We start from the raw sequence: 72089 nt of genomic DNA on the forward strand, positions 1-72089 counted from the left end.
GGTTGTGATCTTTTGGTCATTTCTGTGACACAACATTGGCCGCCTATAGATGTACTAGCGCCAAGGACGCATGGCGCATGCCACACCCGTGTATATTGTGACAGATAAGAAGATATCTTCATATTTGCATCAGCGCATGATGTGGCGGGGAGGGGTGTCATATTTTGAAAGACACCAAAAATAAAAATAGTGAGAAAACATTAAAAAGAAAGAACTCGTGCAATCCCTTTGATGATCCATTTTTTAAATGTGTTTTTCTGGTTTTTTTTGTACTTATGCCCTTATTAGTCATTTAGTTTCTTAACTATGGAGCACAAGGGAAACCGAATAAGTAACAAATTAGAACGGTTGGATGCTAGCAAAGATGACAGTGTAGTATAAGGCTAATATATGTGTCTCAAACAAAACAATGGGCAGAACTAATTTATATAATTGGATTCCAAAATATGAGCAATGAAAAACATAAGCAAGAGGAGAAAGAACAGAATATCACTCATTTGAAAACTGATGCTCTAGTATTCGATGAATTGATACAGTAAAAATGCTGAAATATAGGCAAGAGGAGGAAAACCGATGTTATTGATTTGAGAACTGAAACTTTAGTGCTCGGTTAATGGTAAAGTAGAAATACTAGTGAACTGAAACTATTATATATTTAACAGGACAGAACAAAATACACGGATGTAAGCAGATACTGAACAAAGAAACAACCAAGTTTCTATAGAACAAAATATACTAATGTAAATATATACACTGAATTGACAAAGCGTGACTATGAAATCAACCAAAAAGTATCATTTTTTTGTCACTGGAATGAGAAGTAACAGCAATGACTTTCAAAACTACCAATTTTATTGACACCAATATTGGTAATGCTAAGGTGACAGAGCTAGCATGACTATCTATTTGACTGTTACCAACATTCACAGGATAAAGTAGAGGTGTCTTGTGTGTAGTCTGTAACCGATTAGTTGAGGAAAAAAGAATCATATACATAATCAGTAGCAGCAGGTATACTTTCTGTACAATTTCAGCTATTGTCAATCTACAAAATTGTCTGGCAACTCATTTAATAGCAGATAAGTCATAAATGGGTTGTTCAACTAGTTTCAGTTGAGTGCATGTTAGGCATGTGTATATGCCTTGGCCCTATTATCATCTGTTGGCACTACTTCAGTTATTTTTATTCTCAGTTCATAGTACTGGTCTTGCAAATTATGTAGGATCAATGCATTTTACAAAAAAGCAAGTATTGTCAATCAAAACAAAGGACGGGTGTAATTTGATAGTAACAACAAAATACAATGACTTATATTGAATCAACAGTCGATAAATGGAGGGAGAAGAGTCTGTGCCGTGTGGGAGGTTCAACCGCACGGCAGGCCTTTGGCCTCTGCCATTCACAACCATGCCAAAGTAGCCTAGGATTTGTTTCCATGGGGCTCCTTTGATGGAGGGTAGATGAAATATGATGGTGGGAGAGAAGGGTGAATGGAGAAGGGAACGCTGAGGCGAATGGACGCATGCCTGGTCTCCCGCCTGCCTCTGTTGTAGTCAAGGGAAGCTGGAGGACTCAAGAGGAGGGGGAACGACACCGTGCCTCGTGACCTACAGCAGCAGCTCGACAAACCCGGCCATTCATTTATAGGAATGGAAAGATGATAAGGAAGCACAATGTATTTGCTGCAGTTATATCTCGACTCAGGATTCAGTTCTAAGCACTAATGGCGCACATGGCAGTTCAGTCAGTAGATGTTCCATCAAACAAAAATACTGGTTATCCGGGATGAGATCCGGGACGCACCACTTGGGGGAGTCGCGCTGGTAGCGCTGTGGCCACTTGGCGCAGGCCTCGTCGACGGGGACGGGCTCGCCGAGGAACTCGGGCTCCGTGTCGCCGGCGGCCACGTTCCGGGCCTTCTTGGTCGGCTGCGACACGCGCCTCTTGGCCGCCGCCGCCGTCTCCTGCTGCTGCTCCCCGGAGGCGGCCATCTCGTCCTCCTCCCCGAGTGCCAGCTCCTCCTCGTCGGGCTCCTCCCCGCACACCTCGTCCTCCGCCGCTGGGTTCTCCTACGCCTTCTCCTTCTTCTCCTGCGGTGCCTTGGTGGCCTTCTGCTGCTTCTTGGCGGCCTTGGGCGCTGGCTTCTTCTTGCCAGAGGAGGTGCCCTTACGAGGGCGCTTGGTGACCGAGGCCTCCTGGTCGGCCTCGAGCGCGGCCTTGGCAGAGGAGCCCCGCGACGGCACGACGGCCGAGGGCGGCGAGCTTGGCGGCGCCATGGGCTGGCTAGGGTTCCAGATGAGGGTTCGGATCTGGGAACGAGGGAGGGAGGGAGGGATGGGGGTTTGGGGCGGCTGCGGACTGGGGAGATTGGACTAGGGATATTGGTAGGGGGAGGTGGGGATCGGGAGGTGGCGGGGACGGGGAGGAGGTGGCGGCGGCGAGGAGATGTGGACGAGGAAGGAAGGGTGGGATCGGGGGATCTGAGCTATGGGTTTGGGTTGCTTTTTTAGTTTTTTTTTCTATAGATAGATGGATGGATGGATGTGGGATGGAGAGATGGATGGATGGGCGCCATGTCATTGATCCGTGGGAAGAGTTTTCATTGGTTCGAAAAATCAGTGATTTAAAATTGTTTGCAAATACAAAATATACAGGAATATCTATACCTACTAATAAAAGAAATAGGTATTCTTAGTCCGTCATATTATTTTACGAAAAAACTTGTGATGTTTCTGACATTAAACCGTAGTATATATTAAATGTTTTTTTTAAATATTCATATCTTCTAAACCGTAACCTCAAATTTAACATGTTATATATGGATTTTGATTAAAAAAATATATAGAATCTGAATATGATGTTATTTTACCTGTTAACCATTTTAAAAATATTATCTAGAATGCAATTTTAATCAATAATGTATTACCCGTCTCTCTTTCATACCGGTACTGATTTGGATTGTGGATGCACATCTCAGCAAAATCAGGATTAGAGACGAAATTGAAGATCACTTGACCGTATCTTTGTACGTATTAAATCTACATGCAAGACGTATTTAAAGAGATGACCTATGGAATCTTGAATTACATTTTGTAGGCTAAGATCATCTTTGTTTTGGTCATAGCTACAAATATTCAAATTATAGATCATTTTTTTATGAATTAAGAGTGTGTGGTATTTTCCCCCATTGCAATGCACGGGCACTTTTCCTAGTATGATCCAAAGTATTTATGAGAATTCTTCGAGAATTTTTGGAATGATAGAATAGTAGGTTGCTTCACAAACTAGGATGAGGTGGGATAGAATGGACCCACGAGTGACATGTCAACATAGTTAGAACATGTTACGACATTTTTATAATCATCGTAAAAGTTATGACGATCTCATCTTATGTAGTTACGACGTTTTTGACTCACATCGTCGTAATTTATATGTAAATTTGATCCCTCCAAACGGTTTACGACGATCTTGGATGAAATCGTCATAGATTTATGACGAATTCGTCAATGACATCTCAAAAAACGTCATGTATGAGCATATTTCTTGTAGTGTACCTTCTTTGAACTCAAGTCAAAGTAAGAAACAATAGGAAGGACACATGCCATATGGTGGCCAGCCAATCTCTTTTCCCATGTATGTGTCCTCATATGTTTATTCGCCTACAGCTGAGGAGAAGCCGACCTTGTTTCATAGGTGCGTGTGTGTGCATGCAGCCAAGGAGAACCCACCAAGCTAGCTTTGAGATCAATCAAGTGTTGTTATGTCTCGCCCGAAAGTAATCAGTGAATACATCAGAAGCACCGGTGACTAGGTGCATGGGATTATAGCGTGTAGGTGGAGAGATCGTGCACACAGGGGAGGTTAAGAAGCATTATCTCTACGTAGGATTAGGGATACAACAGTTTCTTTTCATTTTAAAGAGCGATGGGGCTGGTTTAATGGTGTCAGGGTACTAATTTTATACGTTCTTCTTTGAGAAGATTACATGCTAATATCTTTAGGCCTTTCATTTATATTTCCTTTTTTCTAAACAATTTGCTCACTTTATTTTATTTTTGATAAACTGCTCGCTTTACTTTTTAATAAGCATATTACGTACCTATCTCTTTTGAAAAGAGTATACGTGCTAATACCTCAAAAAAAAGAGTATACGTGCTAATTTCTTTAGGCCTTACGTTTCCTTTTTTTTTGAACGACTTGATTGCTTTCACCTTTTTTCTGTAGGGATCGCTTTTACCTTTTAATAGGCATACTACGTATCTATCTCTTCCTTTTGGAAGATACAGTATAGTACCTAGCTAATCAAAACTGATTTCATGTGCGGTTGTTATAGCTGTCCGTGGTTTCTATACCTACAACCATACCTATAACTATTTTTTAGCAAGGATTATAAGGGCTAATAAAGATTGTGGGCCCTATAACTATTTTTTTGTCAACAATTATAAGGGTTAATCTACACCGTAATAATTCGGACCCATAAGATGAACGGTTGGTAAATTCTAATTAACGTGGGAATTTCTTAAGAGTCTCTAATTAGTATAAGTATAGATGTTGTACCCAGGATTTGCCGGAAGGGGAATGAATCAACATTCCGACCAAATATAGGCCCATTTTTTCTCTTCATTATATCTTTTATTTACAATTGTTGCATAGGAAACATGTCTACCGACGCCGAAGTCATGGGTGGTTCTGCTCGCCCCGCAGACCCCATCGAGGCAGCAAATCACTATTTCAATTACCTGGACAAACACCAGATGGGGTTGCATGGTGGCGGCAGTGGTCCCAACCCCGACCCCAGCGCCGACACCGGCACCAACACTGGACCGGCACCGACACCACCCCCGAGACTGGCAATGATGCTATCGTAGCCGGTAAAGCACCGAAGAAGAAGAGGACACGAAGACCAAGCGAGCTTGGCATCGGACAAATTGTGGTCACGGAGATGCACCCCAAGAAGTTAGAGCCAACGGCGCCAGAGGAAGCGCGCAAGTGCTGGAGCAATCAACTTGGATGCATCCTCAGGGAAACCGCCAACATCAACGACGAGAAGTTGAAGCAGAAACCACATATGGAGCACATGCTCCTAAAGAAGTTGCACAATAGGTTCATGTTCCCCGGCCGGGATGAAGTCAAATATAAAGAGCCGTGGGACGACGTCGCCGACAAAGATAAACGACAAGGCGATGGTGACGTTCACCAACGACTTGTCCTCCTGGAAAGCATGGGTGAAAAAAGCAATTGCAAAGAATGAACCGTGGTCCAAGATTCATGCTGATAATCCGACAATAACGGCAGAGGACTTTGCAAAATTCTAGGAGAATTGGGATAAAGAAGTCAAGGCAAAGTCGGAGAAAATGAAGGCGCTCCAGGCCAGGAATACACCTCCCCACCACCTCGGAAGTCGTGGTTACGAGGGGAAGAGGCACATATGTGCCAAGGAGGACGTCGAACGTGAAAGTCTCGGGATCCCAGCCCCTTGGCGGAGTTCACCGACCCGCTGGAGCATGACTGAATCAGGGCCCGGTACAAGTGGGACAAAGTCAGAAAGATCTTTTAAACGAACCCGAACGCGACGGAGTTCATGAGACTTTTGGTAATTGTTATACTACCACATTATCATATTAGCTTCCAATCAATTTGACTGCATGTTTTGTCACATTAGTAAACCATCCACGTTCCTTTTGCAGAAATAGCAGCACCAAAAGGCAGCCGAAAGCGACGAGTCATCATAGTCGTCGGCGAGGCCCAAGTGGGACACCCCATTCAACCGAGCCCTGAACATACTGAAAAAGGTCTCGGTGGACAAGCTGTCGTCCTATGGACGTGTGCACGGCGTTGGAGATGGCGCCTCGTGGAAGACGTGCTACCCCGAGGAGCCAGAGGAAAGAAGGAAGAGACGGTTGGTCGTCACTTAGGAGAGCATCGACGAGAAGGTCGCAATTGCGGTCAATAAGACCAAAGCTGAGACCAAAGAAGAGTTGGTCGGGGTAGTCAGTGGGTTGGTCACTCACGCGGTGGCCAGCTTGATTCCGACAATTTGTAATTGGTCGAAAAGCAATCCAAATGCACGGCCGGAGGACTTTCCCCTTCCCAGCTTTGTCGGAAGCAACTCAGCGAACACCACAACACCAACACCTGCCCAAGCAACTGCAAAAGGTCCCATTCCTGTTCATAGCAGCCCGACCTCCGTCTCTAGCATGCTCGGCGGGCCTTCATCGCTGGGTGAGCTCGATGCCCTCACGGTAATTACGCGTCATACCCTTTTCACCAGCATGTCTATAGTCTTCCATTTCAGTTGCCTTTCAGATGTTTGATGTCGCACACATGTCTCCTTCGTAGGCCGACGACACCCCATGCAGCCTACTCTACCATATCAAGGGCCAGAAGGTGGCTGTGGGAAAGGTAACCATCATGAAGCCCAAGGACCGCATGTTCCACAACCGAGAGATGCCCGATGGCGTCTTCAAGGTTAGCGTGGCCAGTGTCTTAGCGGGCTTAGAGGATTTTCCTCCTCCGATACCAGTCGATGACGACGAGACCCCTAAGATGATTGGCACATGCAAGAACTGGTTCTTGCCTTGGCCGAAGTCTCTTCTTCGTCTCGAGGAGCCCAGTATCACGCCAACGCCACCTTCTCAAGAAGGTATGAACACTACCCCGCCTACCAAATTACCTGCACCTGTCGTGGCAGATCATGGTAGCGTACGACGCGAGGGAGAGCCTCCATTAGTCCTAGATCATGTCGCCCCCGCTGTCGAAGAAGCAAATGTTGATGATGACATGGAAGATGATGATGAGGACCCGAACAAGTATTTCAATACCGCCTATGATGGATTGATGGCTCAGGATGCCGAAGACTCAGGCTATGAGCATGGATATGATGACCTGATGCTGCCTGATTTGCCGGAGCCGGAACGTCCTAAGACGGAATGCAAAAAGTCTCTCTTCAAGCCATCCTCGCAGGAGATGCCTCCAGATGCGGCCTCTACCCAGCAACCTCTCGAGGCCCGTCCACTGTTTAGCCCGACGACACTGGGGGTGGTGATTAGGGAAGGTATGGTGGGCTCACTATCGCCATCCACCAAGAAGAAAAGGAAGAGACCGGCCAGGAAAGGCCCTAAAGGCACCATAGGTGCTTCAAGCAGCCAGCCGCCTCTGAAACCCCAGGTGGTAGACAAAATACCTGTCGAAGGTAAGAAGCGTTTCCATGTCGCCGGCGAGCCGATCCTACCAGCCAAAGCGCTAGATCACATACTGAACAATGATCTAAAGAGACTCCATGAAGATGTGCTGGCCAGAGAGAAAAGCCTTCTGGTCGCGGAAGATCCAGGATACCCGCTTTACGCGGCTCGGGTGCCGAGTGGGAAGTTGTACGTCGATACCTGGCTCGCGATTCAGTTCCTCCTACGATTTGACTACATCTACAACATGTTCCACATGACCAAGCTGGATTTCCAGTTCATCCGCATGTATGCGTTGTCTCTCTACTACTTCATCAGGATGGAGAGCATCAAATATATATGCGTCGTGGACCCATCCTATATGCACGAGAGCTTCTTGGCAGTTTCCAAAGAGCACCGTGACAATGCAAGAAAGTACCTCAGCAAATTCATGATCGCTAATAAGGACAAGGAAGGGATTCTCCTGCCTTATCATCCCTTGTAAGTCATCCGTGCATATCCTTTCGTACATATTAATCATTCCTTTGCAAGCATGGAGGCTAATTTGAGGTGTACTTAATTTGCACAGCGGGGGCGGCGCCGTCCTCATCGTTCTGTACCCAGAATAGTGCCATGCTATGTACTTGGACTCGTGGAAGAACCTCAAGAAAAAGGATTACATGCATGTAAAGAGTGTTCTCGACTGTGCCATGTTAACCTTCAGCCTGACTGGTGGATATATCAAGGTGAAAAGGCACAGGAAGACCGAGCCGGTTTTCCGCCATAAGACTGACTTCTGCTGCATCCAGCAACCGCACAACAGTACGACTGATGGATTCTACCTCATGCATCACCTGATGGAGTACAGAAGGTATAATCAACGCCTTCGCATGTCAGCTACTACCAAAGATGTCGAGATTGTCAGCTGGGCCACAAGCATAGGAAAGACACCGGATCATCGAATCCGAGCTGAATTTTATCATGTATAGTGTGAACTAGCCCAAGTGATCATGAAGCAAGTCCTCAAACCAACGGGGATGTTCTACCATGGGCCAATCACGTGGGTTGATGTCCGAGCACTGTTAGTCGCTCAGCGTCTGGACCTGAAGCCTTTCACGAAGCTCGGGTGCTTCCTCCCTGACTATGAAGATTGGAACGCCGACATGGAGGACTGATTGTCAATGACAATGTGATGTAACTAAACCGTGGTATGAGGAACTTCGTCATTTGTGTTTACTATTGGTTGCTTTTATTTTGCTAACCATGCCTCTTTGTTTTCTTAAGTACATTATGTTGCATATTATCGATCAAATCAACAACTCACGATGTACGTACCTAGATCAGAGATGGAGAAGGACTACTACCCCGTGTATGTTGGGAGGGTTCCAGGAGTCTACGACCATTGGCCAACCGCTTAGGGCCAGGTGCACAGTTACCTGGGTGCTAGCCACAGAGGGTTTGACACCAGAGCCGAAGCGGAAACTAGTTACTTGAGGTGGACACTCCAACATGAGCAGGGGCGAGACCGCCGGTACTACATAGTCATGCTCTTCCTCATGCTGGTCGCTCTTCTCTTCTATATCATGTTGTAGATAGAGATGATGAAACTTGTGGGTGTGCCATGACCATGCAGTTGCACTTATTCGAGACATGACATGATCGCACTTATGTATCGCTATTTTCATGATGATGTGATGATATTTGTGTTGAATGATGATGATGATGATGATGGTATGACGAGACTACTGTATGTCTATGATATGTGAGAATAGTGTATGTTTAATATGATGTGATGAAACTATTGTATAGAGCCTGTATAAATACATCACAAATACGTAGAGGGTGCAAACCTGTGAAAGCAGAAATATTAGCAGTAGCGCTTGAAAATACTTACGAGTAGTGCGGCTTAGCAGCAGCGCGCCATATGAACAAGCGCTATAGATAGTTATCAGTAGTGCTGGACAGTGATGCGCTACTGCTAACACTACTTACCAGTAGCGCTGCCCATACCAGCGCTACTACTAGGGTTTAGCTGTAGAGAGATAGCAGTAGCGCTTGGCCTAGCGCTACTCCTATGCATATTTCAAGCACTACTACTAGGGTTTTCCCTAGTAGTGTGATGTGATGGACAAAGTATCTGTTTATTGTTACTGTTTTCAGCATGTCAAAGTATCTGTTCCTATGACCATGAGATCATGTAACACACGGACACCAGACGAATACCTTGTGTGTATCAAATGTCGCAACGTAACTGGGTGACTATAAAGGTGCTCTACAGTTATCTCCAAAGATGTTTGTTGGGTTGGCATGGATCAAGACTGGGATTTGTCACTCCGTGTGACGGAGAGGTATCTTGGCGCCCACTCAGTAATGTAACATCACAACAAGCTTGCAAGAAATGTGACTAAGGAGTTAGTCATGAGATCTTGTATTACAGAACGAGTAAAGAGACTTGCCGGTAACGAGATTGAACTAGGTATAGAGATACCGATAATCGAATCTCGGGCAAGTAACATACTGATAGACAAAGGGAATAATATACGGGATTAATTTAATCCTTGACATCGTGGTTCAAACGATAAATATCTGCATAGAATATGTAGTATCCAATATGGACATCCAGGTCCCGCTATTGGTTATTGGCCGGAGAGTGTCTCGATCATGTCTGCATAGTTCTCGAACCCGCATGCAGGGTCTCCACACTTAATGTTTGGTGACGATTTGGTATTAATGAGTTATGTGGTAGTAATCGAAAGTAGTTCGGAGTCCCGGATGAGATCCCGAATGTCACGAGGAGCTCCGGAATGGTTTGGAGGAAAATATTTATATATGGGAAGTCATATTTTGGCTATCGGAAAAATTTCGGGTTTTCCGGTATTGTACCATGAAGCTTCTAGAAGGTTTTGGAAACTTCCAGAGGAGTCTGAAAGTCCGCCAAGGGTTCTACCACATACCAAGGGTTTGCATGGGCTGTGAGAGACATTGTGGCCTTATTGGGCCAAGCGCACAAGTCCCTCAAGGCCCATATAGTTGGGAAAGGTGGAAAGTCGACCTTTGTATGGAAGGGAAGGAGGGGGACTAGGATTCCACCTCCTCCACCCTTGGTTGCACCCGAGGGATTGGAGGGGCTATTCCCCACGCCTCTCCCCCCTATATATATAGAGGGGAGGGGCGCCCCTCTCTCTCCCTAGATCGATTTCTCCTTTAATTTTTCGGTAATGCTTAGGCAAAACCCTGTCGAGATAGCACCACCACCACCACCACCATGCCATCGTGTTGCCGGAGAACTCATCTACTACTTCACCCTCGCTCACTGGATCGAGCAAGCGGAGACGTCATCAAGTTGTACGTGTGTTGAACTCGAAGGTGTTGTTCGTTCGGCGCTCGATCGGGAGTTCGTGGGACGGATCCTCATTGGATCGCGAAGACGTACCACTACATCAATCGCGTTCTTTAACGCTTCCGCTTAGCGGTCTACAAGGGTATGTAGATGCACTCTCTCCTCTCGTAGATGGTCATCACCATGGATAGATCTTGTGTGCGCGTAGGAAAAGTTTTGTTTCCCATGCGACGTTCCCCAACAGGAACTGCATGTTACTCTTCCTCAGCCGGGACAGTGGGATGTCCATAGCCTTGAGAGTGTCCATGTAGATGATGTTGATGTCGTTGCCTCCGTCCATGAGGACTTTCCACTTTTGGAATCCATTGACTGCAGGATCGACCACCAGTGCCTGCCTCCCGGGTGTGGCTATGCTGGCGGGGTGGCCCGACTGGTCGAATGTGACAGGCGTCTTTGCCCAGTCGAGGTACTTTGTGACAGCCGGGGCTGCCATGTTCACCTCCCGATTGATAACTTTCAATCGGCTCTAGTGCTCGACATCAACGAAGATCATGAGGGTTGCCTCAATGTTTGGATACCCAGAGGCATCCTCTCAATTGTCCTCATCTTCCTTGTCCCTGGAGGGCTCTCTGCCCGTCTCCTTCTAGAGAAGACGGCAGTCGCGAGCTGTATGTTTGGCGGGAATGGTCTCCCCCTCTTCATCCTTATGAGAATGAATCGGACATGGCAGGTCCAATAGGCTCCTCTTGGACTCGGATTTATTTTTGCCACCCCGGTCCCTCTTCTTTTTGGATTTATTCTGCCACTCTCCAGGGACAACAACTACTTCGGCTTTACCTGACGGGTCGCCTTTTCGCTTTTGCTTTTCCCCAGCATTGCCTGATAGAGGGGTTTCGCTGGCTCAGCCCTTTGCCGCTGCAGATGCGGTCTTCCTCTTCGCCATTCGCATATCGATTGGAGATTTCCATGGCCCGAATGAGGGACAGGTCCCCTCATCGGCCAAACTTGAGAATGAGTTCCCGCTACTAAGTGCCCGCTTGGAAAGCGCACACGGCCTAATGCTCGATGACATTCTCAACGGTGTTGTGAAGTGTGGTTCACCGCTGGATGTACTCCGTGAGAGTCTCGTTGATCTTCTAGACACAGTGTTGCAACTCTGACAGATCGCCTGGCGCTTGTATGTGCCCTCGAAAGTCTTGACAATCACTTGGGCAAGATCGCCTCAGCTGTGGATGCTGCTGGAGGGTAGCTGATTAAGCCAAGCCCTCGCATACCCTTCCAACATGAGGGGAAGATGTTTCTGGTCGTCCACGCGGTAGTCTTCTAGCCAAGTCTCTGGCTTCGACTCGCCGTGGCCAACCAGTAGTTGGAGGGGATATCGGCCTCTCGGATGTGTCGGCCAAAGCACTCGAGGCCAGACACTCCCCGACAAGCTCGCGATTGATCAATCACGCATTGCATGATGCCACATCCAGCGTTGAACTCGGGGGCCCGGTAGTCGTCGCCCTCATTACCCCGATGTTGATTATGTCTTGGCCTGCGGTCGTGACGACGGTGACCGAATGAGCCACACCCCTGAGGGGGTGACTTGCTTCGATCTCGATGACCCTGCCTCCAGTCTCCATGTGGGCCTCTCGGAGGACGAGCATACTTTTGGTGTCGTCTACGCACACATGGGCTATGAGGCGACTGCACAATGTCCGTGTGGACGGACTTGCTGTGGATGTAGTATCACAATCGGAATTCTATTGCATAGCCATCTTCAGCAGAGCATGAATCTGACGAATGCCTTCCCTGTCCGAGCTGTCGCTCGGCTGAATGCAATCAGCGAGCCGAGGGGCGGCAGCGAGGTTCATCAGACGTGGCCGCATCACCTCGATGTGCCGTTGGCACTCGTTCGGAAACAACTCCATGCGACTGTGGCTGGAACTCGGCTGATCCGCAGGGCTCGAGGGTCAAGTGACCGCTGAAGTCGCACAAGGCACTCGCGCTTGTCCAGATAGGCCAAACACGCGTTCTCTAGTGCGATCTCCTCCGGGGTGTTCCCGGTGATGGGGGTGCGGAGAGCTTGATCGCTCTTCCGCTGAAGTTCCTCCCAATGCTGCTCGGTTAGCGACTGTGGAACGTAGCGGCTACTGTCGCCGTGGCGCCTTTTTCCGCCGTCACGCTCGCGAGAATTCTCCGCGGCGCAACCTGTGTTGCCTCCCCTGTTGGTGTCGGCCATCAAGATCTTGGCGGCAACCCTGCTGCTTTCACAGTCAGAGTCACCAAGTGACTCCTCGCTCGATGATGGGAAGAGGCTGACGCTAGGTTCATTGGAGTTGAGCATGAACACCTGCCCGGAAATGCCTGATTGGCAATGGCGTGCTTAATGCACCGCTAAATCCACGAGCGACTAGAGCGCTTGCGGCGCATAGCTGCAGGACACGAGGATGCCGAATGATACGAGACTGATGGCTGCCGGATCAGGACTCCGTGCACGATTGTGCTGAAATGTGACGCACCTCATGCAGGGAGGGCGTCGGTGTCCAGTGATGCATCCTGCAGCCACGCCGAGTCATCGAGATGAAGCTAAGGGTAACGAAGAGGATCTCTCCGCCGAGTGTCATCATGTCGATGAAAGTGTGATAAATCTACAACTACGCTTGATTTGCTAGATGCACAACCCCAGGGTGGGCGCCAACTGTCGTGGGAATGACCTTGACAATTGTACCTAGGGGTACGAACGAAGGGGCAAACTCTAACTAGGCGCAGTGGATGCACTCAGATGTATGAGTTCAGGCCCCACTCGGAAGTGGTAATGGCCCTACGTCTCGAGCCCCGAGGCGTGATGTTTTCTTATGGGTGTAAAAGATTACAAAGTGTTGAACCCTTGAGTTGAAGCCCGGTAGTGGCTTATATAGTGTGCGCCATGACCGGTCGAGCTTCATTACAAGGTCAGTTAATGCTAATAAATAGGGAAGTTACTAGAAACGGTAGCTTTAACTCTCGGAGTTACTGGTAACTTCAGTCTTCACTACACTTCATGTGATGAATTAAGTCCTTAGCCGTTCCAGCCTCTTCGACGCCTTCTCCTCGCTGTAGTCTTAGTGCGAGGATGTATCTGACTAGTACGATGTGATCCGAGTGACTCCAGGCAGACCAAGTGAAGTTTGTTGAACCAAGTGAGGTCGAGGCTTCACCGGTGACTTTAAGAACACTGATGTCCGTAAGGGGCTACCTAGGTGCAATTGATGACCCATTTGCAACTGCAATTGGGTTGGTTGAGGGGTTGCGAGCTAGTTGCATGTCTACCACTAGACTTGCAACTTCAAACGTTGTACCCGACTACAACTAAAAATGGGGGAGGGAGGTGGGGTGTTCACCCAGTTGCATGTCCACCACTAGATATGTAACTGCAAGTGTTGCAACCCAATTCCAAACTACATGGCCCATGATGCGTTTAAAACTTGGTAAGAGGATGTTATTATCTAGCTGCATGTCCACCACTAGACGAGCAATTGCAAGCACTGCAGAATGACAACAACTTGCCAACCGCGCGAGTGCAACTAGGTGGTTGTCTGTGAGTTGCATATCCACAAAACGGATACCTTTGTGTGCATTTTTTCATTTTTAGTTATTGTGTTGCCAACCAAGTTTTTTTATGGTTCTATTTTCTTCAATTACATGTACAACACAACCCAACAAGTAAAACTAAGAAAAAGGAAAACCTAAAAGTTCCTAATGAAGTAGTAACCCACTAAAAAATCCAACCCACTAAAGGCTCAACCGAACAAACAAATGATGTCACCTTAGATGTAACATAATTATTTCACATCTAGATGAGCCCTAGGCAAACCTATCACTACAGGAATCAGAGACATTGCCGTCTGCCATGGCTGATGGCAAAGGGGAGCACCCCGGACAACAAAGGCCTTTGTCGTCCGTCTGCAGACGGCAAAATGGACGGGAAACAAAAATCCGGTGAAGGCCCCCTTTGCCGTCTGCATTGGGCCTGCTGATGGCAAAGAACCTTTGCCGTGGGGGGAAGATGACAAAGAACATGGGACGACAGATCCGCGGGCACCTCCGTCAAGTGTTAAGGACAGCCTGCTGGGCCCAGCTACCCTTTGTCGTCTGCCCTGCCCCCCTTTGCCGTCTGCCATGATTGTGGGCAGACGGCAAAGGGGGCACCCAGCCCCTCTCGTTGGACCCTTTGTCGTATGCCCTTGACCCTTTGTCGTATGCCCTTGACCCTTTGTCGTCTGCCCTGGACCCTTTGCCTTTTGCCATGTTTGTGGGCAGCCGGCAAAGGGGGCACCTAGTTTGCTTCAAACCAGGGCTTTGGACCCTTTGCCGTCTACTGCAGCCCCTTTGCCGTTGGTGGGCAGACGGCAAAGGCTCCAAACTGCCCCTTGTTTATTTTATTTATTATAATATGCAACAATTTTCACACAAATGAGGGACATGTATATATATTTGATAGTTTCATCCATAATACATAATATATATATGATAGTTATATCCATAATCCATAATACATAATGTATTTCACACAAACTGCCCCATACTCATAACCATATTAAAATAAGTTTCAGCCATAATACATACATATTATGCAAGTTCCATCTGTACCAAACCATATATTACACTAGTTTCACCCATACATACAAAGTTTTATATACATATACTACAATAGTTTCAATCCAAGCTTCCGTGAAGCCATTTTAGAAGAAACCATATTGAAGCACTCCATCAATATAATCCAAGCTTCTGTCAAGTGAATGTAATCTGCAAAATGGGAAATAAGTAAGTTAGAAGAAGAAGACTAGATGAAGAATAGAAGTATAGGTCATTTCGGAGCTAATTTAGCTTATTACATCATTTAGGACGAAACTAAGCTAAGTATTTGTCATTCTAGAGCTAACTTGGGTAAAATATGTCATTTTCGAGCTAACTATGTTTATTAAGCCATTTTGGAGCTAGCTAAGCTAATTATAGGCCATTTAATAGCTAAGTTAGGGGAATAGGTCATCTTGGAGCTACGTAAGCCTTATTATGTCATTTAGGAGAGGACTTAGCTAAGAATAGGTCATTTTTTATTAAATAGGCCATTTCGCAGCTAACTAAGCTAATTGTGTCATTTAGGTGGAAGTCAAGCTAAGTATAGGTCATTCTAGAACTAACTTGGGTAAAATATGTCATTTTGGAGCTAACTATGCTTATTAAGCCATTTTGGAGCTAGCTAAGCTAATTATAGGCCATTTAATAGCTAAGTTAGGGGGAATAGGTCATCTTGGAGCTACGTAAGCCTTATTATGCCATTTAGGAGAGAACTTAGCTAAGTATAGGTCATTTTTTATTAAATAGACCATTTTGGAGCTAACTAAGCTAATTATGTCATTTAGGTGGAAGCCAAGCTAAGTATATGTCATTCTAGAGCTAACTTGGGTAAAATATGTCATTTTAGAGCTAACTATGCTTATTAAGACATTTTGAAGCTAGCTAAGCTAATTATAGGACATTTAATAGCTAAGTTAGGGGAATAGGTCACCTTGGAGCTACGTAAGCCTTATTATGTCATTTAGGAGAGAACTTAGCTAAGTATAGGTCATTTTTTTATTAAATATGCCATTTTGGAGCTAACTAAGCTAATTATGTCCTTTAGGTGGAAGCCAAGCTAAATATAGGTCATTCTAGAGCTAACTTGGGTAAAATATGTCATTTTGGAGCTAACTATGCTTATTAAGCCATTTTGGAGCTAGCTAAGCTACTATAGGCCATTTAATAGCTAAGTTAGGGAAATAGGTCATCTTGGAGCTACATAAACCTTATTATCTCATTTAGGAGAGAACTTAGCTAAGTATAGGTCATTTTTTCTTAAATAGGCCATTTTGGAGCTAACTAAGCTAATTATGTCATTTAGGTGGAACCAAGCTAAGTATAGGTCATTCTAGAGCTAACTTGGGTAAAAATATGTCATTTTGGAGCTAAGGTAAGGTAAGTAAAGATCATTATGCGATTGTTAAGAAAAACACTAGAAAAAACATACCATTCTCGTCATCACGGCGGTGAAGCACGGTGGCTCTGGCTTGTTTCACCTGGAGAAGGCTGCCCTGGAGAAGGCTCCAATGTAGAAGGGTCCTGTGATGCGTTTCGGGAGATATTCCACACCAAACATCGTTTGCAATGTGTCGTTAGCATGATGACACTCAAAACATTACTTCATTGAAATGAAACTCACCGTCCCCGCCATGTTAATGACTGGCATCACCGGAGGGACGTGGCCGGTCTTCTCGCACATAGACTGTATATTTGGTTTCGACAAGTCAAGCTTTTTAGTTATTAATGAAATGAACATTAAAATGCAAGAGTTGACAAAATATGAAGAAGAAACTTACCACTAAGAGCTCATACATGGCCCTGTTAGACGCATCATTCTGTGCCCTCTCCGCCTCCACCAACGCAGCTGTCCTCTCCTCCAGCTCCTTCATCTCCTTATCCTTCTCCACCAAAAGCGCCTGCATTGCCTCTCTCTCTTTCAGAATAACAGTCTGCAACACAACTCATTATTAGCACTGTAATCATATTGGTTAACACACACAACGTAATGCGGAAAGATAGTTGAATCCATTAAACTAACCTCAATGGCGAACTCGACTGGCCGTGGACAAGGTGTTATCTCAGGACAGGAGATCGTTTGGCATGCCTTTATCTGCCGAAGAGTGCTAGGACAACGTATAAGGCCGTCTCCAATAGCGATCGAGCCATGGGGCCTCCTGTTGCCGGCTATCATCACCAGCTCTAGATCATTAGGCCCCTGGCTCTGGTTAAAGTTCTCCCCTTTCCTCGCCTTCCCATGGTCTCTGTACTTCACGAGCTTGTGGTGGGAGGAGATGTTGGTGAAGTTTTCAGGATGCTCGAGGTTAGACTCAGAGAATGCCTTGACCTTCTTGTACGAGGCAGTATGGTCCATCGCATAGAGGTCATACATTTGTGTCACCTCCGTCTTATTGTGACGCGCCTAAAAGAGAGAGAGTAAAAATGTATTAGTAAAGGGCTCAAGCTAGCATTAAGAATGAATTGCATGAGTCATGAAGCAATCCACATACCCAGTTCTTACCAAATTGGATTAAGTTGACGCTCCCTTGAGGGTGTGGCATGCCAACCATTTTGTCACGCCTCTCCTTGGCGTTGTTGTGGCTGGCCTCCCACCTTTCGAAGCACCACCAATCCACCAAGGCCTCCCAAAAATGCATCTTATCCACACACACCATCTCGGGGGCACCTAAGTTAATAAAGAGAAATTTGAGACAACGCGTAACAATCAAATCAAGGAAACTAACTACAAGGCCTTAATAATATGTAATTACCTTCATGTAATGCTCCTTCTCCATCTTAGAATCGCGACACTTCGTCTTTTCCTTCCTAATACGCCGCGAGGCATAGTAGTCTCGAACAGCCTGCACCCGAGCCTCATGCCGAAAGTTTTGAAGTAGGCGGCGGTATTCGGTTTTGATAACCATTGTCGCGTCCTCCTCGTATCCCTCCTCACACATGTAGAAGGTCTGCAAACGAGACAACACCGATTAGTACAATAACTAGCTATGGTTGATTTATAATTGTGTAAAGGAGAAATTACCCAGAACTGTCTGATCACCATGTCGGCCCTCGTGTGGTACAAAACACCGTCGATCTCCACCTCCGGCGGGGCCGGGGCACCCAAGTAGTGCTCCCACGTCATTCCTACCTCTCGCTCCCGACCGGACAACGTAACAAACCCCGGTAAGTTTTGCCGGCAAAGCACACCAAGGACGCTGTTGGGCTTGCGGATACCATTGGCAACAATCCAACCCCTGCAGTATGACAAATTAAAGCCAAAACATTAGATATTTGAGAAAACGTGAAGGCAAAAGGTTAAATAAGAGTAAATTAACTTACTTGTCCCCATTTGGCTTAATCGACCACCTCTGCTCGCGAGTCGTCGGCACGAGCGGGAGCCCCGAACTACCACGTTGGTAGACGGTGCCCCCCTCACCCAGCTCCTCGTCGCTATCAGCATGGCTACTTGGCTCAGGCTGACCCAGATCAGGCCAGGTATCCCACCGGGTCTCTTGGGATGTACCCTCATCCCTGCTTTGCTCCGGAGTCTCATGGAACGAAGCCTCTGGGACACGAGTCTCGTGGGTCGAAGGCTCGTCGACCCGAGGCTCGTGAACCGGAGACCATGTAGCCTCCACCTCAGACGAATCCACCCTAGTAGTCCTGTGCTCAGGTGAATTGGCTTGGGATGGTGGCGAGGAAGGCGTGGCAGCCACCCTACCTCTCCCACGGCCACGTGTACCTTTAGTAGCTCTCGGCTTCACGGGGAGTCGACCTCCTCTCACGGGGCTCGCGAGAGTCGAAGAAGCGGCCACTCCATGCAGAGTAGAGAGCAACGCTCTCCGAAGAGGCGAGGCAGGAATGGAAGTACCCATCCCACCACCCTCCGACGAAGAAGGAGCCGCGGAGTGCTTTAGACCCTTTCCCACCATCTTTCAACACCTGCCATGACAAAGAGTAAATGAAATTAGTACAACATAAATACCAACATGAGTAATAAAATGTATATAATTTAAGTGTATCGTCGTCATAAATACCAACATGACTAATAAAAATTGAATACCTAACATGAACTAAAAATTTATATATGCATATATAGTAATAGTTGAATACCTGACATGAACTAATAACAATCGTGCTCGTCTATATATGCTTTGGGGTCAATAAATGCATCATGATCATCACTATCATCATAAATGCAGCAACATCATCACTATTGGGAAGAACATGTGGAAGGCCAGTGACAGGTGATCCGCAGTAGTAACCTCTTCTTCTTCTGGCTCTTCCTGTTCGGGCTCAGGGGTTAAGACGGATTCACTATCGCTGTCTACTTCAATGTTCTGGGGTGAAGTAGAGCGGTTCTTGAAACGTTTCTTGGGCATACGTGTTTCTTGCAAGAATTCTCCTTCATATGTGTCTGGGTTAATGTGAGGTTCGTAATCCTGTTCATTGAGGGTAGGTGGTCTAAAACGTGGCGGCACTTCATAAACGACATCCCAACCTTTCAGATTTGGATCAGTTTGGCAGGCCCACAGTAGATAGAAAACTTGTGTCGCCTGTTGAGCTGTAATATAGACATCGGGAACATCTAAGTGGGTGTTTTGGTTGATTTTGACTAGTCCTATATGTTCATGAATCCTTCTAGTATCCTTCGGCTCAAACCAATAACATTTGAAGAATACGACGGTCGGTGGGTTTTCACCATAGAATAGAAGTTCATAAATTGCTTCAACTCTTCCATAATACTCGGTACCTCCTTCGCCAATAGCAGAGATAGAACAATTTTTAGTCTTTAGGTCGGGCATAGATAGCTCTTTGCCAAATGTACGAAAGTGATACCCGTTGATGTGTATTTGTCAAATGAACGGACCTTATAGTCAAAACCATTAGCGACTTGTCTCAACTCGGCGTCCATAGACTCTGCATCAGCCTACAAGTTTAATACGAAAGAATGGATGCATTAGCCACAAATTGGACCAAGAAATCAAATGGCCCATTAATGGTAATTAATTACCCTTTGTTTCAATCAAGAGATGAAAGCGGGATAGTTGCCTCCATGCTTTGCAAGAAGCTCATACTCTTCGACGGAATCCTTTTCGATGACCGCTCCATTCGAGAATTTGGCGACGTATCGACTATATCAAATATCCGGGAATAAGAGCAGTTTAAAGGAATTAGAAGTTGCGGAACAATAATTTACCGAGAACTTACTCGATGTACGGCCGCACTTCTGGTAGGTTGGTGAAGATATACAATGAAATGGTCCGCCATTCAACGACATCCAATGAAATGGTCTACACATAGTTGGGTTGTCCATGGATAACGGACAATTAGAAAGGATGGAGGTTATATGCAAAGACATGCATATTTGTATATGTCACCCTTTCGAACGGGAGACGCACACTGGTCATGCATACTCATGATTGAAGAAACCTATAGCTAGCAAGTTTCATTGGCACAAAGACCGGAACAGAGCAAATTAAGGGGGTAGGAGGAGAAGCCATTTGTGCTCAACAACAAATGCAAGGGCAGAGCTCGTCCAACACTCGTGGAGATCGTCAAACAACTGCACATTGAAATTCATCCGATCAACACAAATATGATGTTTTTATAATTAACATAATCGGTGGTGTCGGGTGTCAGTGGCGTCGAGGGTCGGGGGTTAGTGGTGTTGGTGGTCGGGGGTCAGTGTCGTTGGGGGTCGAGGGTCAGTGGCGTCGGGTGTGTTTTCGGTCAACAAGAGGCCGAAGAGGTGTCGGGGGTCGAGGGTTGGGGGTCAATGGCATCGGGGGTCGGGGGTAGGCGGTCGGGGGTCGGGGGTCAGTGGCGTCGGGGGTCGGGGGCCGGGGGTCGAGGGTCAGTGGCGTCACGGTTTTTATGTTAAATGGATGTTTTATGTTAAATGTTTTGTCTAAGCCAGATTAATTTCCTCATTTGTTACAGAGCAAAGTTATTGACAACTATAGTTTTTGCATTTTTTTGGAATTAGTGCCTGAAGTAAGGGAGGTAAATGATTTTTATGCAAGCTACTAGGATGTAATTACTAGAAAAAAGGCTGTTAGTGGCACATCTATTTTGGCTATTAATGGCGCACTATAGGTGCACCACTATTATCACGTCACTACTAATAAATAGTAATGGCGCACGCCTGGTGTGCCACTGTTAATCTACATAATAGTGGCGCATCACCTGGTGCGCCATTACTATCCCAGACACTAATGGCGCAGCTAAAGTGCGCTATTACTAGGCCCAGAAGTGTGCCACTGCTGTTACTCCAAGGGGCCATGTGTACCTTGTGCTCTGGATTACTAATGGCGCACTTTTAGATAATGCGCCACTGGGGTGTTTATTTATGTGCGCCACTAAAGTGTAATATGGTGCGCCACTACTATGAATATTAGGAATTATTATTTTTTGCTTTTCTGATATTTGCACAGGTTACAAAATACATTACAACACAGAATATAAACAGCACGACATATAAGCAACAGATTTATCGAATACAATAGAAGATTAGTCTCAAAATACAATTCATCATATTAGTCTCCGAATTCAAAATACCGAACAAAGTTAGAACATTACAAGTCTTGAGACCATGAGTAGCTAGTTTATCTTCACATTACAAGTCGATATCTAAACTACCATCACATAGAAGAGGGTTGCGGTCACGATGAGAATCATCGCGATGAAACAGAGCTTCATCCGGTTCCTCCTCCGCTCCCTCCTCTCTCCCGCTAGATAGCGCGCGTATCTAGCTTCCGCCTCCGCCCTAGTGGTGTACCCTTTATAACTGTTACCGCTGAAACAATGTACCCTTCCGCCTCCGCTGAACTACAAGGCGCATTCGGCTAGGAAACAAAGCCAGCCAGCCATCTCTACATAAAACCAAAACAACCAAGACGATAAAATTTTACAACGCAGGTTTCACTTAGGGTTGCGGCCGTGAGAATTCTGTTTTGCTTTCTCTATCAGGGGCTTCAGTTGCTGCTTCTCCTCGAGGATCTTGAGAAAAATGAACAAGAAAGACACATAGTTGTGCTTCCTCCTGATGTTCTCCGTCTTCCACTTCTTTTCCTTCTCTTCCTCCATTATGATCTTCTCAGTCACAGCCTCAATCTGATCAGCAACCTCTGCGAGTGACCGCTCAATGGATGGCCTTTGCCGATTGGGAGAAGGATCACCCATTTATGACAAGAGGTTCTCCCTCTTCCTCTGAAGTTCCTTGAGCTCCATGATGAAAATTTCCTTCCGGTTCTTTGTGATAGCCATGACACTGAACCTTATCTCATTCTGAGAGAACTTATCGATGCGTTCCTGGATGACAGGCTGCACTATCTTCAGCCACCCCATTTCCCCAATACCACCTGGGCATTTTCCCAGGCTAATCGGTCCTTCCTTTAGTCCATCAAGCTCATACAGGACGCTGTCAACAGGAACATAGCTAATGAAATGGTAGACATCATCATCCTTGGATTTATGTTCCTCAGAGTAGTCATCTGACCTTGCAAACGAGTTACTGGTTATACGAATGCTTTCACAATTCACTATAGCCAATCCTTTGAGCTCCGGCGGCATGTCCTTTGCAAACTCCTTGAGCTTTTTGAGGTCCTCGCTAAGGGTGATGCCAGAAGATTTCAACAGAACAGAAACAATAGCTTGGGTTGTACATGCGTTGTTAATTATCTACGAGTAAAAAAAGATTTGGTTAAAGAAGTGATGCAGAGTAAACGCGGCAAAAAAAACTTAATCAACGTAACTACCCTGACCTGATTAGCAAATAATACATTTGGGACCGCATCCTTGATAACAGGGCGCTCATCTTTTTCTGCAGGTCGCCATTTGTACAATAATATAAGCCCATAAATTGGTCTGCAAAAACACCAAATTGTCTGATACACTTGATTCAGGAAAACGACATTCATGGTAATGGGCAGCTGGGTAGCATACGGAAGATCATTTAGGGCATCAAGATCAAGTGAGTAGAGTTCAATAACCTGTTAAGGAAGAATAACACAGAATATTATAAATAACGGCTTTTAAGGAGGTAAAAAGATTCCCACGTTTCATAGAAAAAAGCACATGTAGAAACCAGAAACAGATTATTAGCTCCGAAAACTTAAACCAGATTGTTGTGCAACATTTTTAAAAGAAAGCGTCGTTGTGCTTCAAAAACATGGTTTTAGTATTTGTGAGCCTGGGTGAATCGAGAATCCTATAAGTCAACCAGATAATGAAATAGAAAAGCACCCTTCATTTTCCTACTTGGTCAAAATAGCAAGTTCTTTTTTTATCATATGGGAGCGCTGAATGCAAAAATGTTCTCTTACCCTTGTACTAATGCATCGAGTGATTAGTGCCCCTTAGGGCCGAGCTGACTTACGAAAGAAAAGTGAACATATGGTAGGTGATTACTTATTTGGAGACCCTTCAACTGCAACTGTTGCAACAGCTCCGTAAAAACACCTACACAGTATGCAGAGGTTGAGAGTTTTTCCTCTTTCCTTGGAAAAGTGTAAAGGCAGAAATTAACAATGTTCTAGTTAGAACATGTAGCTAACATATAATAGCATGCTTGGGAAGATAAGTCCAGTTTTTTTTCACCATTCCAACGGTACTTGTTAAGAGAGGGGGAATGGACACAGACTTGAGTAACTTAGACACTTAGTACGAGATGAATCTCCTCTTGACTCACAACTGAGACACATTAGTACTGTGAATTTTGAATCGCAAACAACCATTTTATCAGCCATATCCATAGTAAACTTTAAACAACCTACTTGACAAGCCTCTGTAGGACTACAAACAACCTGAGCAAATAGTTGGGTACACTCCTGAGGTGAAATAGGCGACACTACCCATGTATCAATCTTCTATGACTATTAAACACAAAATTAAACAGTTATACTGTATTAAGTAACAGCTCACAACACCAAGGTCCAAGATGCTACCACACATGATAGTTTCTGGCATATCCATCACATTAAAATCAGGAACAAGTAGCACCAGTGAGGACTAATGACCATCGAGGAGCCTTATCAGTACACCGCAAGACGGAATGCACAGAGCAAACCTACTTCAACTAGTACCAGATAATCCATTCATTCAGTTATAAAAGTAAATTTTACCAGGGTCATTCTCGATTGGCGCCCAAGACATGTCGACGAGCCCTCTGCAAACCTACAATCGATAGCAGGGGCAGATCTAGACACCAAAAATTTCTGGAGATTAGCTCGGGATTGAAGTAATCACTGGATGCGTAAAGTTCATACCTCAAAACCGAAGTCCAAGATTGCGGGTGGGGAGGGGATAGCGGGGACGCTACGGGACAGGGAGGGCGCCGGCGACGAGGCGTGTGAGGGACAGAGGGCGGCCGCAGCGCAGTTCTAGGGCACAGCGGCGGTGAACTGGAGCTTGGGTAGGTCAGAAGGGAGAGAAGAGATACGGGATGGTGGAGAGGGAAAAAAATCGAGGCCGTGGAGGTCTGGAGGAGATGGATTTGGATGGCTCACCTGGTGTTGTGATGTGTCATTACTAATTTTAAAAAAAATTGAAAAAAAATTGTTAGTAGTGACGCATCGTGGGTGTGGTGCGTCATTACTAGTTTTCTCTTTTAATGCTAGGAAGGGTGTGGGGCAGGACAAAATTAGTAATGACGCATCACACATCAGGTGCGTCATTTGTAATATGGTCATTAATGACGCACCTATATCTGGTGCGCCACTGCTATATAGCAGTGACGCACCACATACATGGTGCGTCATTAATATTCATATTAGCTATAGCCGTTTTTCTAATAGTGCGCAAGTGCTGCAATTAATTTTCTCTTTTAATGCTTTATTGAACTACATATTTTTCTGCGGGATGAAGTTCTTTTTTAATCTATTGGTCCTATAGAAAATAGTATTATGATAGGATATGGTAAGAGTTCTGGTCTTCTAGATAACAGATGGGGATCTTTGGGTGAATTATACTGTACAAGGTATATCTGAAGGAATGGCACTGCAAAAAATAGATGACTGGCATATGAAATGTATGATTGCTTAATGAGTCTTGTTTTACTTGTTTAGAGGGATCGTGACGTCAGCAACAGGATAATTTATAGTTTATTTACATTGTTTTAGTACTATATAGTCGGTCCAGTATTTCGAATAGGGTAAAGTTTGGTACTCAAAATATACTCCCAGTTCATTGTTACATTGTTAGGCCCTGAAAGATTTTAAGGGATCATTTTGGTCCCAATTTGCACATTGCCTTAAAAAAGGTTCTTTGCATCATAGGCAGGTGGTCTAATTCCACACATTGTGTCATCGAAGTTCAGGGACCCAAAATAGCTTTTAGCCTAGAGCTCAAAGCTGCATTATCAAGATGGTAAATTTCTCCCAAATAGTAGATAAATACCAAGCCACTTCTGGGCATTCTTGTTCTTTGACGTTTTAAGTCTTTAATTATTTGTGAAGCCAATGATATAAATGATGATGTATCTTTTGTTAACATGCTCTGGCCATTGCCTGATTGTCAATTGACTTGCCATCATATCATTTGTAAATGATGGATTTCTTTAACTTGAAATAGAACATACTTCAGATGTTCATTAGTCAGGCAAAATAAATTTCAAATGATTTTTTGTTGGACATCTCAAAGGCCACGTTCTGGGCCAAGCGATTGCCTCAGTTAGCTGGGCATGCCCTCGAGCACCCTGTGCACCCATGCTCAAAACCTATTGCGCACTCTTAACAGTGGAGGCCATAACTTTATGGCCGAATTATGAATTTGAAAAGAGAGGTCATTCTGTCATTCTCATTCCTTCCACATCCAGTAAGACAGTAGTTGCTCTTGTTGCTTGTCACTTGCACTGATACAATGTGGTCATTGACCGGTGGATAAACTATAACAACTGAACCAACAAAAACCTGTCACATTTTTGTTATTGTTGCCTAAGGAATAGTTTCCTCACTTGTGGTCATTCACCTGCATTCTCACATTATAGCTGGATTTATTATGAGATGTGTTGAATCTTCTACCAGATGATGTTGTTATGCAGCAATTATTCTCCCCTATGTATTGTTTAAATTGTGCATGTAAAGCTACAAGCTGATTTTGCATATTTAGCTCATACCAAACTTGTATTTTAAGAACTAACCTGCTTATTGACTTCATGTGCAATGACGTGATTGGTAGAACTCGGTTCATTATCTGAATGTGCTAATCTTTGATGATTCTCTTGTAACTTGTGGGCTCTAGGCTATACTATATATAGTACTGAATTGTTGAAAAGGAAATAAAGAAAAAAGGAAAAAAAACTTACCTGCAGGGGCAGTGGGCGGCCGGGGCAGTGGGTGTCGGGGCGGTGGGGGCCTGGCCGGTGTGGCGCCGGGCCGGCAGGGGCGTCGGGCGGGGGCAGGGCGCCGACTGCGGCAGGGGTGCCAGGTGAGTGCAGGGGTGCTGGGGCAGGGGAGAGGGATGTGCGGGGTGGGGGCCGATGGAGGGCGTAGAGGAGGAGGGGGTGCGCGGGGAGGGGCGGTGCGGTGGTGGAGGAGGGGGTCATGGCGGTAGTGCAGGAGGGGGCAGGGGCGCCGGCGCGGGGCGTAGAGGAGGATGGGGTGTGCGGGGAGGGGCGTCACGCTGGTGGAGGAGGGGCAACGTGGTGGTGGAGGAGGGGGTCGCGACGGTGGTGGAGGAGAGGGGGTCGCGGGGAGGAGGGGGTGCGCGGTGGTGGAGGAGAGATCCGGGCGTTAGGCTGGGGTGGTGAGGGGTGTGGCATGGGGGAGAGGCGGGTGGGTTGGGGTGGAGAGAGTGAGAGAGAGAGTGGGAGAGAGAGTGGGAGAGAGCTTACCGTTATGGGGGTCGTCCCCTTTGTCGTCTGCATGCGGACGACAAAGGTATGGCGGCAGACGACAAAGGGGTGGGTGGGGGCGGGGTGGGTTTGGTGTCGGCCGTTAGGGTTGGCGCCGGTCGTCCTCTTTGCCGTCTGCCTCCACCTTATTTGTCGTCCGCTGGCAGACACCAAATTCTAGCTGATGGCAAATAGGTTCTTTGCCAACAACCAAGCCTTTGTCGTCTGCCTGCACCTTCTTTGTCGTCTGTTGGCTGACGACAAAGAGCTGGTTGATGGCAAATAGGATCTTCGCCAACAGCCATTACTTTGTCGTCTGTTCTTTGTCAGCTGACGGCAAAGAAGCTCTTTGCCATGAGCCAGCAGACGACAAAGACTAGGCACATGGCAAATTATCTGTTTCTAGTAGTGTATTCATATAACTATCGTGTATAATGTGAATGCTAATGATCGTGCATCGACGTTACTAACTCAATGGAGTAGTGTTTCCCAAAAACTCAATGGAGTAGTGGCCATGAGTGATATGCAATGATGAGTTAGAGATCTTTGTTGAGTGTCTTGGTTGGATGGTGCTAGTGAGTAATGAGTATAGTATTGTAGTACAAGAGTGTTGGACAACCTATTTCTCAGATGAGAGGTGTTGTACAATCTTGAGAAAAATTGGCATGTTACCAAAGATAGAAATTCAATAGTCTGTCCATTCATTTCCGAGGGGCAATACTAGAAATACCACATCTTTCAAGGGGTGAATGCGCAAGATTACCTTTAAATGGAAACACTCGCTTCTGGAACCTACCTCTTGCCTTTCGCCCGCCGCGTGATCCCTCACTCATGCATGTCCCCTACCACGTGCCCCTTGCCTAGGGGGCTCCCATCACACGATCATCGTGTATATAGGGGATTATCTTCGTCTCCAACCTACCAACCTACACACCCGCTCCACTGCTTCATGTAAAACTCTGTCCATTTATGAACTCAGGCGATGCTACTACCCCCAAAGACTATGGCGAGGCACTAACGGCAAGGTGCGGTGAAGAAATCATGGGGAACCTCAAGAGGCCCATGGTGACAGGAAGGGTAATTCACACAATGATGTGTCCCAAGAGCACGAAGCTCCGAGTGGTGGCGGCGGTGACAACCAACGCTTCACGGGGCTCGACGAATTTGGGATTGGGCTCGGAGTGGAGGACGATGACATGGACATTGAGGAGTTCGAGGTCGACATCAGGGACTCCGACTTGGATCTCGACCATGGTGGGATGGCTTAGGAGGATGATGATGTGAGGTCATCGAGATCAATCCATTCACTGTCGTCAAGATGTCCCTTTCTAAAGGTATTGATCCCAAATCGCTGAAACTGGTTTTAATCCATGTATTAGAATTACCTTTATTCCTCGTCTTGTAGAAGATAGTGTAGAATCACATTTTCTCATTTTTAGGTAGGACACAAAAGTTTGAAACTACCTATGGTTAATTTTTTGACGAGGTTAAATATTTTCTTGTGTTGTTAAAGCTTTCAATATGTTTTTAGATCATAACATGAGGCGGAGCTGGGACCCAACCTCCTGGCCACGTCTGGGCGTGTCGTCCATGCACAATACATAACATATTGTAGTGAACCACAATAGGCACATCTCTTAGTGTGAACATAGCTCCTTCCTTGGCGCTATAGACAGCACGATACCATATAAGATTTCCCGCAAGAGGCGTTTTCTATTTTCAAGGGGTTTACGCTCTTATTTTTCTCGTTTCATGCGATTTACGATCGTACGTTGCCATGTTACTTCTTCTCGGCGTAAGTAAGAGACACAAAGTCACGAATAACGTTTCCATCTTAGTTTACGTTTTCTCTATATACATGGTTAGATCATGAACACATTTTTTTTAATGTTTATCTGAATTCATGAACTAACCATATAATAATGCTAATGATTGCACATACTTGATAGTATGTCAAATGGGGCAAGTAGATATGTATGATTTACAAGGATCATAAGAGTTGCGTAGTCATTTAAAAAGGGATATTGGTTGAATATTAAGTAAGATACAAGGTCCATGTCATGTTTCTTTTTTAAACAGATGTCAGATATCCATATACAAGGTTAGATCAAGATGTGATGAGAAAGTTAGAATGCTAACTTATAATTCATATAACTATTGTATAACAATGTTAATGATTGCATATAAAGTACATGCTAGGAACTCAATGAAGTAGTTGTATTTTTATTTGAGAACAACAGAGTAAATTTCTACGAGTGACTTTACAATAATCCTAGAGTTACATACAATCATTTATTAGAAGATTTTTCTCCAAATTTTAGTTGGATGAACCCGTCTTACGACAACAATAGAGACATACTTAGAGGTGTGTAGTACAATCTTGATCTAATAAATGGCATAAACTAGCTATGAGTGATTTCCAAATATTTTAACATTACACACAATCATTTATGGGAAAATGTTTGGTTAAAGATTTGGTTGGATGAACCCATTCAGAGAGAGTATACGAGAGTAGTAGTACAGTCATACTATAGGTGTGTAGTACAATCTTGAGCTAATAAATGGCATAATTATCTATGAGTTATTTGCAAAAATATTAGCATTACACATAATCATTTATGAGAGGATTTTTCTTAAATGTTCTGTTGGATGAGCCTGTCCAATATACCCGACGAAGAGACTACACCAATAGTAGTCATACTACATGCATGCAGTATAATCTTGAGATAATTAATGATATAACTAGCTATGAGTGATTTGCAGAGATCCTAGCATTACACACAATCATTTATGAAAAGATTATTGGTTAAACATTTGGTAGGATGAACCCATCCAATAAACTCGAACTCAGAGTGTACAGCGGTAGTAGTACAATTATACTACATTGTGTGGTACAGTCTTATACTAATAAATGAAGTAACTAGCTATGAGTTATTTGCAAAGATCTTAAAACAAAATAGAATAATTTATGAGAATATATCGGTTAAACATTTGGTTGGATGAATCCCGTTCAATACTGTTGAACCGGGAAGTACAACCGCAGTAGTATAGTCATACTAAAGTTATGTAGTATAATCTTGAGCTAATAATTGTCCTAACTAGGTGTAAGTGATTTACAAAGATCTTAGCATTTCACACGATCATTTATGAGAAGATTTTTTGCTTAAACGTTCAGTTGGATGAACCTATCCAAAAAACCAGATCAAAGAGTGTATGACAATAGTATTAGACTCGTACTACATGTGTGTAGTACAACAATCTTGATCAATATATGGTGGCTTGCCTTCAAAGAGAGAAAGTCAAACATACATCAATCCGTTAATTCTCTAGGGAAATACAAGAAATAACACTTCTCCCAAGGGACAAGAGCGTAAGATTCCCCTAAGTAGAAATGCTTGCTTTCGGACCCTGCCTCGTGCCTTCCGTCAACAGTGGGGCCATTCGCTGGTGCGTGGGCCCCATCACATGCCCTCTCGCACCATCACACGGCCACCGTGTATATAAGGAGTGGCCTCACACCCATTTACCGACCCACACATTCTGCCCTGCTTAATTAAAACCTTCGCCCATTTACCAATTCTGGTGAGGCCTCTCCCCTCGACGACGACTACAACGAGGTACCGGCAGCCATCATGTGCGGTAGAGTGCCCCTTGAGAACGACAAGATTTCCGCGGTAACGCAGAAGGTGATGGAGGTGATGGTGTTTCCCGAGAAGAACAAGCCTCTGCGGCGCAGTCGTGGATACCGATGCTTCACTGGCATGGCCGGCGCAGGGGACTCGGGATGGACAACGATGAGGAGGACTTCGAGGACGACTCCGTGGACTCTAACATGGAGCTAGTGCGTGGTAAGGTGGCTCAGAAGGATGACGGCGATGAGTCCCTCTCTCAAGGTATCGGCCCCGGGTAGCTTGCACTAGTTTTTAATAGATCCCTCTCCCAAGGTATCGGCCTAGGGGTAGGTTGGAATAGTTTTTAATCTGGGTGTCATTACCTTTAGCGGTTAAGTGTTGTATCAACCCCATCTTGGTTTAGTAGTCTCCGTCGTATTTTATGTCAAAGTATGACCACATAATTAACTAGTAAAATGTTAATGCATGTTATGGAAAGTTATATTGTTGGATTCTTTTTTAGTGTAATTTTGATGTTATTTTCGCTATGTTTAACTTATATTTTATTAGTTATTCATGGTCAAAAATATGACCCAAAAATAAAAGAAGGACTAGTAAACCATGATGGAGGTAGTAGAAGATAGGAGATTGTGTGAGTGGTCGAAAATGGTTTGGTAGTTCGATTGTGCAGGATGAGAAATTGTGCACGTGTTGTTGTTTGGAAGGCTATGTTTGGGCCGTGTTACTACTGTTTTCTTAGAGATTTTGGATTAGATGTGATATCATGGAGTGATCTGTGTGAATGGATAGGATGTTTCCATTTTACTGTTGTGTTTGGTTGGTAGGCTATTTCCACAAAGGTCCGGGCCTCTCTTGAATTGTTTCCTCAGATAGTTGTAAGTGTGCGTGAGGATTGTTCTAGGTTGGTTAATTTATCAGTGTAAATGGTTATTCTGCTAAACATTGAATCCGACTTAAAAAAACAAATCCTTGATTCTGCATCATCTATAATGCAATTTGTAGATTAACAATTGCAGAATAATGTCAAGGTTCTATAACATGATATATGTTTATCAGAACCCTGGATTTGTTTTTGTTAAGTTTTGATCTTTATTCTATTTGATCTATTTTCTCGTGACTTATGCATTCCCTCGAACTTGACACATCATGGTTTAGTGTTCATTACAATCATTATATTTTACCTAGAAATTTATGATGAATTATTTACTATATGTGAGAGAAATTTGTCTGTGTTGGTCCCTCTTAGTATTGCCATTCATCTTCCATTGTAGATGACTTAAGCACCATGCCTACTGCTGATTTTGATGGTCCTTCAGAAATGCCAAAAAAAGGAAGAGAAAGAACCAATTCCAGGGTATCCGTCAGCGCCCCTTGGGTAAGTGGGCTGCTGAAATCACACATCCTACCAAGGATGTCCATGTCTGGCTCGGTACTTTCAATAGTGTTGAAGAAGCTGCAAGAGGTTATGATGCTTAAGCACGCATGATCCATGGAAAGAAGGCCAAGTCTAACTTTACACAGAAACCAACAAGATCTGCTGACTTCGCATCAAACCAACCACTTGATCCCGCAAATAACTCTGCTGACCCTGTTGAAGCTCCTATTCTGGATATGTACTCTGACCAGGGAAGCAACTCATTTGGCTCCTCTGACTTGGGCTGGGAGTATGATGCCAAAACTGCAGATATATCATACATTGCTCCCACTTCTACCTTTGCTGAAGGAGCAGCATCTGCACTCGTCAAGAACAATACCTAAAACTCTTTAGTGCCTCATGTTATAGAGAATAATGTTGTCAATTTTGAACCTTGGATGAGATATCTTTTGGATGACAACATGGATGAGCTGATTGATAGCCTTCTAAATTTTGATGTGCTTGAGGATGCCATCGTCAACATGTACCTTTGGAGCTTCGATGACATGCCCATTGATGGTGAATTTTTCTGAGGGATTCGAACAAAGAGTAAGCATTTGCCAAATTCCATGTTCAGTCTGAGGTTTAAAGTATTTTCATTACTCTGTTTATGTTGTTGTTTCAGGAATAAAACTATGGGAGATTGGGAAGCGCCCTATTGTCAACATAGGCTAGCATGTGCTCATGTGCAAGCTTAGATGCAAAAAAAAGTAGTTGCATCCCGGGTCTCTTTTGTAATCGAACCTTTCCCTAGTTGTCTGTCTGTGTGGAAGACATTTATGAACAATTGTATTTATGTTTTGTAAACTTTTATGTCGTTGTTAACATTTGTGAATGTCAACAACATGGATCTGTCCAGTTTGTTTTAATCTGTGCACTCGACCAGCCTTTTCTCTTTATATATATAAATGTAGACTTGAATCTTTCACTATAACTACACTACATTTTTATATTATAACTACACTACAACTAAACAAATCTCACCAAAAAATATACACTATAACTAAAAGTTTATACACTAGTTGTAACTATAATTACACTATAATTTCTGCACTGCAAACCTAACTAAAAAATCTGCGCTAAAAATATACTAAAATCTGACACTACATTTAAAATTATCATAAAAATCTGCACTACAACTACACTAAAAATTTATACTACATCCTTACTCTACAATCGTACATTACAACTACACTAAATTGTACACTTCAACTAGAATAAAATCTAATATACGATAATATCACAACAATTACCGTATAATTTTATACTACATTTACAGTAACAATGGTACACTACAACTACACTAAAACTCACTGGCGACGACGGAGACTACGGGGCTGGCGGGTCCTTAATGGCGGCGGTGGAGGCAGAAACCATTACGAGGGTACGACAGTGGAGACAGAGACCATGGCGAGGGGGCGGCGACAGAGAAGACGGTGACGAAGATGACGGGAGGCGGAGACGAAGACGTCGATGGTGGTGGCGTGGTGACGGGGACGACAATGGTGGAGATGAAGATGAAGATGTCGATGGTGTGGAGTCAGAGACGGAGACGACGGCCGGGGTCTTGGTCATTCGCGGCGGCGGGGTGGGAATGAATTTGGGAGTACTCGTGGGTGGGTAATCGATCTCGGTGTGTATATGTGTAGTTGATTTCGCGGGCGATGGTGTGTTTGTTGGCGTTGGCCCACGTGGCCAACGCCATTGCTATGTACTTTTATTTTAGTTTATTTATTTTTTGTACGCATTATTTTGTATTCCTATATATATATAGTTTAATTTATTATGTCATTTGTTTCATTAGTTAGGAACTTTTTTTTCATTTTTAATTTTCGTGAATATGTATACACTAGTGGAAAACGGGCCTTTGGCCGGGACCCTTTAGTCCCGGCCTGCCTCTGGGCCGGGACTAAAGGCCCGACCACGTCGCTCCAATTCTCAATGCCTCCCTCGAGGCTTTAGTCCCGGCCCGTAAGGAGCCTTTAGTCCCGGTTCGTGTCCCAAACCGGGACTAAAGGGCTACGCGGTGGGCAGCCCGCATGTGCGCCACCTTTAGTCCCGGTTCGTGTCCCAAACCGGGCCTAAAGGTCTGACACGTGGCCTGCCGTAGTGGTGGCAACCGTTGGTATCCCTCTTTAGTCCCGGTTCGTGTCCCAAACCGGGACTAAAGGTCTGACACGTGGCTTGCCGTAGTGGTGGCAACCGTTGGTATCCCTCTTTAGTCCCGGTTGGTGGCTCAACCCGGGACTAAAGGCCCAAACGGTTTGCATCCCGCTTCCCAAAACCACAATCGAAGCAGAGTCTCTGTCGCGTCGCCCTTTCTCTGTTCTTCTTCCTCTCTCGCTCTCGCTCTGTTCTTCCCCTCTCTTCTTCCCTTCTCTTCTTCCACCATGCCAACTCGCTTTGGAGAGGTGCTCGCACATGGCAAGACCAAGCTCGATGTCGTGTACACGAACGAGAGCAGGGAGGTGCCGCATTTTCTTAGACAGTTGAAGGAATGGCTTGACGCCGCAGTGGATCATGAGAAGTTCTTGGGGCTTGATCTGGAGTACACGACCGATCAACGCGGTGTTGCCATCATCCAACTATGTTTCAAACACCATGTCTTGATCTTCCAATGGGCGAGGTAAGTTTTGATGCTTTCTTTGATCCAAGGTAATGAAATTGTAAGTTTATTTGTTTCAGTCATAGTTGGTTCCCTTCAAATAGTTGTAGTGAAACAATTTTGATTAGTTGAAGGGGAACACAATCTGATTGGAATAGTGTTCCATAATCTGAAAAATCATATTAGAATCAACTAGTGTTTAATATGTTCCATTGGAATCATAGTTGGTTCACTTCAAATAGTTGTAGTGAAACAATTTTGATTAGTTGAAGGGAACACAATCTGATTGGAATAGTGTTCCACAATCTGAAAAATCTGATTGGTTCAATATGTTCCATTGAAATCATAGTTGTAGTGATACAATTTTATGCGGTGTTCTTTGATCCAAGGTTATGAAAATTGCATATAGCTAGTGATCTCTCTAGGTTCCATTGGATAGCAATATGATATGTCATAGTCATGAAAATTGCATATAGCTAGTGATCTCTCTAGGTTCCACTGGATAGCTATAGTGATCTCTCTAGGTTCCATTGGATAGCAATATGCAATATGTCTAGCTTATTGAATATTTGCAAAACCGTGGGAGAATATATATATATGTCATAGTTAATTTACGGTTTCTTGATCAATTCGTAGGCTATGAAAATTGCATAGGATAGCAATATGTTCTATTTGAATCCTAAAGATAATTTTCTCTTTAGTTGTAGTGAAACATGTTTCCTTATTGCAGCAGTATGTAACGTTTGTTCCATTTTAATTTGTTTCTGTTGCAGTAGTGACAAGCATTGTCCAGAACTCATGGACTTCCTTCGCAGCGGCATCACTTTTGATACCGTTGACATAACGAACGACACGCTGAATATGAGGTACAACTTCGGTATTGAGATACCAACTCGTTGCCTCATTGATCTCCAAACCGTATTCAGGCTTCGACATGTCATGACTTCGACGGCTCATATGGCAGTTGCCTTGATCGACGAGGAGTATGATAATATGAAGACCAATTTCCCAAAGTCTCAGCACAAACTTTGGGAGAAGGCCCCACTTGATCGTATCAACATTGAGTATGCAGCAAAAGATGCATACGTTTCATACGAGTTGTACCGCAAGATTCGAGTCGTCAACTATGGCCAGCGTCAGCTCGAATAAGGTGGACATTCTGATTCGAGTCGTCAACTATGGCCAGCGTCACCTCGAATATATATATCTATGATAGCTATTATTATGTACTGTTTGGACTAGTATCATGTACTGCTTGGACCAATTTATATATGTCTAGTTTCTGTTTGTGCCATTATAGTTTCCAAATTTGAATGGTTTAGCCCTTTCTAACTTCATTTTCTACTTTTGAATGGTTTAGCCCTTTCTAACTTCATGGTATCATGCATTTCGACCACATATATATACAAAAAGTCTTCAGTTCAAATAAGTTCAAAAAATGAAATCCCTTTTGTAACAGATCTATTTTTGATTAAAACAGTCATTTAAAAATGAAAGACCATTAGTCCCACGTGGCATGCAGTGGAACCACGTGGCGTGCAGCGGAACCACGTGGCGTGCCGCGGAACCACTTTTGTTGTGGGGGTCGCTTTTCCTTCTTCTCCTTGTGCTAGATATTTGTTATGCATTAGGGAAAGAAGGAATAGCGACCATCATCGACGGTCAAAAAATCAGGTGAGGAAATTTCCACCATACATGAGAGAAGAAGAATGCCGACTGTTGTTGTGGGGGTTGCTTCTCCTTCTTCTCTTTGTGCTAGATATTTGTCATGCACTAGGGGAAGAAGGAGTAGCGACCATCATCGACGGTCAAAAAATCAGGTGAGGGAGTGTCCACCATACATGAGAGAAGAAGAATGTCGACTGTTGATGTGGGGGGTCGTTTCTCCTTCTTCTCCTTGTGCTAGATATTGGTTATGCACTAGGGGAAGTAGGAGTAGCGACCATCATCGACGGTTGAAAAATCAGGTGAGCTAGTGTCCACCATATATGAGAGAAGAAGAATGGCGTCTCTTATTGTGGGGGTCGCTTCTACTTCCAAAGAGATTGTCCATTTTGTACACGAAGTGCATCCAGTTTTTGTCGTAGCCCTCTCAACTTTCTCGCACATGCTATGTGGGTGAAATGATGATAGCATGCCAACTTTCCACATTTTCAGAGTTCATTTGTAGTGCTTTTCAATTTCAGGGTCAACTAGCTCAAAAAAAATAAGTAAATGCACGAAGATTACCAAATGAAGTCAGAAATTGTTGAAATTTTGTGATGTGCCTTTGAATGGTGCATTTTGAACACACAAAAAGTATGGAGTTCAAATAAGTTCAAAAAAATGAAATCCCTTTGTAAGAGATGAGTTCTCGTTCGAAACCCTGATACTTCGAGAGAGATTGTCCGTTTTGTACACGAAGTGCATCCAGTTTTTGTCGTAGCCCTCTCAACTTTTTAACACATGCTATGTGGGTGAAATGATGATAGCATGCCAACTTTCAACATTTTCAGAGTTCATTTGTAGTGCTTTTCAATTTCAGGGTCAACTAGCTCAAAAAAAATTAAGTAAATGCACGAAGAATACCAAATGAAGTCAGAAATTGTTGAAATTTTGTGATGTGCCTTTGAATGGTGCATTTTGAACACACAAAAAGTATGGAGTTCAAATAAGTTCAAAAAAATGAAATCCCTTTGTAACAGATGAGTTCTCGTTCGAAACGCTGATACTTCGAGAGAGATTGTCCGTTTTGTACACGAAGTGCATCCAGTTTTTGTCGTAGCCCTCTAAACTTTTTCACACATGCTATGTGGGTGAAATGATGATAGCATGCCAACTTTCCACATTTTCAGAGTTCATTTGTAGTGCTTTTCAATTTCAGGGTCAACTAGCTCAAAAAAAATAAGTAAATGCACGAAGATTACCAAATGAAGTCAGAAATTGTTGAAATTTTGTGATGTGCCTTTGAATGGTGCATTTTGAACACACAAGAAGTATGGAGTTCAAATAAGTTCAAAAAATGAAATCCCTTTGTAAGAGATGAGTTCTCGTTCGAAACGCTGATACTTCGAGAGAGATTGTCCGTTTTGTACATGAAGTGCATCCAGTTTTTGTCGTAGCCCTCTCAACTTTTTAACACATGCTATGTGGGTGAAATGATGATAGCATGCCAACTTTCAACATTTTCAGAGTTCATTTGTAGTGCTTTTCAATTTCAGGGTCAACTAGCTCAAAAAAAAAGTAAATGCACGAAGAATACCAAATGAAGTTAGAAATTGTTGAGATTTTGTGATGTGCCTTTTAATGGTGCATTTTGAACACACAAAAATTATGGAGTTCAAATAAGTTCAAAAAAATGAAATCCCTTTGTAAGAGATGAGTTCTCGTTCGAAACCCTGATACTTCGAGAGAGATTGTCCGTTTTGTACACGAAGTGCATCCAGTTTTTGTCGTAGCCCTCTCAACTTTTTAACACATGCTATGTGGGTGAAATGATGATAGCGTGGCATCTTTCAACATTTTCAGAGTTCATTTGTAGTGCTTTTCAATTTCAGGGTCAACTAGCTCAAAAAAAAAAGTAAATGCACGAAGAATACCAAATGAAGTCACAAATTGTTGAAATTTTGTGATGTGCCTTTGAATGGTGCATTTTGAACACAGAAAAAGTATGGAGTTCAAATAAGTTCAAAAAAACGAAATCCCTTTGTAAGAGATGAGTTCTTGTTCGAAACCCTGATACTTCGAGAGAGATTGTCCGTTTTGTACACAAAGTGCATCCATTTTTTGTCGTAGCCCTCTCAACTTTCTAACACATGCTATGTGGGTGAAATGATGATAGCATGCCAACTTTCAACATTTTCAGAGTTCATTTGTAGTGCTTTTCAATTTCAGGGTCAACTAGCTCAAAAAAAATAAGTTAATAGTTTGGATAGTCAAAATAATTACTTTTGAAAATAGAAAATAGTTTTGCATTATTTATTCAATTTCAAACACTTTTCATTATCATAGTTTTGTCAAATTCTCAAATATGCAAAAAGAATTTTAATAAACATAGTTTTTAATTGAAAATAACAAAATAGTTAATAGTTTAGATAGTCAAAATAATTACTTTTGAAAATATAAAATAGTTTTGCATTATTTATTCAATTTCAAACACTTTTCATTATCATAGTTTTGTCAAATTCTCAAATATGCAAAAAGAATTTTAATAAACATAGTTTTTAATTGAAAATAACAAAATAGTTAATAGTTTGGATAGTCAAAATAATTACTTTTGAAAATAGAAAATAGTTTTGAATTATTTATTCAATTTCAAACACTTTTCATTATCGTAGTTTTGTCAAATTCTCAAATATGCAAAAAGAATTTTAATAAACATAGTTTTTAATTGAAAATAATAAAATAGTTAATAGTTTGGATAGTCAAAATAATTACTTTTGAAAATAGAAAATAGTTTTGAATTATTTATTCAATTTCAAACACTTTTCATTATCATAGTTTTGTCAAATTCTCAAATATGCAAAAAGAATTTTTAATAAACATAGTTTTTAATTGAAAATAACAAAATAGATAATAGTTTGGATAGTCAAAATAATTAATTTTGAAAATAGAAAAAAATTGAAACTATATGAGAATTTATAGAGAAAATTCAACCTAAATTCAAAGTGAACTCACTTTGAATCCAGGTTGAATTTTCTCCATAATTTCGAATATAGTTTCAATTTTCAGTGAGTTTAGGCCCGTAAGCCTGCTTTAGAGAGGAGCTCGATGGAGAAGCTGCGACGGGGCTTACAAACAAGTGTTAGTCCCCCTCGCTGGGCGAGGTGTGACTAAACTTATCGTGCAGCCGAGGAGGGGCTTTAGTCCCGGTGCGTGGCTCCAACCGGGACTAAAGGGGGCGGTTGGAGCTCCGCACCAGGACTAAAGGCCCCTGCTTCCCGCCTTCTGGTCTGCCCGAAAAGAGGCCTTTAGTCCGGGGTCGGGGCTCCACCCCAACACTCCGGCCAGTAGAAGAAAAGAAGAAAAAGCAGAAGAAAAGAAGAAAACGGAGAAGAAAAGAAGAAAAAGGAGAAGAAAGGAAGAAAAGGGAGAAGAAAAGAAGAAAAAGGGAAGGAGAAGAAAAGAAGAAAAAGGGAAGGAGAAGAAAAGAAGAAAAAGGAGAAGAAAAGAAGAAAAAGGAGAAGAAAAGAAGAAAAAGGGAAGAAAGGAAGAAAAAGGAGAAGAAAGGAAGAAAAAGGAGAAGAAAAGAAGAAAAGAAGAAAAAGAGAAGGAGAAGAAAAGAAGAAAAAGGGAAGGAGAAGAAAAGAAGAAAAAGGAGAAGAAAAGAAGAAAAAGGAGAAGAAAAGAAGAAAAAGGGAAGAAAGGAAGAAAAAGTAGAGGAAAGGAAGAAAAAGGAGAAGAAAGGAAGAAAAAAGAGAAGAAAGGAAGAAAAAGGAGAAGAAAGGAAGAAAAGAAGAAAAAGATTTTTTTGTCATTTAATTCCTATTGTTATTAGGTTTGTGCTGGATTATTAGGGTTAGTAATATTTAGAATTAGGAAAAAGGAAAATAAGAAGAGGAGGAGAAGAAAAGAAGAAAAAGGAGAATAAGAAGAGGAGGAGAGGAGAAGAAGAGGAAAAATAGAAGAAGAGGAGAAGTAGAAGAAGAGAAAAAATTAGAAGAGGAGGAGAGGAGAAGTAGAAGAAGAGAAGAGGAGAAGTAGTAGAAGAAGAGGAGAAGTATAAGTAGAAGAAGAAGTAGAAGAAGAGGAGAAATAGAAGAAGAGGAAAAATTAGTTTAGGGTTACAAGAAGAAGAAATATTGTATAGTGTATATGCTTAAGTGTTAATAGTGTTTCTTAGATTATTGCTTAATTTTGCTATTGTACATGCTTAAGTGTTAATAGTTTAATTTCGCTATTGTATATGCTTAAGTGTTAATAGTTTATTTTTAGCAAGAAAATTAATAGAACTAGTTTATTTTTTAGTTCATTTTACGATGCCTATCCCGCATCCTCATCGTCGACTCGGCGGAGGACACCTGCTTGATCAGAGGGTCCCTGTCCGGGACTGGGCTACACCCGGCTGGTATTGGGAGGTGCTACCTTCCGGGGGGCGTAGGTTGGTGAGGAGCCAGCCCGTCGTTGACCCGATCCTTGTTTGGTGGCGGTCGCGTGGGCCAGTGAGGGTGCCGAGGCTTCCGGACACCGCGGAGGTGGTACGTCACCGTGTCAGCGAGGAGGATGAGCACGTCCGTCGCTACATGGTTGCGTTGGAGGGCAGGTTCGAGCATACCTGGCAGGTTCTTCGGGGATCTCACTGGAGCTATGATCCTGTGATGGTTCCTTCTCTTTGGGTGTCCACCGCCCGCGCCGATACCCGTCGGGCGCTACGTTTCTAGATGCATCAGTGATGCTATATGTATGATAGTATTCGAGGAGTATTAGTGATAATATTCGACGATGTACGGACAAAAGAGATGATGTATTTGCTTATAATTGAATGCATGCTAATTTGAATACTACTTTATTTTACGATTTGGTTTTGCTTATTGAATGCTCAAATTGGAAAAGTACTCCTACTTTGAATACTATGCAGAAATCTAGGAGTCCCGGGTGGAGCCACGACCCGAGACTAAAGTTGTTTTGGAACGGAGTTCCTGATAGAATAATTCTTTTTTGGTACAAAGGTTAAGAGAATTCGTTAGACATATTTTAGAGTTTAGGTTCTAGCCAAGACCCGGGACTAAAGGTCCTCCTATATAAAACGACACTTCGATGTTTCCAACCCCTCTTATATAGTTTGTTAGTTTATTAGTTAATCAAATGTCCGTTTTTTGCAGAACTATGGATCCACATATCAGGAACCTCGAAGAGGAAGAACTTCTCGAAGATATAATCAAAGACGGCCCTGACGTTGAACCAGCTGAATCTCCGTCGTCATATCTAAACCCCTCTTGATATGGAATGGAGGTCGACCCACACGAAGATGATGCCGATGGGGCAGGAGATAGGTCCAATGACGGAGAAGGTGATAGCTCCACTGTTGGCGAAGCCGGTGAAGAAATAATAAAGTCCGGCGAGGTATACATATGAAGTTCGACAATCACTTGTAATATGTGAAAAATATTGGAGATAGCTCTATATTGTATACATATACATTCATTTGACGAATGTTTCTCCCTCTTAGGCCTCCACATCGAGCAAAGCTACGAAACGAGGCCCGACTAGAAAGTTGGATGCACGGACGCATTACACCTTTGAGGTGATATTGCCTACGGGCGAACCCAAGCTTCCTAAGAATGCTGCTGACACATTCAAGAAGCAATGCGGAGTTCTCGTTAGGGATCACGTCCCGATCAGCGTTCGGGAGTGGAACAAGCGCAAATGGGCAGCCGATAGTGACTATGTCGCCGAAAGGTACAAAGACAATCTTTGGAATGATCTCATGTCACATTTCAACCTGCCAGAATGTGAGAATGAAGACGCCGCAGACAAACTGAGGGCCAAAGTCAAGCAGTGGACTCTAAAGAAGATGGTCGAACTGTTCCGTAGTTGAAAGAAGAAGCTATGGAAAAACTATCTGAAGACAAAGAAAGTGCCAGTATTCGAGGGGTATCTAGCCAAGCAGGCGAATCACTGGAAGGCATTTCAAGAGTACAAGGAGTCAGAAGATGCCCAGGCATTATCAGAAAAGAACAAGATAAATGCCGACAAGAAGAAATATCACCACAAGCTGGGGCCAGGGGGCTATGAGACTGCCATCCCAAAGTGGGATAAGAAAGAGCAAGATCTGCTAGATAAAGGCATCGTACCTGAACCACTCAGTGATGAGTGGGAATTGAGAGCAAGAAATTGGTTCCTTGCGCATGGTGGGTCGTACGACGAAAAAACAGGGGACCTCATCTGCAGTGACGGTCTTAGGATACCCAGGGAGAATTGGAAAATGATAGTGAAAGAAATTAAGGAGGGAAAAAGAAAGTTCACTGCAGATAGAGAGAAAGATTTGCTCACACTGGTCCTCGGCAATGACGAACATGGAGGACGAACGCGAGGCTTCGGTCCTTCTTACCCGTGGTGGCTTGGGTTTGCCAGAGACCAAGACACTTACAGAAGCCGAGAGAGAGCAAAGAAGCGGCAGCAGGATGAGGAGAATGACAAGTTCAACCAGTTGCTTGCCAGGATTAACAAGCAACAGAAGCAGATTGATGAGCTTAGAGGAGTAGCGCGCCAGGAAGATCCTACACTTGATATTACCGGCGTCCCATCTATGCGGAAAAGCAGCGTGGCTGAATCTGAGGCCCCGCCCGACGATGCACGAAGAATGATAGAGGGCGGTCCCGGGTACCCCGTGGATGGAATCAAGGAGTCAACATCATGTGAACTCCATCACAAATTCAAGAACATATCCATGAAGGTGGCCGTCGGAGAAGCTTTACCTTCTGGCCCTGATGCACGCTGGCATGGCCGTGAGATTCCAGCTGGCTTTGCTAAAGTCGGGGTGGATGAAATCATGACGGGGTTTCATGATATGGAGCTCGACATAGCTGGACCCAAAGATGAGAGGACACTCGGAGAAGTACTGGGTGGAGTCATCCTATGGGACAAGAAAAACATCAAGCTTCCAGGCTCGGCCCCAAGGACAACACCGCCTCCGAGTCGTCGCAGGTCACCTACACCTCCATTACCTCCAAGCCCTCCACATGACGTCGGCCAGCACAACACGAGTCCATCTCGAGCACCGCCGCCGGACTTGGGTCGTCCGTCTCTGCCGCCGCCCGCACAAGATACTAAGCGGAAGCGTGCCACCAAGAACGCTCCGCCGACGATTTCTAAGCGACGGAGCCCCCCAAAGCGCAAATGGTCGCCCCTCCCAAAGGTACCTCATGCTAATCTTCCTATGAGACCTTATGATCGTACCCCCAAGGAAAATGCCAGGATAGCAAAGGAACATCATGATGCGCAGATGAAAAAGAAGGAACCCGAGCCCCGCCCGGAATACACTGAGAAGCAAATAGCATATGCAAAATACTTCACGACCCTTCCATCACAGTATGACTTACACCATAAGCCTGATGACTATACACGCACATTGCAGAAGGAAGTGAAAAAGAGCAGATCACGTGCAAGTGCAAGTGGGAGCAAATCAAGTTCAACTACAAGCAAGAAAAAATCAGACGTTCCTCAGCTTGGACAACAGGCCAAACAGTCGATCAAACCCCTCAAGGTGTTAACCGAGAATGTTCCCCCTCCGGTGCAGGGGCAAGCTTTTGAAATAGCAAAGAAGTGGGTGGCTGAATGGGGTGTCTCGGTTGAAGATGTTCTGGCTTCCCAAGACGACAGGTTACCCAAGGCTGTGGTAGCCCCTAAGCCATAGTTTGTCATGGGAGAGCCTTTGGTCAGCAAAGATGATCTCCCAACAAATATGCGTTACTTGCATACATGGTACTTAAGTGAATCAAAGAATGAGAGAACGATGATCGTGGTGAGTGTCCCACGGGAGTACTACGGCCGCCCCGAAGAAATCCATATCGACTTTGATGAACTCTTCGAGATGTACAATGACGACGCCCTCGACAAATCGCTTATGAGTTGCTATTGTCTATAAGTTTTTCAATTCGTTGTCTACATATAACTTGTTTAGTTATTTCAATTCATTGTCTATATATAACTTGTACTCTATTATGCAGAATGAAGATTCTGGATTGTAAAAGTAAGAACATCCTAAATATTGGGTTTATTGACCCAGATAAAGTACATATAGTGACGCTAACTGATAAACCCAAGGAGACGGAGGAAAACCTTCTAAGATTTCTAACAGATCAAAATTTCTGCGACCACATACTGTTTCCATACAACTTCAGGTGAGGGTCTTTACTGTGTTGTGTCCATTCACTTATAAGTGTAATTGATAAGTTAGTGACACACACACACACACAGACATATATATATATATATATATATATATATATATATATATATATATATACATGTGCAGCTTCCATTGGATTCTGTTGGACATTCAAATTGATAAGGGAAGAGTTGATGCCTTCGACCCATTATCGAGACCCTTGGAACAGTTCCAAAGCCTGCACGACATGCTCCAAGGGTAATTTCAATCATTCTTGTGCTCTATCGGTCTCTTTTGATGATTTTCTGATATATCAATTAATGAAAAACTTAGCACATCATTATCCTTGTCGGGCAGGGTTTGGAAGCGGTTCAAGTGCGTTACTCCCGGTAACTTTCCTGAGAAGCTGACCTTTAGAGCGGCTCAGGTAAGTAGTAGTATGATATACTTCTATTTTCAATACATTTATGATGGTAGATTATTATTTTGATTATATATATTCTATTCTCGTAAAGTGCAACCAGCAGCCACGGGGAACACATTTATGCGGATACTATGTTTGCGAGACCATTCGCACGTTTACCTCTGAGCACAAGGATCACATATTCGACGTAAGCAATGAACATTCACACCTCTATTTTTACCCGTCATTCTTTGTTATCATGATTGATATTCATATTCATCTCCTCTTCTTATATAGTACACGGCCATGAGGACGAAGGTCCTACAAGAGCAACGCGCGATTGCTGTTGCAGAGGAGCTTGCGACCTTTCTGAGGACGGAAGCTATAGATGACAAAGGACGATTTAGTGTAGCTAGGGGCCATTACTGATGTTCGTCCATGTAATCGAATAGACGGGCTCTAGTCCCGATAATTCAGATCTCCATATAATTGTATATATATGCTCGCTTGTAAGATAAGTTAATCTTATATATATGCATAATTATTTCTATTTAAATTATATGAAAACTAATTCCCGAACACCAAACGAGGCATCACGTTAATCTCCCGAACACCTAAACCCTAAAACCCTAAAACCCAAAAATAATTTCATTCAAAAAAAAACCCAAAAATAAGCAAAATATGAAACTCTTTAGTCCCGGTCCGTGTAACGAATCGGGACTAAAGGTCCTGCCCCTGGGGCGCTACGAGGCGCCCACGTGGAGCACCTTTAGTCCCGGCTTGTAACAGGGCCGGGACTAAAGGTTAGGCCTTTAGTCCCGCCCCTTTAGTCCCTGTTGGTGAACCGGGACTAAAGCCCCTTACGGGCCGGGGCTAAAGGCCCCGTCCCCACTAGTGAGTCTTAGACGTTAGGTTTGGCTGTGAGGTCTGTTTGGTATTAGGCCCAGACTATTAGCATCCCTTCATCAACTGTATAGAAGTAGCTACATATGTTGACTAGACGGTGGTTTCAGTCTTACTGATGTATTACTTTGTAAGGTCTTTGTGAATAATTAATAAAATGGCTGCATGCATCACTCAGATGCAGAGGCCGGGAGTCTTCCTCCTGTTCTAAAAAAATTAAAAAAATCCATGCATCTCGACCACATTCGATCTCTACTTGTATTTAGAGCAAACATACTGTCATTTCCATAGATGAGGATGGTTGTTTAGAAAATGGTCGCGAAGAGCATCTACAACATGCAAATCCGGACTTCCAAACGCCTTCTCTTTCATGAAGATGGAGTCTTAGACAACTAAATGTGCGGAATACATTTCTTTATGGTATTCTGGAAGATGAGTTTTACATGAAACAATCTTATGGGTTTGAGCACTGAAGGTTTCCATTTCATGTCTCCAAGCTTGATAACACTCTTTATGGTCTATAGCAGGCTCCTAGGGTATGGTACTCTCGGCTCAGTTGCAAGTTACAAGCACTTGGTTTTATTCCCTCTAAGTCTGACACCTCATTATTCATTTACAATAAGTCAAATACATATATATTTATACTTATTTATGTTGATGATATAATTGTTACAAGCTCGTCTGATGAGGCAGTAACATGGCCGTTAAAGGATCTTAGTGCCACTAGAGGAATCAGCTAATTTGTCGTCAATGGCAATCTTGGTCGCCATCTTTACATCAGGACAGACGGCAAAGAGCACTTTTATCGTCAGCAGCTCACGACAAAGAATGACTAACGAAAAAAAGATATTCTGCCTTCATCTTTTTTATTCCAAACGGCAAACTATGCCTTTACCGTCTGCGTTTTTTATTGCAGACGGCAAATAGCTTATTTTTTCGTTTGCAATAAAAAGGGAGACTTCAAATTCTTTGTCGTGTGACTTTTTTATTACGCACAACAAAATATGCTCTTTCTCGTTTGCAATCGAAAACGGAAATGACAAAGAAGAAACACACCTCACGAATCAATGACGCGGATCGATGTCGTGGCAAGATCTAAACTGCACGTTACCATCCACAAAAACCAACGAACACATGCGCCCAAACATCCACTAGTCTGGGACCCACCAGTCTGGGTCCCACCAACCGATCAACCTGTCTCCACTCTCTCTCTCTCTCCTTAGAGCATGGTTAATAGTACAGCCAGCTGCTGGCTATATGATGTTGACACGTCATCTATATCCAAGCTTATAGCCCGCCTACATCATCCTATTGTACTTGCTCCTCTTGGCGCGGATGGCGAGCACCTCTCCTTCGGCGAGCTCGGCCTAGTTCCGATATGGATCGAGTATGGCTGTTGGGCAAGATGCTGGGCCCGTGCGTTGCAACGGAAGAGAAAAAACACCCGCCATACACACAATCAACGGCGACAACAAACTACTTGAAATCTTTCAGAGTGCCAAACCATAAACAACATGATAAGTTGTGTTGTGCACAAATATAAAGGAATTTTTGAAATATATATGAGAAACAACTGAGAAAAGTATTAATTAAAGTTTAAGGTGCAACATAAACGTAACTTTTAACATGCAAGATAATATCATATTTGGAATGTACACCATTTTCTGAGTGATTTTTGTATATAAATTTTTAATTTTGGAGTTAGGATTTGAAATATATAAACATTTTAAAAACACTTGAATATGCAAAAGAAAAGTTGGACTGAAATTGAAACACTGTCCAGCCCATCATAAGGTGCAACATAAATGTAACTTTTAACACGGAAGATAATATCATATTTGGAATGTACACAATTTTCTGAGTGATTTTTCTATATAAATTTTTAATTTTGGAGTTGGGATTTGAAATATATGAATATTTTAAAAATACTTGAATCTGCAAAAAAAAAAATGAAACGAAATTGAAACATTGTCCAACCCATCAGATAAGATGTCACTTGGGCGACGCCACTTCATTTTGGGCTCAACTGAAATAACCGATGCCACTTAATCTTTGCGCTCAACTAAAATAATCGAGAAAAACAAAGAAACACAGGGAGAAGGAGGGTTGTAGTTTCTTAAGTTTCGATTGGAATTGTACTTTTGCATTAAACACAGGTCAGCTAGGAAAGACCAGACGGTTCTAGCCAGTTGGCTGCTAATGCTCAGGTGATTTGCTACTGGATAATTATATACATGAACCATTTATGGCGCCGACGCCTTTACACAGGCCGAACCGTTTTTTATCACTTATGTGGCATCGGTGGGTAATTTTTGCCAACTTCAAAGGTAAATTTAATGACGTACGACAGAAGCATTCATTGCTTCATTAGTAGGTATAGATTAGCTGATGATGTGTGCATAGTGTATCGAGTCTGTGTTGTGTGTGAAGCAATTTATTTTTAAATAAGAAAAATTCTTTGTTGTCTGTAGTTTAGTCCTCCTAAGGACAAAGAGCACATTTTGACTCCCGACAAAGATCGTGTTCTTTGTCATCTGTTATTGTTCTAGCTTACGGTAAAGTTGTAGTTTGGCTAACGACAAAATCTTTGCCGCCTGCGGGATAAAAAGCCGACAGCAAAGTATTCTTTGCCCATTCATAGTATTCCGTCAAGCTTTTCCGTCTACTCGTTGACGGCAAAATCTTTGCCGTATGTATACGTGCCTTTGCCATGTGTTAGCGTCCGACGGCAAACTTCCTGATTCTCGTAGTGGCTGAATTTGCGTTGAAGGATCTAGAAGACTTGCATTTCTTCTTAAGGATTGAAGTCAAGAAACATGGTTATGATCTTCATCTCTCTCAAAAAAAGTATGCTACTGACTTGGTCAAAAGAGTTGGCCTACAAGGTTGTAAACCATCACCTACTTCCGTGTCGAGTTCAGAAACATTATCTCTCATAAAAAGAGATCTATTGAATCAAGAGGGTAGCACAAACTAGAGAAGTCTAGTAGATGGACTTCAGTATTTGACTCTTACAAGGCCTAATATTTCTTTTGTTGTTAACAAAGTATGCTAGTTTCTTCATACTCCCACCACAGTTCATTGGATTGCAGCTAAGCATATAGTAGCATATTTGAAAAATACTCTGAATACTGGTCTTACTTTCAGCAAGTCTTCATCCACTCTAGTTAGTGATTTCTCTGACTCTGGTTGGACAGGTTGTCTAGATGAAAGACGCTCCACAAATGATTTTGCCATTTTCTTTGGACCTAATCGCATATCTTGATGTCCAAAGAAACGCGCTACAATATTCAGGTCTATTACAGAGACAGAATATAAAGCATTAGCGAATGCAACCACAGAGATCATGTGGGTTCAGTCTATCCCCGACAAACTTGGCATAAGACGGACCCTAGTACCATGTTTGTTGTGTGACAATCTTGGTGTCACATATCTATTTGCCAATTCAGTTTTTCATGTCAGAACAAAACACATTGAAATTGATTTTCATTTTTTTAGAGAACGTGTTGCTAATAAGCAACTAGAAAATCGTTTTGTACACTCTAAAGATCAGCTTAGAGATGGCTTCACAAAAGCATTACCAACACGCAGCTTTGATGAGTTCAAACGTAATCTTAACTTGTCTAAGTTATGATTAAAGAAGGGTGTTAAACACCATTGTCACGGTCGCACCTTGGCTGTCACGTCCACCCTTCGTCAGGAGTCCACATGAGGTTAGCTCTGAGATTAGTCAGTGATATCTCTCAACCGCATGTAATCTATCCCCCCCCCCCCCCCCCCTCTCTCTCTTATCTTCCTTGTTTCCTATTACAACGTATGCATACCGAGGTGTAAGCCCCTGCTATACTAACACGCAGCTTTGATTAGTTCAATAGGGTACGGCGCTTCACGCTATCGCATATCTCTAACAAAATTACGAGAACCAATAAAATCTCGTTGGGTTATGCAAATTATGAAGGAACCGTTATGGACCAACGCCGTATACAGAATCCATATTGACGATTGTTCCTTGCTCTATCGAGAGAAGGTGCTTAGGTGCAAGATGACACGTCATGAACGATAAGGTTACATCCATAGCTGCAGAAAAGCAGCTACTACACGTGCTACAACGCTTATTCGTGTACATAGTTCGTGTACAACAACGTTTGAGCCTAGGATCGGTCAGCCGCTGATGCAGTTGGCCTTGCAGTCGCTGTTGCAGGCATCGGTGCACCGCGCGCGGGCACTGTTCTGGCATTGGTGGCAATAGTTGGCCGCGTAGTAGGAGTAGTAGCACTTGTCCTTACATTCACGCAGGGCGCCGTCGCCGCAGGCATTGGCGCATACGCGGGGACAGTCGCACTCGGCGCAGCTCCTGGGGCAGCCCTCGTTGCAGCTGGGCAAGCAGACTCGGAGGACCTCGGACTTGCAGGGCTCGCAGTCAGGCGTCGCGCCGCTGCAGGCATTTCCGCAGCCCGCCGCGGCGACGTATGCATCGCACATTGATGCCGACTGACACCGCGAGTCACAATCCTGGCACAGTATCATGGTCGCCGGAGGCGGGGCCGGAGCCAGGGCTGGAGCCGTAGTAGGGGCCGGAGCCGGGGCCGGAACCAGGGCTGGAGGCAGAGTCGGGGCCGGAGCCGGGCCGGGAGGTCGAGCCTTCCGACAAGCTAAGGATGGCAGGACCAACATTGCCGAAACTGCGGCGAGTACGATGGCCGTCCTAAAAGCGGTTGCATGAGAAGCCATTGCTGCAGCTAAGAGATTAAGATATCTACGATTAAGACGCTCTTAATTGGTGCAAGCACCACGGAGAGGACGATGCAATTTATATGCACGTCACGCCTCACACTGAGAAGGCCTAAGCTACTGGCTAGATTCGGGATGCATGGATCTCGATCTGGATGCTCAATGCACCATGTTACCTACGACTCACGAGTGGAGAACTTCCAGGTACCATGCATGTTACAAAGTTGACATGGAGTATATTTTATTTTCTTGACCGGGTCCATTCTTCCCATACTTCCATGCATGTTGACCAACATATAAATGCTACTGTACTCTGCTAAAAAAAAACATATAAATGCTACTGGTAATTTTCTTTTTGTGGGGAATCTACTGGCATTCACAGCAAATCAAAATACTGTCATTTCAACAGATGATGACATGCTGAAATGGTACCAAGTGAAAATGGATAATTTCCTATTCATTTTGTGCATGATGCTTTATTAGAGACTAGGGCCGCTTCAAAAAAATAGGAATTTAATAGTTTTTGTCATGTTAAATCTTAATAAATAATAAAATATAAATCAAAGTGTTTGATGGGCGATTCTCTTCTTCTTGAATTGTTGTGTTTGATTTCTTTGTCGATGAGCACTAGTAGAAATAAGGGCTTTCGTCCCAGCTCCAAAAACACATTAGTTCCGGTTCCATTACGAACCGGGACTAATGTTGGTTCGAGCGGCAAAGGCGCCGGTCGGGCATTAGTCCTGGTTCAAATGGGACCTTTAGTCCCGGTTCGTGTCTAGAACCGGGGCTAAAGGGTTTGGAGGCTTTAGTCCCGGTTCGTGTCCGGAACCGGGACTAAAGAGTAGACATTTAGTCCCGGTTTGGGACACGAACCGGGACTAAAGGGATTCAGATTTTTTTTTTCTGTTTGTAGTTTCTGTTTTAGATTGCTTATATCTTTTAGGATATTGATGTTTTTGATTGATTCTTTTTGCATTAGATTCAAAATTTTGTTTAGTTTCTGTTTGTGCCATTAGTTTTCAAATTTGAATGGTTTAAATTTGAATTTGTTTAAATTTGCTTCAAACCAGATTGTGAATAACTTGAGTTTACAAATAGTTTTTAAAACTATTTTTGTAGACTAACATAGCAACTTTGCTTCACGACTTTGTACCTTACTTGACACCAAAAATAATAATTTGAGAGTGGTTTTGTTTCTTGTGGAGGATAACACTAGCCGATGCATGAACGGAGCAACAACTCTGGGTCAAAATTTATAATTTGCATACAAAATCTACTCATGAGTTTTTTATACTCAAATCTCATTAAAATTGTGCAAACCATAAATAGAAAATTTTATAAATATCCAAGATTTAACAATACACATGGCTTATAAACCTTTGTCCTACCTAACAATGCAATCGAAAATGTAACTTGGGAGCAGCCTTTGTAGGCTGGTTGATGCATAAATTACGGTGTTACCCAGGATCAGTATGTAAATTTGTGTTTGCACTCAATTTATAGAGAGAAAGGGAATATAAATGGCGTAAAATAAAATAAAAACATGGGAGCGTAAACCAGACAATACAAGGAAACATAAGTGTAAACCAAGTAAAAATAGAAAATGTCTATTGCGGCCATGCTTATACATGGTTTTAAACTTTTGTCCTACCTAAAAATTAGAAATTGGGGTAGTATAGTATGTTCTACAGAAAACAAGGATGAAAAGTCCTAATACACTGATTAAAAGTAGTTATCGCGACATGGGACCGATACCTTTGGAGAGGGGCCTCCTGATGGCGACAAACGGCTTGATCTCGACAACGTCGTCGTTGTTATCCTCCTCAACCACCCCATCACACCCGAGCTCCAAGTCAGAGTCCCCGGAATCGACCTCAAACTCCTCTCAGTCGTTCTCCATCCTGGGACCGATCCCAAATTAACTTGAGGAGCCCCAGGAAGTGTCGTTCGTCAGGGCTTCTCTTCTTCTCAAGCCACGACACTACCTCCGCCACAATAAGAGTCTTGATGTTCCCCACGACCACACCTCTACATATGGCCGCTAGTGCCTCATCATAGTCAATGGGGAAAAGGAACCTCGCTGAAATTGGTAACTTGGCAAAGTTTTTAATGAAGCGGGGGAGCGGGTGTGTAGGTTGGAAAATAGGGTCGAAGACATTTCCTATATATGTGATGGCCACATGACAACGTCACCCTTGCGAGGGGGTGCGTGTTGGGTCCCACACATCTGTGAGAGGCCGTAGAGCGGGTGAAAGGCAAGATGTAGGTTCGAGAAGTGGGGATTTCCATTCGGGGGAATGTTTTGTTTTGGCCCCTTGACACAAGTAGTATTTTAGTAATGCCCCTAGGAAATGAATGGGTGGAGAACTGGATTTTTATCTTTAGTAGCACGCCATTTATTTACTCAAGATTGTATGACATGCCTCCCCTGTGATTTTGTTTTTATATGAAGCACTAACTAGCATTTTACGTCTCTATACTTATGTACATCAAGATCGTGCAAAATAGGCCCAGTAGCTATATCAAGCTCGTGTAAAAATTAGGCCCAGTAGCTACATCAAGATCTTGACGAATTTGATGTACTTAATTTTGCATTATATAATCGAACTATATTAACAAAGCTCGTGGTACATTAAGATCGTGTAAAATTAAGAACATGGAAGAGAGATAGATCAAACACATAGCTACTGGTACAACCCTCAGCCCCGGGATGAACTACTCCCTCCTTGTGATGGGTACCGTCTGGATAATCTAGATGGCCTCTGGTGATAATAACCCCAACAGGGTGCCAGAAAAGGGCTCTAAATGAGATTGCTTCGAAGCAGGGCTTGTGGTGGTGGAGCGAAAGTTCTAGGTTTGTTTCTAGGGGTTTTCATATCTATGGGATTTTTCATTGTTGGTTTCATGCCAAGGGGTGTCCGAGGGATCCACGAGCTCAGGGGGCACATCCCCAGGCTCATGGATCCCCTGGCAACCCTTTGGTCCATCTCTAAGTCTCCCTGGGTCTCTTCTAGTCCATCAAAAATCATCGTAAATTTTCATGGCATTCGGAATTTCTTTGGTATGAAGTTTCTGCGAAACAAACAATAGACAAAAACAGAAACTGGAACTGGGCACAAGGTCAATAGGGTTAGCTCCCAAAAATCATATAAAAGTGAACCAAAACCATATAAAATCATTATAAATATGGCATGAATACTTCATAAATTATCGATACGTTGGAGACGTATCAGCATCCACAAGCTTAAATCCTACTCATCCTTGAGTAGTTAATGATTAAAGAAATAATTTATGAAGTGTGAATGCTATGATAGTGTGTAAGTTTGATCAATGATAATTTCAATCACTTTTCCTAGCATCATAAACAGAAAATATTTCTCATAAAACTCATCATGATAAAGTAGAAATCAATTCACGTGTCATGATTCAAATCATGCATTGTCTCGAAACTTAACAACCTATGTTCTTAGTCGCCAAATAATTACAATTCACAATGTGTTCTACAAAGTCTAACTAAGAGATCCACATACTCACTTATCATATAGTCTTCTATGATTGATGGTACTCAAAGCCTCTTTTTATAACAAAAAACATCCATCAAACACACCGAAAGATAGGGGCTTGATGTTTTGCCTCCCAACTTACTTATCATATAGATAATTGTCAATAATAATAACTCATGATCAAATATATTTGACTGGATGTATGTTCATGGATCTTTCCCGCCACATGATGCTTGCCAAGTAGAGATGTAGGTTGAAATATTAAGTTCACTCAACATGTAAAGTAAATAACTTGAAAGTAAATATAATGTCCCTGAGTAGAAGGAAGCAGAGATTTATAAAGGTGCGAGAGCTGAAAGTTTAAAACAAAGATGAATGTATATTTTGGGTGGTGTGTCTTTTGTGTCAACGTCTCGACAAAGGATTTTCAATATCTTCCATGTAAAATACATTATTGGCGGTCTCCATGCGGAAATGAAAAGTTTACTACCCCTCAACCATACAAACACAAGTTGTGGCTAGCTAAATTCACGGGTGCCCTACAAACAATAAAATTTATAGTGGGGCTTTGTTTTTTTTATTGTTTAGCGGGATTGGGCATCCCTATTACAACGTATCTCATGCAATGAGAAGTGAATAAAGACCCATCATGAGAATAACTCGATTAGCATAGAAGATACTGAATGCCCCATCGCTCCATGGGCAGTATGGGCACACAAAATAGATGTTTATTTGAAATTTTTAGAGATAGCACATGCAAATTTACTTGGAATGGCAGGGTAATACCATATATAGGTAAATATGATGGACACTCATGGAAGAAACCTGGCTCAAGGATTTTTGGATGCACAGGCATTAATCCTACTTAGTATAGAAATTTTGGCTAGCAAAAGGTTATGAAAAAGCACCACATGTTGGAAGATCCATAACAATATAAATTCTATGCAAATGTACACAAAAATAAACCATTACGTTATTTTCCTTATCCAACATCAACTACTTGATCAATTTCAAAAATACTTAATGGGTATTCACAATCATAAAAGATGTCCAAGAAAATATATTTGTATGTGAAATTTATGTTCCTTATACTAGTCTTTCATGAATTGCTTGTATGACCAATATTGTTATTGTCAAACTTCACTAGATTTTACTTTCTAAACCCAATGTGAAACTAGTGCTCACCATAAGGCACGTGTATATTTTTATATTTATGAAATTAAATTCATTCATATTTTACTCTTAGGATATAAGTGAAGGACAAGAGTAGACATCAAACTACTCCAAGAAGATATAAGTGAAGAACAAAGAGTAGTTAAGTAAATGTGTATCTACGTGAAGACTCTCTCAATCAAAGATTTCAGATTTAAGAATGATTTGAAACCGCAAACAAAACAAAAGTACACTCCAAGAATAGCAGATATCATTTGAATAAATACAAACTTAGGATCAACATAGACTAACTGATAATTCTTGATGAAGAGAGTTTAGATGCCTAACGTGGCATCCCCAAGTTTAGATGTTTGAGACTTCTTGTAACATTGACTTGGGGAGCATTGGGTATCCCCAAGCTTGAGCTTTCATGTCTCTTTAATTTCTCTCATATCACGGTTTCCACTAAGTCTCAAAACGTCATCTACACAAAACTTCACAAGAACCCGTGAGATACATTAGTACACATAAGAATATATCAACAATTCATGTACTGCCAAGAAAAGTTGCATAATGATTTCTAAACATTAGTTATTGTATACTATCATTTCCACAATTTGTATCTACCAATATAAGTCATGGAAGCTATAGTATAAGCGGATAACAAAACTATGACAATAATTTGTCGAGCCTGTTTTTCGAGACATAAAATCCCAGCAAATGACCCTTGTGTCATAAACAACCCCAAAATTACCGTTCGCTAGTGGACACTTCCTTGATACAGAATTCCAAGTAGTTACAAAAATTCGGTACCAGACTATAAAGGTCTAATGAGTACAACAATGATTTCTAGTAGCGGATGACGAAAGCAACTCGTGGATCTCCAACATCGATGGATTCCATTCCCACGGGAATGGCTGGCCTGGATAACTCCTATCTCGTGTGGCTGCTATGCACGATTTCCTAGGATGTGGGGGTGTTGGGGAGGTCACCATGGTAGTTCGCTCCGGATCGTGATCTGACCAAGACAATACTGGGGGACAAGGCAGTGATTACGTTCGTATTTACTCTAAAATATCATGAACAAAAGATATAATAAAAGCAAGTATGATGCATGTAATTAGACCTTATGCACATTCAACAATATTATTACATGACCAAAATTAATCAAAGAATGTAATCCTGCAAAAAAATTACATAGTAATTAAATGCTAGCTAACCAATTATTGTGTATGCATCAAATTGCCAAGCAAAATTTTATAGTGGGGATGTGGAGGTACAATTGCCCCAAAAGAACCCAACAAAAATATTAGAAGAACGCCACAGTTGGGTTTGTGAAGCTCAAACTACAGGTAGTCCCCATGTGTGATTTTGGTAATTTATGGCAATCCTAATGGACTCATGTTTGCATTGAGTTATACATTTGAAGGAAAGTTCCATTTGCAATGCATGAAGAATCCTAGATGAATTGAAGGATATTTGTTCCATGGTGATGCAAGTAGGAGATTGAATGAATTTGAAATGAATGTCATACACATATTGTTGTGCACGTATCAAGGATGAGATCAATGATTGAATCAAATACAATACGATCAATATGAATCCAATGTGATGAACAAGATGTGATCTATGTAGAGTTCATTGATGTTCTTAGACATTCTCATGCTTTGGCTTATGGGTTGAACCATGCTGGATCATGATCTTGAGATAATAATTAAAGAGAAGAACTCTACATATGTCTTGAAAATAGTATCATGATCAGCTCATATGTTGTGTCATGGATGAATATATCTTCAAGAAAGTAATTTAAGTGAAGAATTCATTGTGCCTCTAAAGAGACCATGTTAGATCATGAAGACATTAAAGTTATAGCTAATATGAAATTCATGGAGAAACTTGATATATGGTCATTGTGAATTGTGAAATTGGTAATCATGTTTTGAAGCAATGAAGCATAGTGAAGAAATCAATATGGCCTTCAAGACATCAACAGTAATCATGGATCATAGATAAATGTTGACCAAGATGAAGATAAAATATTTAAATCAAAGATGGTCTTCACAGAACACTAGTGGAGATATGGCTAGCCACAACTTATCTTGGTGGCACGCCAAATTGATGTTCTGCCAACACTATTTTTTCTCAAATAGCACTCGCATTGGAAAAATTAGCACACCAACTTTGTACAGGTAGTGTTGGCGTGGATATAAATTGAAACATCACCAAAATCTAGGACATGTTGTGATGACTAGTCGAACGATATTGGTGGCGTCGGATACCCTAGCACGTCACAGCTATATAATGTAGTGCCGGCGTTCACTATTCGTCAACACCAACACTAAGATTTGCCTACATAAGTGTTGGTAGCCCCTATTTGTTTCTCAAATACATACACTTCTAATTCACCACAAAATTCTTCTCCCTAACTAGTTAGCTCCTTCTAGTTATGGGCCTATGTTTGCAAAGTGTGTCAAAAGTTTTAGACTCCGTCACCTTGGTCGAGCTCCCGTCTTCCCTGTTGGCTACACCACGAGCTCGACAAGGTCAATTAATGCAGTCGGCCCTATCCAACAAATCATCCTGCCGCAGCAGCGCGACTTTCGTTCAGTTCGGCTGCTACGCTACCAATCTCGAAGATATCGAAAATCGATTGAGGGAACTTGTGGTGCTTTGCGGCTGTCAATGTCCTGTTGATAAACATATGTCGCACACAGAATGGAATCCATACACACATTTCTACGTCCGCGCCAACCGTGGAAAGGTATGTATATGACATAAAATACATCTCGATATATCTTCAGCTAATTTGCACAATTCAACTCCTTTAGTGTCGCTCGCATCAATATGTGTGTATATATATTGTGATCCATAGAAATCATGGGGGAAATATTGCTTCACATGGATATGGGTTGATCTCGTCCAGAAGTATGTAAACAAGTTGCTCGACTACTTCATTGGACTACCAATATAACAGATAGATGAGATGCAACTCAAGAACGATGTGATGCGAGGCCAAATTAAAAAATACTTTGTTGTGCACTTTTAGTCGATTGCATGCTTGGCTATTTCTTTGAGCTAGATGGATGGCCGCATTTCTTCTCATGGGAGTCATCACACTGATGATGTTCTTAGTCTAGATCCAGTAGTAGTTATTTTTTGTTATCCTTCTGCAATGTATGTAAGCAGGCCAGATTAGTTAATAAGTTCTATGTTGTATGTATGTATGTATGTATGTATCATCTTTTAAACTGTTATTTTAATTAGTATGCATGTATGTGTGGGTGTGTGTATATCACTAGTGGGGACGGGGCCTTTAGCCCCGGTCCGTAAGGGGCTTTTGTTGGGGAACGTCGCACGGGTAACAAAAATTTTCCTACGCGCACGAAGACCTATCATGGTGATGTCCATCTACGAGAGGGGATGAGTGATCTACGTACCCTCGTAGACCGTACAGCAGAAGCGTTAGAGAACGCGGTTGATGTAGTGGAACGTCCTCACGTCCCTCGATCCGCCCCGCGAACAATCCCGCGATCAGTCCCACGATCTAGTACCGAACGGACGGCACCTCCGCGTTCAGCACACGTACAGCTCGACGATGATCTCGGCCTTCTTGATCCAGCAAGAGAGACGGAGAGGTAGAAGAGTTCTCCGGCAGTGTGACGGCGCTCCGGAGGTTGGTGATGACCTTGTCTCAGCAGGGCTCCGCCCGAGCTCCGCAGAAACGCGATCTAGAGGAAAAACCGTGGAGGTATGTGGTCGGGCTGCCATGGAAAAGTCGTCTCAAATCAGCCCTAAAACCTCCATATATATAGGTGGGAGGGAGGGGGCCTTGCCTTGGGGTCCAAGGACCCTCAAGGGGGTCGGCCGAGCCAAGGGGGAGGACTCTCCCCCCCAAACCGAGTTGGACTAGGTTTGGTGGGAGGGAGTCCCCCTCCCTTCCCACCTCCTCCTTTTTTTTTCTTTTTCCTTTGATTTCTTATCCTTGGCGCATAGGGCCCTTTTGGGCTGTCCCACCAGCCCACTAAGGGCTGGTGCGCCACCCTTATGGCCTATGGGCTTCCCCGGGGTGGGTTGCCCCCCCCCCCCGGTGAACTCTCGGAACCCATTCGTCATTCTCGGTACATTCCCGGTAACTCCGAAAACCTTCCGGTAATCAAATGAGGTCATCCTATATATCAATCTTCGTTTCCGGACCATTCCGGAAACCCTCGTGATGTCCGTGATCTCATCCGGGACTCCGAACAACATTCGGTAACCAACCATATAACTCAAAAACGCATAAAACAACGTCGAACATTAAGTGTGCAGACCGTGCGGGTTCGAGAACTATGTAGACATGACTCGAGAGACTCCTCGGTCAATATCCAATAGCGGGACCTGGATGCCCATATTGGATCCTACATATTCTACGAAGATCTTATCGTTTGAACCTCAGTGCCAAGGATTCGTATAATCCCGTATGTCATTCCCTTTGTCCTTCGGTATGTTACTTGCCCGAGATTCGATCGTCAGTATCCGCATACCTATTTCAATCTCGTTTACCGGCAAGTCTCTTTACTCGTTCCATAATACAAGATCCCGCAACTTACACTAAGTTACATTGCTTGCAAGGCTTATGTGTGATGTTGTATTACCGAGTGGGCCCCGAGATATCTCTCCGTCACACGGAGTGACAAATCCCAATCTTGATCCATACTAACTCAACTAACACCTTCGGAGATACGTGTAGAGCATCTTTATAGTCACCCAGTTACGTTGCGACGTTTGATACACACAAGGCATTCCTCCGGTGTCAGTGAGTTATATGATCTCATGGTCATAGGAATAAATACTTGACACGTAGAAAACAGTAGCAACAAAATGACACGATCAACATGCTACGTCTATTAGTTTGGGTCTAGTCCATCACGTGATTCTCCCAATGACGTGATCCAGTTATCAAGCAACAACACCTTGTTCATAATCAGAAGACACTGACTATCATTGACCAACTGGCTAGCCAACTAGAGGCATGCTAGGGACGGTGTTTTGTCTATGTATCCACACATGTAAATGAGTCTTCATTCAATACAATTATAGCATGGATAATAAACTATTATCTTGATACAGGAATTATAATAATAACTATATATTTATTATTGCCTCTAGGGCATAATTCCAACAGTCTCCCACTTGCACTAGAGTCAATAATCTAGCCCTCACATCACCATGTGAATTACATTGTAATAAATCTAACACCCATACAGTTCTGGTGTCGATCATGTTTTGGCCGTGGAAGAGGTTTAGTCAGCGGGTCTGCTACATTCAGATCCGTGTGCACTTTGCATATATTTACGTCCTCTTCCTCGACGTAGTCGCGGATGAGGTTGAAGCGTCGTTTGATGTGTCTGGTCTTCTTGTGAAACCGGGGTTCCTTTGCTAAGGCAATGGCACCCGTGTTGTCACAGAACAAGGTTATTGGATCCAGTGCACTTGGCACCACTCCAAGATCCGTCATGAACTGCTTCATCCAGACACCCTCCTTAGCCACCTCCGAGGCAGCCATGTACTCCGCTTCACATGTAGAATCTGCTACGACGCTTTGCTTGGAACTGCACCAGCTTACTGCACCCCCATTAAGAATAAATACGTATCCGGTTTGCGACTTAGAGTCGTCCGGATCTCTGTCAAAGCTTGCATCGACGTAACCTTTTACGGCGAGCTCTTCGTCACCTCCATACACGAGAAACATCTCCTTAGTCCTTTTCAGGTACTTCAGGATATTCTTGACCGATGTCCAGTGATCCACTCCTAGATTACTCTGGAACCTACCTGCCATACTTATGGACAGGCTAACATCCGGTCTAGTGCACAGCATCGCATACATGATAGAACCTATGGCTGAAGCATAGGGGACGGAGCGCATATGCTCTCTATCTTCATCAGTTGCTGGGCACTGAGTCTTACTCAATCTCGTACCTTGTAAAACTGGCAAGAACCCTTTCTTGGACTGTTCCATTTTGAACCTTTTCAAAACTTTATCAAGGTATGTGCTTTGTGAAAGTCCTATCACGCGTTTTGATCTATCCCTATAGATCTTAATGCCTAGAATGTAAGAAGCTTCTCCTAGGTCCTTCATAAAGAAACTTTCATTCAAGTAACCTTTTATGCTCTCCAAAAGCTCTACGTTGTTTCCAATCAGTAATATGTCATCCACATATAATATTAGAAACGCCACAGAGCTCCCACTCACTTTCTTGTAAATACAAGATTCTCCAACCACTTGTATAAACCCAAATGCCTTGATCACCTCATCAAAGCGTTTGTTCCAACTCCGAGATGCTTGCACCAGTCCATAAATGGATCGCTGGAGCTTGCACACCTTGTTAGCATTCTTAGGATCGACAAAACCTTCGGGTTGCATCATATACAACTCTTCCTTAAGGAAACCGTTAAGGAACGCCGTTTTGACATCCATCTGCCAAATTTCATAATCGAAAAATGCAGCTATTGCTAACATGATTCTGACGGACTTAAGCATCGCTACGGGTGAGAAAGTCTCATCGTAGTCAACTCCTGGAACTTGTGAAAAACCCTTTGCCACAAGTCGAGCTTTATAAACGGTCACATTACCGTCAGCGTCCGTCTTCTTCTTAAAGATCCATTTGTTCTGAATAGCCTTGCGGCCCTCAGGTAGTATCTCCAAAGTCCACACTTTGTTCTCATACATGGATCCTATCTCGGATTTCATGGCTTCTAGCCATTTGTTGGAATCTGGGCCCACCATTGCTTCTTCATAATTTGCAGGTTCATTGTTGTCTAACAACATGATTGATAAGACGGGATTACCGTACCACTCTGGAGCAGCGCGTGATCTCGTCGACCTGCGTGGTTCAACAGAAACTTGAACTGGAGTTTCATGATCATCATCATTAACTTCCTCCTCAACCGGCGTCGCAACGACAGAGGTTTCCCCTTGCCCTGCGCCACCATCCAGAGGGATGAGAGGTTCGACAACCTCGTCAAGTTCTATCTTCCTCCCACTCAATTCTCTCGAGAGAAACTCCTTCTCGAGAAAAGCTCCGTTTTTAGCAACAAACACTTTGCCCTCGGATTTGAGATAGAAGGTGTACCCAACTGTCTCTTTTGGGTAACATATGAAGACGCACCTTTCCGCTTTGGGTTCCAGCTTTTCAGGCTGAAGCTTTTTGACATAAGCATCACATCCCCAAACTTTAAGAAACGACAACTTTGGCCTTTTGCCATACCATAGTTCGTATGGTGTCGTCTCAACAGATTTTGATGGTGCCCTATTTAAAGTGAATGCAGTTGTTTCTAATGCATAACCCCAAAATGATAACGGCAAATCAGTAAGAGACATCATAGATCGCACCATCTCTAACAAAGTACGATTACGACGTTCGGACACACCATTACGCTGTGGTGTTCGAGGCGGTGTTAACTGCGAAACAATTCCACATTGTCTTAAGTGAGCACCAAACTCGAAACTCAGATATTCACCCCCACGATCAGACCGTAGGAACTTGATCTTCTTGTTACGATGATTTTCCACTTCACTCTGAAATTGCTTGAACTTTTCAAATGTTTCAGACTTGTGCTTCATCAAGTAGACATAACCATATCTACTTAAATCGTCAGTGAAGGTGAGAAAATAACGATATCCGCCGCGTGCCTCTACGCTCATTGGACCACACACATCGGTATGTATGATTTCCAACAAGTCACTTGCACGCTCCATTGTTCCGGAGAACGGAGTCTTAGTCATCTTGCCCATGAGGCATGGTTCGCACGTGTCAAGTGAATCAAAGTCAAGTGACTCCAAAAGTCCATCAGCATGGAGTCTCTTCATGCGCTTTACACCAATATGACCCAAGCGGCAGTGCCACAAAAATATGGCGCTATCATTGTTTACTCTAACTCTTTTGGTCTCAATGTTATGTATATGTGTATCGCTATCAAGATTCAATATGAACAATCCTCTCACATTCGGTGCATGACCATAAAAGATGTTACTCATAGAAATAGAACAACCATTATTCTCAGACTTAAAAGAGTAACCGTCTCGCAATAAACAAGATCCAGATATAATGTTCATGCTCAACGCAGGCACTAAATAACAATGATTTAAGTTCATCACTAATCCCGATGGTAGCTGAAGTGACACTGTGCCGACGGCGATTGCATCAACCTTGGAACCATTTCCCACGCGCATTGTCACTTCGTCTTTCGTCTATTCCGCAGTTCCTGCTTCGAGTTGCAAATGTGAGCAACAGAACCGGTATCGAATACCCAGGCACTACTACGAGAGCCGGTTAAGTACACATCAATAACATGTATATCAAATATACCTGATTTTTCTTTGCCCGCCTTCTTATCTGCCAGATACTTGGGGCAATTGCGCTTCCAGTGACCCATACCCTTGCAATAGAAGCACTCTGTTTCAGGCTTAGGTCCAGCCTTGGGTTTCTTCGGCGGATTGGCAACAGGCTTGCCGCTCTTCTTCGAATTGCCCTTCTTGCCTTTGCCGTTTCTCTTGAAACTAGTGGTCTTGCTCACCATCAACACTTGATGCTCTTTACGGAGTTCAGACTCTGCGACTTTCAGCATCGCAAACAACTCGCCGGGAGACTTGTTCATCCCTTGCATGTTGTAGTTCAACACAAAGCCTTTATAGCTTGGCGGTAGTGATTGAAGGATTCTGTCAGTGATAGCTTCTTGCGGGAGTTCAATCCCCAGTTCAGCTAGACGGTTTGAGTACCCAGACATTTTGAGCACATGTTCACTCACAGACGAGTTTTCCTCCATCTTGCAAGCATAGAATTTATCGGAGGTCTCATACCTCTCGATCTGGGCGTTCTTCTGAAAGATAAACTCCAACTCCTGGAACATCTCAAATGCTCCATGACGCTCAAAGCAATGTTGAAGTCCCGGTTCTAAGCCATACAAGACTGCACATTGAACTATTGAGTAGTCCTCCTTACGTGCTAACCAAGCGTTCTTAACATCCTGATCAGCCGTAGCGGGTGGTCCATCTCCTAGCGCAGCATTAAGGACATAGTCCTTCTTCCCAGCTTGTAAGATTAGCTTAAGATTACGAGCCCAGTCTACAAAGTTGCTTCCATCATCTTTCAACTTAGCTTTCTCTAGGAATGTATTAAAATTCAGGATGACTGTCGCGTGAGCCATGATCTACAACACAAATATATTCAAAGTGGACTTAGACTCTGTTCAAGATAATTAGAGTTCAACTTAATCAAATTATATGCTAAACTCCCACTCAAAAAGTACATCTCTCTAGTCATTTGAGTGGTTCATGATCCACTTACACTATCCCAAGTCCGATCATCACGTGAGTCGAGAGTAGTTTTAGTGGTAAGCATCCCTATGCTAATCATATCAACTATATGATTCATGATCGACCTTTCGGTCTCATGTGTTCCGAGGCCATGTCTGCACATGCTAGGCTCGTCAAGCTTAACCCGAGTGTTCCGCGTGCGCAACTGTTTTGCACCCGTTGTATGTGAACGTTGAGTCTATCACACCCGATCATCATGTGGTGTCTCGAAACGACGAACTGTAGCAACGGTGCACAGTCGGGGAGAACACAATTTCGTCTTGAAATTTTAGTGAGAGATCACCTCATAATGCTACCGTCGTTCTAAGCAAAATAAGGTGCATTAAAGGATTAACATCACATGCAATTCATAAGTGACATGATATGGCCATCATCACGTGCTTCTTGATCTCCATCACCAAAGCACCGGCACGATCTTCTTGTCACCGGCGCCACACCATGATCATCCATCAACGTGTTGCCATCGGGGTTGTCGTGCTACTTATGCTATTAGTACTAAAGCTACATCCTAGCAAAATAGTAAACGCATCTGCAAGCACAAACGTTAGTATAAAGACAACCCTATGGCTCCTGCCGGTTGCCGTACCATTGACGTGCAAGTCGATATTTCTATTACAACATGATCATCTCATACATCCAATATATCACATCACATCATTGGCCATATCACATCACAATCATACCCTGCAAAAACAAGTTAGACGTCCTCTAATTTTGTTGTTGCATGTTTTACGTGGTGACCAAGGGTATCTAGTAGGATCGCATCTTACTTACGCAAACACCACAACGGAGATCTATGAGTTGCTATTTAACCTCATCCAAGGACCTCCTCGATCAAATCCGATTCAACTAAAGTTGGAGAAACCGTCACTTGCCAGTCATCTTTGAGCAAAGGAGGTTACTCGTAACGATGAAACCAGTCTCTCGTAAGCGTACGAGTAATGTCGGTCCAAGCCGCTTCAATCCAACAATACCGCGGAATCAAGAAAAGACTAAGGAGGGCAGCAAAACGCACATCACCGCCCACAAAAACTTTTGTGTTCTACTCGAGAAGACATCTACGCATGAACCTAGCTCATGATGCCACTGTTGGGGAACGTCCCACGGGAAACAAAAATTTTCCTACGCGCACGAAGACCTATCATGGTGATGTCCATCTACGAGAGGGGATGAGTGATCTACGTACCCTCATAGACCGTACAGCAGAAGCGTTAGAGAACGCGGTTGATGTAGTGGAACGTCCTCACGTCCCTCGATCCGCCCCGCGAACAATCCCGCGATCAGTCTCACGATCTAGTACCGAATGGACGGCACCTCCGCGTTCAGCACACGTACAGCTCGACGATGATCTCGGCCTTCTTGATCCAGCAAGAGAGACGGAGAGGTAGAAGAGTTCTCCGGCAGCGTGACGGCGCTCTGGAGGTTGGTGATGACCTTGTCTCAGCAGGGCTCCGCCCGAGCTCCGCAGAAACGCGATCTAGAGGAAAAACCGTGGAGGTATGTGGTCGGGCTGCCGTGGAAAAGTCGTCTCAAATCAGCCCTAAAACCTCCGTATATATAGGTGGGAGGGAGGGGGCCTTGCCTTGGGGTCCAAGGACCCTCAAGGGGGTCGGCCGAGCCAAGGGGGAGGGCTCTCCCCCCCCAAACCGAGTTGGACTAGGTTTGGTGGGAGGGAGTCCCCCTCCCTTCCCACCTCCTCCTTTTTTTTTCCTTTGATTTCTTATCCTTGGCGCATAGGGCCCTTTTGGGCTGTCCCACCAGCCCACTAAGGGCTGGTGCGCCACCCTTATGGCCTATGGGCTTCCCCGGGGTGGGTTGCCCCCCCGGTGAACTCCCGAAACCCATTCGTCATTCCCGGTAACTCCGAAAACCTTCCGATAATCAAATGAGGTCATCCTATATATCAATCTTCGTTTCCGGACCATTCCGGAAACCCTCGTGACGTCCGTGATCTCATCCGGGACTCCGAACAACATTCGGTAACCAACCATATAACTCAAAAACGCATAAAACAACGTCGAACCTTAAGTGTGCAGACCGTGCGGGTTCGAGAACTATGTAGACATGACCCGAGAGACTCCTCGGTCAATATCCAATAGCGGGACCTGGATGCCCATATTGGATCCTACATATTCTACGAAGATCTTATCGTTTGAACCTCAGTGCCAAGGATTTGTATAATCCCGTATGTCATTCCCTTTGTCCTTCGGTATGTTACTTGCCCGAGATTCGATCGTCAGTATCCGCATACCTATTTCAATCTCGTTTACCGGCAAGTCTCTTTACTCGTTCCGTAATACAAGATCCCGCAACTTACACTAAGTTACATTGCTTGCAAGGCTTGTGTGTGATGTTGTATTACCGAGTGGGCCCCGAGATACCTCTCCGTCACACGGAGTGACAAATCCCAGTCTTGATCCATACTAACTCAACTAACACCTTCGGAGATACATGTAGAGCATCTTTATAGTCACCCAGTTACGTTGCGACGTTTGATACACACAAGGCATTCCTCCGGTGTCAGTGAGTTATAGGAATAAATACTTGACACGTAGAAAACAGTAGCAACAAAATGACACGATCAACATGCTACGTCTATTAGTTTGGGTCTAGTCCATCACGTGATTCTCCCAATGACGTGATCTAGTTATCAAGCAACAACACCTTGTTCATAATCAGAAGACACTGACTATCATTGACCAACTGGCTAGCCAACTAGAGGCATGCTAGGGACGGTGTTTTGTCTATGTATCCACACATGTAAATGAGTCTTCATTCAATACAATTATAGCATGGATAATTAACTATTATCTTGATACAGGAATTATAATAATAACTATATATTTATTATTGCCTCTAGGGCATAATTCCAACAGTCTCCCACTTGCACTAGAGTCGATAATCTAGCCCTCACATCACCATGTGAATTACATTGTAATAAATCTAACACCCATACAGTTCTGGTGTCGATCATGTTTTGGCCGTGGAAGAGGTTTAGTCAGCGGGTCTGCTACATTCAGATCCGTGTGCACTTTGCATATATTTACGTCCTCTTCCTCGACGTAGTCGCGGATGAGGTTGAAGCGTCGTTTGATGTGTCTGGTCTTCTTGTGAAACCGGGGTTCCTTTGCTAAGGCAATGGCACCCGTGTTGTCACAGAACAAGGTTATTGGATCCAGTGCACTTGGCACCACTCCAAGATCCGTCATGAACTGCTTCATCCAGACACCCTCCTTAGCCGCCTCCGAGGCAGCCATGTACTCCGCTTCACATGTAGAATCTGCTACGACGCTTTGCTTGGAACTGCACCAGCTTACTGCACCCCCATTAAGAATAAATACGTATCCGGTTTGCGACTTAGAGTTTCATATTTTGCTTATTTTTGGGTTTTTTTTGAATGAAATTATTTTTGGGTTTTCGGGTTTTAGGGTTTAGGTGTTCGGGAGATTAACGTGATGCCTCGTTTGGTGTTCGGGAATTAGTTTTCATATAATTTAAATAGAAATAATTATGCATATATATATATATAAGATTAACTTATCTTACAAGCGAGCATATATATACAATTATATGGAGATCTGAATTATCGGGACTAGAGCCCGTCTATTCGATTACATGGACGAACGTCAGTAATGGCCCCTAGCTACACTAAATCGTCCTTTGTCATCTATAGCTTCCGTCCTCAGAAAGGTCGCAAGCTCCTCTGCAACAGCAATCGCGCGTTGCTCTTGTAGGACCTTCGTCCTCATGGCCGTGTACTATATAAGAAGAGGAGATGAATATGAATATCAATCATGATAACAAAGAATGACGGGTAAAAATAGAGGTGTGAATGTTCATTGCTTACGTCGAATCTGTGATCCTTGTGCTCAGAGGTAAACGTGCGAATGGTCTCACAAACATAGTATCCACATAGATGCGTTCCCCATGGCTGCTGGTCGCACTTTACGAGAATAGAATATATATAATCAAAATAATAATCTAGCATCATAAATGTATTGAAAATAGAAGTATATCATACTACTACTTACCTGAGCCGCTCTAAAGGTCAGCTTCTCAGGCTCGATACCGGGAGTCATGCACTTGAACCGCTTCCAAACCCTGCACGACAAGGATAATGATTTGCTAAGTTTTTCATTAATTGATATATCAGAAAATCATCGAAAGAGACCGATAGAGCTCAAGAATGATTGAAATTACCCTTGGAGCATGTCCTGCAGGCTTTGGAATTGTCAATTTGAATGTCCAACAGAATCCAATGGAAGCTGCACATGTATATATATATATATATATATATATATATATATATGTCAGTAACTTATCAATTACACTTATAAGTGAATGGACACAACAGAGTAAAGACCCTCACCTGAAGTTGTATGGAAACAGTATGTGGTCACAGAAATTTTGATTTGTTAGAAACCTTAGAAGGTTTTCCTCCGTCTCCTTGGGTTTATCAGTTAGCGTCACTATATGTATTTTATCTGGGTCAATAAACCCAATAGTTAGGATGTTCCTACTTTTACAATCCAGAATCTTCATTCTGCATAATAGAGTACAAGTTATATATAGAGAAAGAATTGAAATAACTAAACAAGTTATATGTGGACAACGAATTGAAAAACTTACACACAATAGCAACTCATAAGCGATTTGTCGAGGGCGTCGTCATTGTACATCTCGAAGAGTTCATCAAAGTCGATATGGATTTCTTCGGGGCGGCCGTAGTACTCCCGTGGGACACTCACCACGATCATCGTTCTCCCATTCTTTGATTCACTTAAGTACCATGTATGCAAGTAACACATATTTGTTGGGAGATCATCTTTGCTGACCAAAGACGCTCCCATGACAAACTGTGGCTTAGGGGCTACCACAGCCTTGGGTAACCTGTCGTCTTGGGACGCCAGAATGTCTTCAACCGGGATACCCCATTCAGCCGCCCACTTCTTTGCTAATTCAAAATCTTGCCCCTGCACTGGAGGGGGGACATTCTCGGTTAACACCCTGAGGGGTGGGATCGACTGTTTGGCCTGTTGTCCAAGCTGAGGAACGTCTGATTTTTTCTTGCTTGTAGTTGAACTTGATTTGCTCCCACTTGCACTTGCACGTGATCTGCTCTTTTTCACTTCCTTCTGCAATGTGCGTGTATAGTCATCAGGCTTATGGTGTAAGTCATACTGCGATGGAAGGGTCGTGAAGTATTTTGCAAATGCTATTTGCTTCTCGGTGTATTCCGGGCGGGGCTCGGGTTCCTTCGTTTTCATCTGCGCATCATGATGTTCCTTTGCTATCCTGGCGTTTTCCTCGGGGGTACGATCATAAGGTCTGATAGGAAGATTAGCATGAGGTACCTTTGGGAGGGGCGGCCGTTTGCGCTTTGGGGGGCTCCGTCGCTTAGAAATCGTCGGCGGAGCGTTCTTGCTCGCACGCTTCCGCTTAGTATCCGGAGCGGGCGGCGGCGGAGACGTACGACCCAAGTCCGGGGTGGTGATCGAGATGGACTCGTGTTGTGCTGGCCGACGTCATGTGGAGGGCTTGGAGGTAATGGAGGTGTAGGTGACCTGCGACGACTCGAAGGCGGTGTTATCCTTGGGGCCGAGCCTGGAAGCTTGATGTAGTTCTTGTCCCATAGGATGACTCCACCCAGTACTTCTCCGAGTGTCCTCTCATCTTCGGGTCCAGCTATGTCGAGCTCCATATCATGAAACCCCGCCATGATTTCATCCACCCCGACTTTAGCAAAGCCAGTTGGAATCTCACGGCCATGCCACCGTGCATCAGGGCCAGAAGGTAAAGCTTGTCCGACGGCCACCTTCATGGATATGTTCTTGAATTTCTCATGGAGTTCACATGATGTTGACTCCTTGATTCCATCCACGGGGTAGCCGGGACCGCCCTCTATCATTCTTCGTGCATCGTCGGGCGGGGCCTCAGATTCAGCCACGCTGCTTTTCCACTTAGATGGGGCGCCGGTAATATCAAATGCAGGATCTTCCTGGCGCGCTACTCCTCTAAGATCATCAATCTGCTTCTGTTGCTCGTTAATCCTGGCAAGCAACTGGTTGAACTTGTCATTCTCCTCATCCTGCTGCCGCTTCTTTGCTCTCTCTCGGCTTCTGTAAGTGTCTTAGTCTCTGGCAAACCCAAGCCACCACGGGTAAGAAGGACCGAAGCCTCGCGTTCGTCCTCCATGTTCGTCATTGCCGAGGACCAGTGTGAGCAAATCTTTCTCTCTATCTGCAGTGAACTCTCTTTTTCCCTCCTTAATTTCTTTCACTATCCTTTTCCAATTCTCCCTGGGTATCCTAAGACCGTCACTACATATGAGGTCCCCTGTTTCTTCGTCGTACGAACCACCATGCGCAAGGAACCAATTTCTTGCTCTCAATTCCCACTCATCACGGAGTGGTTCAGGTACGATGCCTTTATCTAGCAGATCTTGCTCTTTCTTATCCCACTTTGGGATGGCAGTCTCATAGCCCCCTGGCCCCAGCTTGTGGTGATATTTCTTCTTGTCGGCATTTATCTTGTTCTTTTCTGATAATGCCTGGGCATCTTCTGACTCCTTGTACTCTTGAAATGCCTTCCAGTGATTCGCCTGCTTGGCTAGATACCCCTCGAATACTGGCACTTTCTTTGTCTTCAGATAGTTTTTCCATAGCTTCTTCTTTCAACTACGGAACAGTTCGACCATCTTCTTTAGAGTCCACTGCTTGACTTTGGCCCTCAGTTTGTCTGCGGCGTCTTCATTCTCACATTCTGGCAGGTTGAAATGTGACATGAGATCATTCCAAAGATTGTCTCTGTACCTTTCGGCGACATAGTCACTATCGGCTGCCCATTTGCGCTTGTTCCACTCCCGAACGCTGATCGGGACGTGATCCCTAACGAGAACTCCGCATTGCTTCTTGAATGTGTCAGCAGCATTCTTAGGAAGCTTGGGTTCGCCCGTAGGCAATATCACCTCAAAGGTGTAATGCGTCCGTGCATCCAACTTTCTAGTCGGGCCTTGTTTCGTAGCTTTGCTCGATGTGGAGGCCTAAGAGGGAGAAACATTCGTCAAATGAATGTATATGTATACAATATAGAGCTATCTCCAATATTTTTCACATATTACAAGTGATTGTCGAACTTCATATGTATACCTCGCCGGACTTTATTATTTCTTCACCGGCTTCGCCAACAGTGGAGCTATCACCTTCTCCGTCATTGGACCTATCTCCTGCCCCATCGGCATCATCTTCGTGTGGGTCGACCTCCATTCCATATCAAGAGGGGTTTAGATATGACGACGGAGATTCAGCTGGTTCAACGTCAGGGCCGTCTTTGATTATATCTTCGAGAAGTTCTTCCTCTTCGAGGTTCCTGATATGTGGATCCATAGTTCTGCAAAAAACGGACATTTGATTAACTAATAAACTAACAAACTATATAAGAGGGGTTGGAAACATCGAAGTGTCGTTTTATATAGGAGGACCTTTAGTCCCGGGTCTTGGCTAGAACCTAAACTCTAAAATATGTCTAACGAATTCTCTTAACCTTTGTACCAAAAAAGAATTATTCTATCAGGAACTCCGTTCCAAAACAACTTTAGTCTCGGGTCGTGGCTCCACCCGGGACTCCTAGATTTCTGCATAGTATTCAAAGTAGGAGTACTTTTCCAAT

General features: G+C 43.5%; 2 pseudogenes; one reads left to right on the forward strand and one right to left on the reverse strand.

Annotated features, from left to right (window-relative positions):
- Nucleotides 1-21834: 21834 nt before the first annotated feature.
- On the reverse strand, nucleotides 21835-24541 carry LOC123404171 (annotated as a pseudogene).
- Nucleotides 24542-30403: 5862 nt separating this feature from the next.
- On the forward strand, nucleotides 30404-32699 carry LOC123404458 (annotated as a pseudogene).
- The last annotated feature ends 39390 nt before the right edge of the window (nucleotides 32700-72089 follow it).

The sequence above is a fragment of the Hordeum vulgare genome, chromosome 6H, assembly GCF_904849725.1.
Source record: "Hordeum vulgare subsp. vulgare chromosome 6H, MorexV3_pseudomolecules_assembly, whole genome shotgun sequence".
NCBI classification, from domain to species: Eukaryota; Viridiplantae; Streptophyta; class Magnoliopsida; order Poales; family Poaceae; genus Hordeum; species Hordeum vulgare.